The sequence below is a fragment of the Panthera uncia genome, assembly GCF_023721935.1.
Source record: "Panthera uncia isolate 11264 chromosome A1 unlocalized genomic scaffold, Puncia_PCG_1.0 HiC_scaffold_16, whole genome shotgun sequence".
In the NCBI taxonomy this organism is placed as follows: Eukaryota; Metazoa; Chordata; class Mammalia; order Carnivora; family Felidae; genus Panthera; species Panthera uncia.
Window position 1 is genome coordinate 15,449,523 of NW_026057576.1, and position 60,948 is coordinate 15,510,470.

At 34.6% G+C, this 60,948-nt stretch overlaps 1 protein-coding gene across 10 annotated transcripts; it reads right to left on the bottom strand.

Moving 5' to 3' along the window:
- Positions 1–5,625: 5,625 nt before the first annotated feature.
- Positions 5,626–41,319, bottom strand: POSTN (periostin). 10 transcript variants are annotated; one of them, XM_049646842.1, is made up of 23 exons: positions 41,139–41,318; positions 39,735–39,833; positions 34,619–34,683; positions 32,693–32,850; positions 30,145–30,309; positions 29,092–29,238; positions 28,450–28,591; positions 27,110–27,322; positions 26,395–26,529; positions 25,076–25,224; positions 23,836–23,972; positions 22,517–22,647; positions 21,847–21,977; positions 21,638–21,740; positions 21,464–21,531; positions 20,694–20,739; positions 17,159–17,239; positions 13,932–14,021; positions 13,174–13,263; positions 12,369–12,446; positions 11,894–11,977; positions 7,564–7,605; positions 5,626–6,387 (listed from the first exon to the last, which is right to left on the bottom strand). In XM_049646842.1, the coding sequence occupies exons 1-23, from the start codon at positions 41,255–41,257 to the stop codon at positions 6,350–6,352; spliced, it is 2,511 nt and encodes an 836-aa protein (XP_049502799.1). In that variant the 5' UTR covers positions 41,258–41,318; the 3' UTR covers positions 5,626–6,349. The 10 variants fall into 10 exon arrangements, with proteins under 10 accessions (XP_049502799.1, XP_049502800.1, XP_049502802.1 ...); XM_049646843.1 differs by lacking the exon at positions 17,159–17,239; XM_049646845.1 differs by lacking the exon at positions 13,932–14,021.
- Positions 41,320–60,948: the final 19,629 nt, after the last annotated feature.

The following is a 60,948-nucleotide window of genomic DNA, read 5'->3' on the forward strand; positions in this document are numbered from 1 at the left end:
TTGCCAGCATATTTGCACAAAAGAAATGTTAAGAAAAGAAAAATGATACCAGATGGAAATATGAATCTACCAAAGGAACAAAGAGCACAAGAAATAGTCACTACATGTGTAAATAGATAATACTTTTCTTATTCCAATTTATTAAAAAGATAAATCACTTTAAAAAATGTTTATGGGGGCGCCTGGGTGGTTCAGTTGGTTAAGCGTCTGACTTCGGCTCAGGTCATGATCTCACGGTCCGTGAGTTCGAGCCCCGTGTCAGGCTCTGTGTTGACAGCTCAGAGCCTGGAGCCTGTTTCAGATTCTGTGTCCCCCTCTCTCTCTGACCCTCATTCATGCTCTCTCTCTGTCTCAAAAATAAATAAACGTTCAAAAAATTAAAAAAAAAATGTTTATGTATTTTGAGAAAGAGAGAGAGAGAGAGCAGGGGAGGGGTAGAGAGAAAATCCCATGAGGCTGCACACTCATCACAGAGCCAGACACGGGGGTCTATCTCACAAACCATGAGATTATGACCTGAGCTGAATTCAAGAGTCGGTTGCTTAACTGACTGAGCCACCCAGACGCCTCAAAAGATAACTGATTTTTAAAGCATATTTAGAAAGAAAATTATAAAGTACTTTGAAGTGAATGAAAATTAAAATATATAAAAAATCTTTGAGATAATACTGAACAATTCTTGGTGGAGGAATTTATACCACTACACTCTGGTAGTAGAGAAAAGAAAGTTCTTAAATCAATGACTTCAGCTTCTACTTGAGAAACTAGAAAATAAAAATAAAATTAAAATTAAACAAAGCAAAAGAAAGACAATAATAAGAAGTGAAAATCAATGAAATAGAAAACAGAAACAGTATAGAAAATCAATGAAAACCAATAAAATTGATTGATGGCTAGCTGGATTGGTTAGGAAGAAGAGAAGACAAAAATTACCAAAATCAGGCATGAGAGAGGTGACATCACTAAAGATATTTAAGTGATAATAATGGAATATTTTCAACAACACTATACCAATAAATTTGAAAATTGTTTGAGATGGACAAGTTCCTTGAAAGATACAAAGTACTAATCCCATTCAAGAGGAAATAGGTAATCCAAATAGCCCTATTGAATTGTACCTAAAAATCATTCTTCAAAAACAATTCTAAGCATAGATGTCCTCACTGGTGAATTCTACCAAACATTTAAGGAGAAAAAAAAAATTACCAGTTCTATAGACACTTTCTAAAAACTGAAGAGAAGAGAATTCTTTCCAACTCATCTTGTGAAGTTTGCATTACCATGATACCAAACTCAGTCAAAAAAAATTACAATAAAAGATAACAATAGATGAGTGTCCTTCATGAACATACATGTAAAAATTATTTTTTTTATTATTTTTTATTTGAGAGAGAGAGAGAGCACAAGGGGGAAGACGGGTGAAGGGACAGAGGGAGAGACAATATCACACGGGCTTTGTGCTCAGTGCAGAGCCTGACATGGGGCTCGATCCCATGACCCTGGGATCATGACCTGAGCCGAAATCAAGAATTGGAGGCTCAACCAACCGAGCCAACCAGGTGCCCCACGTGTAAAAATTCTTAACAAAACTTTCACAAACTGAACATATTATGCTAAGTAGAATTCATCCCAGAATGAATGAGATAAATGGGATGAGGATTTAACATTCAAAAATAAATCCATGTAATTCACTATATTAACAAACTTAAAAAAAATGATCATATTAGTAGATGCAGAAAGAGCATTTGGTAAAAATCCAACATTCATTTCTTATAAAAATTCTCAGCAAAGTTGGAATAGTAGGTGCTTTCTTCAACCTGGTAATGGTTATCTATGAAAAAGCAGTGTTGCTAACATGAAATTAAACACTATGCTTAAGGTTAGATGACTAGATGAATGTTTTCCCTTTAAGATCATGAAGAAAAAGAATGGCCTCTCTTGACACTTCTCTGCAACATTATGCTACTGTTCAACATCAACCAATGAAATTAGGCAAGATTAAATAACAAAAACACCCAAACTGCAAAAGAAGTAAAATTGTCTTCATCTGTAGAAAACATGATTGTCAGTGTAGAAAATTTGATGTAATCTATAAAAAGTTACTGGAACTAGTAAGTGAGTTTAACAAGGTTTCTGAATACTAGGCAATACACAGAAAATAAACAGCAATTGAAATAAAAACAATGTCATTGGTAATACCATAAAAAATATTAAGTACATAACAAAAATTTACAAGAGAGGTGCAAGGCCTGGACCCTCAAAATAATAAAACATTAGTAAGGTAATTTAATAAAGAGCTGTATGAACTGAGAGATGTATTTTGTTCATGGTTTGAAAACCCAGTATTGTAAAGATTTTAATTATACTCAAGTTGATCCATATATTCAACACAATCTCAATTCAAAATCCAGCAGATACCTTAATTTTTTTGTAGGAATTGCCAAGCTGATTTAAAAATTCATGTGGAAATGCAAATAATTTGAAATACCCTCTCAACTTTGAAAAAGATGAGCAGATTTGGAAGACTAACCCTACCTGATTTAATGACTTATTTAAAAACTACACTAATCTAGTCAGTCTGGTGTTTCAATTAAAATAGACAAACAGATGAAGGGAACAGAACACAAAGAAGAAAAACAGAAATAGACTCATAATATATGGAGTTTTGACAAAGATGTAAAGACATATCAATACACAAAGGAAAGTCTTTTCAGAAAATGGTGCTGGCTTAATTGGCTATCTATAGGGGGAAAAAACCAACTTTGATTCATACCTGCACCTTAAACAAAAATGAATTAAAAATGAACTATATACCTCAATGTAAAACCTAAATCTAATAAAACTTCTAAAAGAATATAGATCAGAAATTTTTGTGAACTTTGGTCAATGAAAGATTTCTTAGATATGACAACCAAAGCATAATCTATAAAAGAAAAAACATAAATACAACTTTGTTATCTTCAAAAACACTGCCGATAGAATGAAAAGATAGGTAACATATTAGGAGAAAATGTTTACACCTTATGTAGCTAATAAAGCTATCTAATCTATCTATCTATCTATCTATCTATGCATATACATAAGATATAAGAAATTCTCAAAACTCAATAATTTTTAAAAACACCAACCCAATTAAAAATTGGCAAAAGATTTGAACAGACACTTCAAAGAATGTATACAAATATGAAATAAGCACATGAAAAACATACATCAGGGAAAAGCAAATTAATACCACAATAAGACTACACTACACACCTATTAGAATAGCTAAAATTAAGAAGATTGTATCAAGTGTTGACAAGAGAAATTGGAACTCCCATATACTTCCGGTGGGAATTTAAAATAGTAGAACTGCTTTGGAGTATTGTTTGGCAGTTTCCTAAAACATTAATCACATACCTTCTGTGTGGTCCTGTAATTCCACTCCTACATAAAATCCCAGAGAAAGAAAAGCAGACAAAGAACCCATGCACAATGTGTGATTCGATTTATATAAAAGTCTAGAAAATGCCATTATCTAGAGTGACACAGAGTAGATCAGTAGTTGCTTGGAGACTGTGGTCTCAGCAGAAATCTCTATAAAGCAGTATTTCTCAAAGTTAGGGCTTTGGACTTATGCATTAGGATCAATTAGGAAGCCTTATTTGGAACTGCAGTCTTAAATTCAGTGTGCTCAAACTTATATGCTACTTATGCAGAGAACAGTTAGAAAAAGCTGAAATCAGGTAATATAGAGTCAGCACAATTAGGAAAATAAATGTGTTTGCTATACGCAAGTTTGTACTTGTTGAATAATGGAATTGTGGTAAGTTGATTGATGGCCTGATTTAAGAGTACAAGGTAAAAATAGTTACATAAATTAGTTGAGACTCATTTTTTTCATATAAAACTGGAGATGATAAAACTTCAGAATTTTTATTTATTAAAAACATTTTTTTACATTTATTTTTCAGAGACAGGGAGACAGAGCGTGAGTGGGGGAGGGGCAGTGAGGGGGGTACACAGAATCTGAACCTGGCTCCAGGCTCTGAGCTGTCACGCGGGGCTCGAACTCACGAACCGTGAGATCATGACCTGAGCTGAAGTTCGATGCTTTACCGATTGAGCCACCTGGGTGCCCCAAACTTCAGAATTTTTAAAGGATTAAATATTGTGTGTAAAAGTACATACTACTCTGCCTTTTGAGTTTACAGAAAGTGTTTGGATAGGATTAATATTTATATTATTTATTTATTATTAAATCCTTATTTTGGAGTTTAAAATTATTTATTTTCATATATTTTAAATCTTATTTTTATTTGTATTATTGTTATAGTTTATTAATAATTATTTACATTTTATCTTTAAATATATTTGCATGTGTCATTTGAAAGACTCTGTCCTTTACCAAAGAGATATGCTAGATTTTTGTATGTGTACTAACCAAAACTGATTTCTTTTCTCTTCTTTGGTTCAATAATAATAATGGAAAAAAGGGCAGGGCTTTAAAGTTAGCAGTCTTTAAAAAGACCTTAACGTCATTCCTATTGTTGTGGATTACCATGTTCAAAGTACAACTTGGGAACACTTGTCTCATCATCAAATGAAAACCCTGAAGGCGGCTAAATGAATGAGCCAACCTTCTATTTACTCTATGCAATAACTTGTGATCTTCTAGAGGATCATGAACAACATGCTGTCTGTTTGGAATAGTCATCTTTGTTGATGATGGTTCAGTATATTCTACCAGTACTACCTTATATAACCATCCCTCTGAATCATTTTGGGACCACCATGGCCACACTCTGTCCAGTTGAGATTGTAGTCCCAAGATTCTCTGCATGAATACAGAGTTAGTAGGGCATTTTGCTTCCTGGCAGAGGTTCTAAATGCTATACATAAATCTCACCACTATCCTGGACTAGAAAGCATTCTGGAAAACCAAGGCTCTTGAGCACTTCCTCCATGTCACTGCCATATCTTTATATTTTACTTCCTCATCCCAATTGCTTCCCCAAAAAACCAATGCTTTCACCTACCCCCCCCCCAAATTTAGATCCTTTAATTGTATGTTAGTAGTGAGGCTCTCATCCAAGCTGGACATCTGTGATCAAGACTGGTATCTTGAGTTTGACCTTCCTCAGTTTTTTGTGTATAATACAATTTTATTACATAGTCACCAGTTTCTCATGAGTATGGATTCTGTTCCCTGATTGCTCTCATTCACAAGATGACACTTGTTGAGATCTAAGTAGATCAACTGATATCTTTATCATTCTCTGCAAACAAATATTTTTCTTTTACTATGCAATGGATTCCATTGTTACTTCAGTCTTAGTTAAGGGAATCTCTGTGACTTTTCCTATGTCTAGCAAAATCCTAAGAAAAGTTAATGTATTTGTGTCCTTGTAGAACTGTTTATTCTTCTACTATAGCTCATAGTGAGTTATGAATTATTGGTGATTTGTTTCTTTACTCTTTGAAGACAGTAACTGTCTGGTTCACAACCTGGCATGGTTCTGGGGTTCTATTAGGTATTCAGTTGATGCTTAATGATTGCTTCATTGAGTAATGATTCTTTATATAACATAATAGTTAAAAAAATTCAAGAAACACTAAATTCATTCAATTTCCTTTATTGAGTATTTGTAATAAAAAAAGAGGTATAAAGTCTTGTTCCCAAGTCCAAACCACTTATTAATTTAAACCTTGAGTTTTCTGATTACCCAATTTGAAGTAATTCTTTTTATAAGTGAAAAAATTGTTTTATTGAAAATTTGAGATAAAAATATGTATTGAAAAAAGCATATGGCAAACATTTCAAGAGTACAAAATTAGTTGTAGAAATAACATAATTTACTGGTAATCCCACATTGTATTAGAAATGTGTGAAGTTTTTTGACATAAAAGTTTTGTTTGCTTGTTTTTTTAGTACTGAGCACCCAGTTTTATAGCTTAGCTGCCCATGGAGAGGTACCTGCTTGCATACATTTTATCTATCTCTTAGATTCAAGGCTTAATCTTCTCAATGGAATGTGAGACTTGAATTTTGATAACTCAGGTGACAAGAATCTTCTTTGATGGATTCCAAAGTTAGCTAGAATTTTTAATGTCAATATGTAAAAGCCTGTATGTAAGGTGTTCTATTTCCTTCAGTTCCTATCCCACAGCAGACTAACCCCCACAATTTCCTTCATGTTTCTCATTCAGAGAAAAAAAAAGATGAAATTTGTATTCAGAATTTTTCTGTGTTTGCTTTTTTTGTGCTGGTGTTTCTTTTCCTGAAGTCAGTGTGGCTCTCATAATTTTCGCTTAGCATCAGGTTATTGATTTAGGGTGGTATAAACTTTGCTGTCTGGTTGCTGGATTTTCACTGAGAACGACCTTCTCTGGATCGTCTTCTAGATCCTGATAGGAAGAAAGAAGAACACATAGATTGTAAATGTGATGAAACTTTAGAATTTAACAATATGATATCCTATGCATGACTATATCTATAAAGACCATAATTTCTTACTGTATTAAACATTAGATTCTGTTTTCTTAATATCCTGTTTATGGTGATGAAATCAAGGTTATCTTTTGATTAAAAGTGTATGAAAATAATAATTTGAAGTTTGATTTTAGTTCTTTAGAAAACTTGGATGAATAGGATGTTTAGAAGAAATCCCTGATAAAACCTTCAATTAAAAAGTATTTGTATAATTGATTCTTTAATTTCAATTGTCTATGTTGGGTTGGTTTAAAATCAGATATACCTATAATGCATTTACAATCCTTGCAATTTCTTTTGACTATTAATATGTAATTATTTTAGAAAGTCCAATCTTGGAATTTGTTTGAAGTTCCACATGGAAAATCTGTCATTGTTTAATCTATTAGAATGCAAGAGAACCTGAGTGAAAGATTAGAAAATGCATATAGGTATAGTTATGAAGAAAACTGTAGTGCATGGGTAATATATGCATGTGTATAATCTACACATTATATCAAAATTTTGTAGAAAGTTATATTAATAACTTTCTATATGTGTATAGTTTTATTTTTTTATTATTTTTTTAATGTTTATTTTTGAGAGAGAGAGACAGAGCATGAGTGGGGGAGGGGCAGAGAGAGAGGGAGACAAAGAATCTGAAGCAGGCTTCAGGCTCAGAGCTGTCAGCACAGAGCCTGATGTGGGGCTGGAACCCACTAATGTTTACTAGCCTTTAATTTTACTAATGTTTCAAACTGTAGCCTGATCTCTAACATTTTTAGAGAGTTCAGGTTCACCAGCAACCAACTTTTGCTTGGCTCATATTCAAGGATTTCTTTTCAACTTAACTCTACTTGAATCTACTTTAGTGGTTTCAAAAATCTAGCACTTTACTTGAGTATGATTGCCTTTCCTTTAACATTTGTTATCCTTACATCTTACTGATAGTGTAGAACATGAATAAGTTATTTTCTGATTTTTATCAGCAAAATACTTTGCCTCAAAATTTGCTAACTTGTCTCCCTGAAAGACAACAAGATCCAATAAAATATATTAAAACATTACCCTTTGGATGTATCTCCTATGCACAGTACTATCAATACATTTACCTTGAACTCTTTTGTTGGTGTGTATCTTCCTCACAGGTGTGTCTAAAATTAAATAGTTGTAGTTAGAAATACTTTCAAGTTATGGCTAACATAGACAGGAGACCGTAATTAAAGAAAAGTATAAAGTTTAAAATAAGCATCACTTAAACATGTAGTTTTTTTTGGAATCATGAGACTTTTTCATTGGCTACAGACAGGCATTTGTTGTCCACTGATGAGAACGAATGTTCACTATTTGCAAAACATTGTTTCATTATGGCATTTGGAGCCCCATACAATGTGTTATTTTTCCATAGAGTAAGTGACTTACATGACTTTTTCACCTTTTTTATAAAAAGCATTGCTTTATGATGAAGGAATATTTAATATTATATACAGTGTAACAGAAGTGTCTTCCCAGAGATACTGAGTCATTTTTCCGGTCATTCCTATTTGTGATGTATCAGACTTCTGCCTCTGAAATTCTCATTGTAAATTAATTCACAATTACCTTATGGAACGCCAGGACAACAAGATAGCATTGGCCTAATAACTCTAGAAATATAATATTAACCAACTTAGGAAATGTGTGCCAACATACTCCCAAGTTTAATTCCAATCCTGTAAGACCATTTACAAAATTAACTAGTTAAAAATAATAAAAGCTTTCATATTTAAGATTTTAAAGTGTTTCATAACTATACAGTTTTTTTGTTGTTATAGTTGCATAATACTTCCCAATTCCTTGTTTTTCTTTAACTCCTCAACAAGACCCCCTGGTAGGCCCAAATTCACATTTTCACTCTGCTATTGGATGCTTAAGATCAAGGTTAAATGTGGTTTCTACAGTGACTTCATTTTTCTGCTTACCTTGTAAAATTTTTCTCTATACATTTCTTGCTTTTATATATTATTTATACCCAATAATCAGGTCAAAATCTTTCTATTATATATATATTTTTTTTTCAATTCTCCGAAATTTCATTAAAAAGTAAAGCAAGAAACTGTCACCAACAGTTATGTTGGCTGTATGACACCAAGTAAGAAAGAAACATTTTAAAAATGTTTGAATAATTTTGTTTCTACATGGCACATTTCCAACATGGTTTATTTCCCACGGAATGTAAGATGTGTAATCACTTATGATACGTTGTTAATAGAGTAAAATAGAATACAGAACTGTAGAAAACCTCATTAGGTTCGATATTGAGTCTAAGTTTTTTTGAGATAGAAAAGTCTGAATTATGGACTATGGTCCAATTGATATATTTCCATTAACTTCAGGTTTATTTGGTAACAAAATAAGGGCTTATAAAATATAGTCAAGAAGAGATGGATCCAGTCTTTAATTAGTGAATAAGACCATTGTTTATAATGGACTTGTTAAACTCCAAATAACAGTTACTGTATAATTTAAAGCAAGCTCACAGAAGTATTCGCAGCATTACGTTTCAAAACAAGCACTTACACTCAGATTTTCTTTCATATACTTGGCAGCATCCAATTAAGTAATTAATTTGTTACTAGTTTGCTATGATAATATTAAAATAAGAAGTATTAATTGTTTGCAAAAAAATCTTTAGGAGAAAGTCTAATAAAGTGTAGAAAACCAGATTTGTTCCCAGTGGCTTTCTGCTATCTCAATATGAATGAAAGTGGGATCAAGTCATATGCTTAGAGAAGCAAAATGTGGGAGAATAAACCAATCATATGAATGATCCCACATGAAGGCCCCTCCCTACCATGTTTTATGAAACACGCAAAGTGCTTCAGCCCAATTATTTATAGGATTTTTGCATATTTACCATGGGTATGGCTCTCAGAAATTTAAATTAGGTGTAAAATATTACTTCATTACATTTATACTATATAAGTGTATTGTGTTAATATAGTTGGCCATGATATGTACAGTAGCTAGCATTACTGGGAGCTTGTGTTTACTGAGCGTTTTTCCAAGTGCTTTTCATACATTAACTCATTTATATGTAAGTGACATTACTATCCTCATTTTCAGATGAAGAATCAACTTAAGTTAGTTTGAGTTGGAGCCCAGATCAAAAGCCAGACCTGCAAGCTGATCCCTATTCTCCACACAGGCTTTACATGTTATATTGGCAGATTTGTCAAAACCATCCAAAATGACTTGTTTTTTGTTCCTTCCTCTATAGCTTGATATTCTCCCTTAATTACTTTGGTAGTTTTAGTAAATGTAATTTTATCTAAGATAAGTGTGAAACTTCTATGCATTTCATGAGAACATTTTTTAGTTGGGGGCTGGGATGTACTTCAATGATAAATCACAATATTGAAACCAAAAGGGCCACTGAGCCATGTTACTAGTCATGACTAGAATAATTGAGGAATATACTCAATTCATCAAAATGTACTACATGTATCACTATAAGCAGTCTAGATAGAAAACTCCAAGCTTTAATATGAAGACTACAGTTTGGATAGAGATCAATTATCTATACTATGAAAGAACAAAAGCAAGCCTTGCGTGGTGTACTCTTTATTCACAGCAGCTTCTTTGGAAATAGGTATCTCAGGATCTGGACACTTATAACTCAGTGATGACGCATCGGCTTTACAGGGCTAGGAAACAAAAATACTAGCATGTCTAGTTAGTTTCCAGATACTAGTAACTATGCTTCTTATGTTGTCTTTCTTATGAGAAGAAAAGCCTTAGAAATGTTTTTTAAAATTTGTGATGTGGCGTTGTGGAAATTAATGCTTTATAGATATGTAGAGAAACCAAATATTGAGAACTAAAGGAATCAACCTCTGGGATAAAAGAAACAGGAGTTAAAGAAAGATTTCCTTAACTAAAATTAGAATATCATATTCTTGTAGCAGGTATATTTTCTTTTGCCTGAAGTTATTGTTATGTACTTAGTTCACTGTCTATAATCGACTTGTTAACTGGGGCTTATTAAAGGTGAGGAAAACATACTTACCTGAAGTTTAAGACTAAATAAAGCAAAGCAATGTATATATAGGTGCAGCTACTAATTGATTCATTCTCTAAAAAGCACTGCCATTCTACAAAGCTGCTTACTATGGCAAGGACTTAACAAAAAAAAAAAGAATTCAATTTAACCTTCATAATATCTTCACCACTTCCCTCAAATCCTTGTTTTCCTAGCTGACAGTTAAACATTTGTGGGTAGATGAGTAAATTCTGTATTAGATCATACAGAAAACTTTGATTCTATTACGGTTTTGGCTGTGTCACACTCTCCCTACAGTCTGAACGGAAATCTTGTATTTTTCAGACACATATTTTTCTATTGAGGGGAAATTTAATCATTGGTTAAATAAAAATTATTTATTTTTACTATCGCTGAAGGGTCTCAACACTATATATAAGAGATTTTACCTATATAAAATAAAGAATAAAGAAACAGTTGCTTAAAACGTGTGGTCCCAAAAGAATTTACATCTTGGACATAGTGATAACAAATTAAGCAGAAAAACCATCTTGGACAATACTTTGGAGAAATACCAAGTTTCAGTTGTGTTTCTCAAATATTTCAAGACGTATTTTTGATTTTTGTAAATAATTTATATGCTTCTTTAAAACAATTTGTCATCTAAATACTTTCATTTTTAATAAAATGAACTAGAAATTCATTTATTCAAATGCCAATTACCCAAATAATATTTCATTAGTATTTACTATTTCTTTGAATAATTACCATTTAGAGTTTGCATAAGATTTTGAATTCTTTTTTTTCTCCTTTGGTTTTAAAAGTAGGTCCTTTTAATGCCATAGAGAACATTCATACTTTAAAGATTAATTTCATATGCAAAATAATTTACATCTCCAAGTATAGATTATCACTCAAACTGTTAGAAGAAACAGATATTCATTCTCAAGAATGTAGTTTGGAAAAGAAAATTGCTAAATGCACTGTTTTGTTTTTATTTCTGGATCTATGCACTTAAAAAATCTATAAACATGCTTTTATTATTGTTGTGGGGGCAGTGAATACATTTTTTTAAATATAAAAAGTATGTCAATTTAGACTTCTTTAAACAACTACCAATTTAAAAAGTATTCTTCTTTCAGATACTTAAAATATCCTTACAATTATCTGTATCAAAGAAAAAAAATATTCATTGCTCCCCAAGTTTATACCATACAACTTTTTAAAGACCGTTTCAACTAGTAATCATTTCTTCATTATTATTACTTAAACTTCTATTGAACTGATCAGTCTCTTAAGACAACGTATGATGTTGTCTTTTTCAACCTTATGAAAAGAAAAACCTGAATGTTCAGTCTTTAAAAAGTTGAATTCAGTCACCAGAACCTGTTAGGCGGGTTAGTGGTTTTCCTTTTACTAACCTCCCTGAAGCAGTCTTTTAATGTCTTCATCTTCAAATAAATGACCATCACCTCCTTCAATGAATTTGGTGACCTTGGTGACCTCTGAGAGGATACATGTTTATAGCAGAAATTGGTTTATGTAATAGAAACACAGGAGACTTGATGTGATACATAATGGCATCTGGCAAACAATGAATTCCAGACCAACACTTGGTTCTTTTTCTATCTTTAGTGTTGGTTTTTGATAAGTCAGTTTTCTTATAAGACTATTGAACAATATATCACAAAACAATCAATACAACCCAATGTCATTTGGATTTCATTCTCTATCTTTGGGCTTTTTTTCACATGTTGGCATGGAACTTGAATGAAAGAATGAGATAGAGTAGAAAACCTGTAAAAGGGCTCAAAGATTATTTTAGACTGAAACAGGTAGCTTAGGTCAAGTCACATTTTAATTTTTCTACACCTTCTTGCAATATTTATTGCTGACCTTCCTGCAATAATTTCTTCAGTGTTTCTTCTGTTTCTCCACCACCAGTGGAAATCCTAGTGTATTTTATTTCAGGACCTGAAAGAAAGAAAAAAATTTTTTTTTTAAAAAAGGTCTAAAACAGCTATGGGCAAACTTCCTACCGAAAGGGCCAGATAGGAAGTATTTTAGACTTTGTAGGCCATACGGCTCGTGGTGCAGCTATTCACATTGCCATATTAGTGTGAAAATAGTTACACACGTTATACGAAGGACTGATCACACTGGGTTCAAGACAGAACTTTACGTAAGTAGGTGGCACAAGCCATGGTTGCTGACTGCTCATTTAAACAAATACTTAAAACATAGCTGAATTCAGAATTTTAGGCTAATTCATTGGTGGGAGACTGACACAGAGGTTTGCTAAACTGATCAGTTGCCTTATACAAACTTGTGTATATTTCAGTATGTAGATGTGTAATAAACCTTAAGCTAAATGGAAAATCAAAGGAGGGAATCATTTTTCTTCTAGGATTTACTAACTCATTACAAATAGCAAGGGGAAAATGTTATGTCACATGTATGAATATGTATAATAAAGACACATGCTTATAGATTAGTCCACAAATTCCAATTCAGAGAAAAACACAGATTAGTTAGGATAATATTATTGCTGTCAAAAAATGATGTATCTTCAGTAACCACCATGAAAATGACTTAGTCAATTTCTCTAGTGATTCTTAAAGAGACAGAGCTTTTTTTAAGATTTACTATGGTTTTATCTTTATAATTCAAGCATAGTTCCATGTATGGAATCAAAGATTACCTGTAATGATTCGTTCTTCTCTTGTCTCTTTTTCGGTTATTTCCACAGGCACTCCATCAATGATTTTAGTGTATTTTTTAATAATTGGCTCTAAAAGTAGGGGAAGAAAAATGCATATGGTATATCCCCTTATGATGCCCAAACTGCCAAATGTAGACATTTTCATTATTAAATATATTTCTCAAAGCCATACCATTTAGAATTCAAACATAATCATTTGGGGGACATATCTTAAATAGGTTTAGATCAACAAATGTCTAAAAAGCGTAGTAGTTATGTCCTGAATCTTGGGTGAGGGAGAGAGCTAACTCTCCATGCCATACTTATTTTCTGACAATGGAGTGAGTGTTTAGTAAGAATCCAGGGAATTATACATCATTAGAGTGGGAACCCTGCTGGAGAGTCCCAGCAGTGACTGATTAGTCAACCTTATACAATGGTCATTTTTTCTTCTAAATCCAATAGATCACTTTGTATTGACATTATTATCATTATATTTCATAATCATCACTTGCATATGCACGATATGCATATGTTGGACCTGGTGACTTAATGGTTAAATTAACTCCAATTTGTTACATTGGCTTAATTTCATTAAAGGTAAATTGTATTTTATTTGTAAGTGAGAAAAATATTCCCACAATTTATATAAAAAGAAAGCCAAGAGAAAACATCAGATGTTCAATATATTTAACCAACACTATTTCAAAATGATCACAGTGATCCTAACTAGGCTTTAGGAAATACACATAACGCACCTCCATGGATCACTTCAGTTACTGTTTCACCTTCTTTAATCAGTCTGAGCTCAGGTTCACCTTCAATTTTGACCTTTGTTATTGTGGGTCCTGAGGTATTGTTTTAGGAGACAAATTATCATGTTAAGGCAGTTCTTTAACTTTGACAGAACAGGAAATTTGTTTTAACACTTGGTGTTATTCAAACATCAAAGTGGTTTCAGGTTCTATGAAATCAATTTTAAACATTTCCCATTGTCTTCAAATTAAGCAGTATTTATGAGACCAAATGACTCAGTCTATTGGTGTGCTACTACAATTACTTTCATGATTCATGTTTTAGCATTTAGCATAAGTTCATCCATTCATTTGCAGTTGTGAAGTAGAATCACAGAAGGTATTATATGTTGCTGTACTTTGTGAATTATACAGTATGTACAAATTTAAGTTGCTCTAATGATAAGTAATTTAGATCTTACTTTACTATGCTGATATCATCTATAACTTTTATTAAATTTTTAAATTTAATTTTTAATTACTCAATACTGTACACTTTTTATCAAATGTGCATAAGACTGAACATTTAAAAAAACCTCAACCTTTGGTACATATATTTAAGACACCGAATTTCAGATTTTCTGGGAAAATGAATTTGAGTACTTACCTTATATGTGAAAATTATTTATTGATTAATAATTACTAATTATTTTAATAATTAATATACTAATTAATAATAAAACAGTCCTTCAAATGCAGAAGTTAAACAAATGTTGCATTTGACTTACAAAATGATTTTGCTCCCAGAGAAAATCATTTTGAATGTTAGAAAGCTGATTACTACATTAGTTGACCAAGACTATTTTATAGAGAAGAAAAGTAAAGTTCAGTACATTTAACTCATACTGTAACACCCTTCAGCAGTTGAATGTCACTATATTTGCTTATCCTTGAGAGGCTTTATTTGTCCAGAAATTTTCAATGTTACACCATTACCCAGAGTTAGTCTAAAACAATCTAAAATAATGAAGATAATTGTTCATTCAAATAATAAATGAATGATATCATAATATTTGATCTGTGGGACCAACGGATATTGAGTATCAAGTGTAAGTCCAGGTTTTTAAGGTGTAGAAATTTCAAAAGGAAAATACACCTAAGGAATTTAAGAACAGAAATGAGTTAATAAAACATCCAAATCAACATTTCTTTTGGAAAAGCCTAAACTGAAATTTCAGAAACACCCTCTATCATGATGCTCTATGAAGGTAGGGATTTTTATCAAATCTTTTTTTTTTTCACATTTACTGCCAGCACTTAGGAGAATGCCTAGCACTATAATAAGATGCTCAGTAAGTGTTTGTTGAAATGAATTTCAGTTGATTTATTCTTAATTCTATAATTGGTTAAGTACCCTTTATAAGAAATACTTTAAATTGTATTTTGGAGTCTAGTATATACTTAGTAAGAATTCAGGAGTCATTAATGAACCTGCAAAAGTTCAGTGATAGGGAAATGCCAGTAGCAATGTTAGAGCTGGACAATTGTGAATGGCTGTCAAGATAATTACGTGTTTCCTTCAGTATGTTACACAGACATAAAACTTCTGAATCTTTGAACTTAAAAATTTTTAATACGTCGGTGACATGACCCCATTTGTCATCCTTGTTCCCTTTCTAGGAAGAACCCAGGTAGAGTTGATGCTCCACTGGGTGCCTAATTCAAGAAAGATTAATACAATAGAATCCCACTGGCAAAAATTGGGAAGATAAATGGGTTGAATGAAGAAGCTTGAAAGAAAAGATAGGAATCTTTGGAAATAAGAAAAACACATGTGAATGATTTTGATTATAGAAGCTGTGTACAAGTGATTATATAAATTTTTAGGGAATCTAATTTTAAAAAGAGTATAAGAATGTTAAAATCAAATGTATTACCAAGGATTATTTGATAATTTTCATTAAAATGATCAAGAAAAATTTCTCAACAAAAATTTAAGTGATTTAATTTCTTAAGACACCAAATTCTCATCAAAATATAAAAGAAATCAAATGACCATAGGTGTAGTATTTTTTTAGTAAGCACAGATTTCAAAGCCTACATCAATTATCAAATTTAGGTCTCAAGAATAAAAATATAGATAATTAGCTAGGAAATAAACTTTTATGTGTATGTTTCCAATACTTAAATGTAAATCATGGCCTGCCTTTAAAGGAACAGACAAAAATATTCAAGAAATTGCCATCTCAATTTACAGAATGAGAAGAAATATCAAAAATAATCAAAGTTATATCAAATAATCAAAAATAATTAAAGTAATAGTTTTTTTGACATTCAATTGAGAACATGATTAATTCTTTTTTTTGAAGATTGTTTCTATCCTTCTTAAGAATAAAGGAGAAATCCTGGTCTTTTCACTGTGGTAAGTCACCACATTAAGATGCTTAGACATAAAAATAAAATGTTCTTACGGTCTGACCCTTGGTAATAATTAAAATACATGAAATAAAGGTGGCATCAAAAATGTTGGAGCTGACTAACAGACAGTGACGGTAGAAAGAAAACTATTTAATATTCTAGTCTGAAATACCAGAAGGAAAATAAATATACCAATTGATGTATATTATATATGTATATAAGAATATGTGTATTCTCAATATGTAAGTTCAGGACTGCAATTAAGAATACTTATTTCTTTTTGACTTAATGCACCAGCTGCTTATTCCTTCATCTGTTTCTGGTGGCCTGATTTAAAAATATATCATATGTGGTTACTATTTTAAAAGCTTTCATCAATGTGCAGCTTCAGTGCTCTCTTATATGGTTGAATGAAAAATGCCTGTATTTTTGGAAGAGCTTCTTATAACAAGATATCCATGTGGGGAGATTGGAGATAAAGCTACAAAATAGTACACTGAAGGAGTCTAATTGCAGTATAAAATAAAGCTCGGATTTATTTGTTTATTTGTTTGTTTACTTATGTATTTATCTGGGTTCTAGTGCTAATGCAATGGCCAATTAGGTTGAAATGAAATCAAGTACAAGCAAATGTACTGAAAGTATTAGGAATGCACCATCTACTCTGCTAAATAATTTGCATTCCGCATTCTGCAATCACATGAGCATGCCATTGATATAGAAATATTTAGCATGTTAGTTTCAAAAAGAATGTAGATACATTCATAGAAATCAGTCTATTACTTGGATTTTTTTTTCACAAAGAAGGAACCATGTATAACAGTTGATTTTACCTTCAGTTTTGATAATAGGCTGAAGACTGCCTTCAATCACTTTAATTTTTGGTTCCACAACTTTGGTTATAATTTTAGTTGCTGAAAGTATAGAAAGTGGAACATAAATGATGTTTACATAAAAACAACCTGAATAAAATTGTCCTCTCTCTCTTTGGTTTAATCTTTGCTGGGTACTGAGGTATAAGGGGTGGTAATGTGTTCAGGCAGTCAGGTCCAGTAAATATTCATGGTACATTATCTATCGTCTTCTCATGTCCAGATGGTGTACTCTGAAGTCCAGACACATGGATTTGTTCCAGTGAAATATATACACACTAAGTGAGGAATCCTATCTAGAGACCTGTAATTTTGAACTGCAACACTAAAGCTCTTTACCTTCTTTAGTACTTCTTGAAAATATTGGCTGCATAGCAACAGAAGACAAATAAACATGATTAATGTCATGCAATTCATAATATCTTCAATTGCATTGTTGGGTTTTTTTTCTCATAAGAAAAAATGAAAGACAAAGGCAAAATATTTTTCATGCATTTGATAACAGTGATATAGAAAGGAAAATATGAAAAAATAGTTCGAAATGATTAAAAGTAAAAATAAATTTCAACCAGCCAAATATGAGCTCTATGCAACAAATATGATATGATCAGTATTTAAATTATAGGCTAAAATGTTTAATTTTCAGCCTTAATATCATCATCATTTTTTTAAAACTTAGAAGTACGTATTTGAAATGTGCCATCCACCCAACTCAGAAAATAATATGCAAACTTTATTTAAAATAGCAGCAAACTATTTGGTTGACTTTTTTTTTTTTTTTTTTTTTTTTGTACAGATTAACTGGAAATGTGCCTCTGGAGCCATACAACCAGAGCTACTGGCTTTTGTCATTTCTACTTAGAAACCTTAAAAGATGGCTCCATTAGGGGTGCCTGGGTGACTCAGTCAGTTAAGCTTCTGACTTCAGCTCAGGTCATGATCTCACAGCTTGTGGGTTCAAGTCCTGTGTCGGGCTCTGTGCTGACAGCTCAGAGCCTGGAGCCCACTTCAGATTCTGTGTCTCCCTCTCTCTCTACCCCCCTCCACCCCAACTCACTCTCTGTCTGTCTGTCTCTCTCTTTCTCTCAAAAATAAATAAACATTAGGGGCGCCTGGGTGGCTCAGTCGGTTGAGCAGCTGACTTCGGCTCAGGTCATGATCTCACAGCTCGTGAGTTTGAGCCCCGTGTCCGGCTCTGTGCTGACAGCTCAGAGCCTGGAGCCTGCTTCCGATTCTGTGTCTCCCTCTCTCTCTGTTCCTCCCCTGCTCATTCTCTGTCTCTCAAAAATACATAAACATTAAAAATAAATTTTAAAAATAAATAAACATTAAAAATGTTTTTTTTTTTTAAATGATGGCTCCATTAGATAGTGGGCCACACTAAAGCTAACTGCAATTATAACAGATTGTGTTGACACATTAGAGATGAGATGTTAGCACAATTTGGGTTTCTGTCACATTCTCACCTTTGGTTTCTGAAATGTTTAGCTGTGTCAACTTTTAAAAATTCCTATGAGTTCCAGACCTTAATTGTGACTATGTTTCAGTCATATCAAATTTTATATCTTGAAATCTTAAATTATGAAGCTCTAAAATATATCAAATCTATGCATCTAATTACTGATCCCACAAGTGGTCTTGCCACAGGAAACCTTTCCATGAAAACTAAATCCACAGAGGTCTCTGCTGCTACTATCAAAATGGGTTAATTACTTTTAGCATAAATTTTCAAGTGGGACTCAAAGTACGGGATGTTGCTATAGGTTGGTAGCTTTGTTTCAATCTTGCTTGACTGAAGACTTAAATAGTTTTGACAAGTCCTGGGCTGAGGATCAAATACTGATTTTATTCTGCTGTACCTCAAATGTTATGTATTTGGCAACATATACTAAAGAGAATTTTTTCCCCATACAGTTGAAAACTATGATATTTTGGGGATAAGAATAATATATAGCAAGGAAATTAAAGAAATTTTAGAGACAAGTCAATAAAGGAACATAAAAATGGAACCTTAGTTTTAATTACTCTCCACCTCTATTTGAGGAACACTTCTAAATAGCAGCATTCCCATGTGGGGAGGAGTTAAAGAAACATCTGGCATCAGAATGCAAATCTCTGAGCAGTTTCAAGAGCTTTGAGTAGGTAGACAAGGTGTATTAGACTTACATATTTTTGTAAATCGTAACGTATTTTCTGTGAGTGAGGATCCAATTTTAAGAGAGGAAAATAAAGGAATTATAAGATTGTGGCTCACTCTAGGCAAAATATTGCATTGGCACATGTAGAAAGTAGTGGACCTTTAATGGATAAAGTAGGAAAGGTAAAGAAATGTAGTATAGTTATACATCTTTAGTGAGAAAGATGACATAACATTTCTGATGAATAGAGCCCATAATGATTCTTTAATTTGTTATAAAATATATACAAGATTGTATACTTCCATACTGGAATTTATACCAGGTTGAATCATAGCTATTCCAGCTCCATCTTTCAAACAGTGCTGAGCTGGCCTGATACTGGATTTGCATGTGTTATTATTACATCATTCAGCAGACATTTTGTTTTGCTCCTTACATTTTCTTTATTCTTTTTCCATATCTAGTGTAAATCTTAAGGAATTTTTTTTATTAAATACCAGAATGATCACAGTATAAAATGGAGTTATTTTCTAGGCAGAGTAAATGTGGGAATTGAAGTAATCCTTTAACTACTGGTGCATTTTGAGTGTTTAATTGTAGAGTCAAAACAAAATGAAAAGAATTTCTGCTTTGAAAGCTACAACAAAGGAAAGAAAAAAGACAAATGACGAAAAAAGCACATTGGAAAAAGAATACTACACGTCACAGTTATGAGAATGAAATGCCCTTTACCATTGTTAAGTAGTAGAGGTTTAATTTTGATAATCTGGTAAAGTCAGGGATAAAAGAACCTTGGAATCTAGGAACTTAGGTTTATTGCCTGGCAAAGTCCAATTTTTGGATTTGGATTTCTCCCCATCCACTTTTGGATGGGGAGAGTTTTTGAACTGCCAATTCATAAACATTAGGATTCTTTGGCACACCCCTCCCACCGTGCCCTTAGAAAGCTGATGGCTTGAGGGTGGAATGAACTACAAATCCTTCAGCAGTGTTACTTCTGTGTCCATACATCTGAATTTTCAGATAGCTCTGGAATGCCTTTTAGCTGTCTCTCCTCTTCGTATGTTTGTATGTTTTTTTTTTCCATGCTAGCAATTATGTTTTACTGCTATTCCCATATCCTATCATTCTTGTTTTTCAGATGAATGGGAAAGTGGTCCATAGAGGCTGAATGGTAATGGCCCTGGCTGAGAGGTCTCATCCAGACCTTAAGCCTGTGTCAAGTGGGATGAAATTTGCCATTGTTTGGAATTCTAAATACCAGATTATCAGTAATTTCCAAGTACAAAGTAAATATTGTGTTTTCTTTTTTGTACATCTTGTCACTTGTATATGACAAATATTCATTATGTACTTACTGTAGACAGTCATGGGGATTTCTTTGAAGGTGCTACCACGAACAAACTGAAAATAAATACACTTGTATTTAGTAACATGAAATTAGTAGTTTTATTAACAAAATTATGGCACCACTTTAATTCTTACTAAAGTGAAAATAGTGAAGGTATCATTACATTTAATAGAAATGAAGTCTTCATCTAAACCATTTTACAATCTCCTGCTATTGGGCCAGATGGCGTAAAAATTATTGAAGGTGTTACTCAAGAGTCTTAAAAATTATGGAATAGTTAATCCAAAGTTAAATGTTTATTAAATAATATTTCATACGTTTTCTGATACTTTGACTTTATAAGGATAAAGGGGGAAAATACTTTTTTGCCTTTAACTACTGTGATTAGTGATAATTTTTTTACAAGTACATACTTTCTCTTTCCCTTATATTCTGTAGCAAAGGCATTTGGTGATAGAAAGATTATAGTATTTTTTATCTGCATTTCTTTTCTTTCCAACTGGACTGTATTTTTTAAATAAAGGGACATCTCTGATTCAGCTTAACATTTCCCATTATAGTTAATACAGTGCTTGAGCCCAAGTAGGTTTCAGAGATATTTGTAGAATAAAACCATAAAGAAATTACCTCATTTACTCACGGGTGAGCCAGTGGCACATAATCAACAAAGAGCGGTCCAAGTCCAGGGTACATCTAAGCTACTCATGTATACATTTCTAGTCTTTTATGTAAAACCTGCAATATCTGTTTAGGAACAAATCCAATAATGTTCTGTACCTTAATCTGGATGTATTTGATCAGTTTATTAAGGATTTCCAGTAGCTGATCATTTCCAACAGGTGTGTCTATGAAGAGGAATATTAAATTAATATTGATAAGAGCATTTGAAATACAAATATACACTTCTATTGAAAAAGATGTAGCCCACTAGTGAGTTCAGTAATTACCAACCTGCTGGGTAGAGGAGTTTATCTACAACATGAATGACACCATTCGTTGTCATGATGTCAGATTCTTTTGATTTCACTTCATTCACCAGAAGTGTATCATTTACCTATCAAAACAGGGGGTAACATCAGTGAGAAATTTAATGAAAAATTAACACGAAGATAATTGAACAATAAGTGAATGCTATCATAAATTCATTCTAGAGAACTCACTCCTTTCAGATAGATTTTGCTTCCTTGTGTGGTCTTCAGAATGTTAGTAACACCGGGTTCGAATCCCTTTCCAATGAAAACTCCTGGTGTCAGGTGATAAAGGATGATGTTTTGAAGGGCATTTTTGTCTCCTGGAGGGAAAAATATATATTTATTTATAACGTGTCATATTTTTTGATAATTTGATACTAGAAAAACTAAGGATAAAAATATTTCTTTGTCTTTAGTTTTTCCACACTGTGATTTCTCATCATTTCATTGTTCTTTCAAGTTGCTATCAACGAATGCCATGTCAAAACAGTCACTTCAGTCTGTTCAATCAAAATATTAGCCAACTTACTGGGAGGAAAAAAATCAAATTATTTTTGGAATTGTAATTGTTTCTTTCCTTGTCACCTAGTTGTGTGGACTTGAATAGAAATAGCATAAGTGAACATTTAGGTCAACAACATGACGGCAAGCAACTGCTAATGTAATGTAATTACTAATGTAATTAAGAACATTAACGAGTGACTTTCTGTATATTCCATGTGGAATTAAAGGAAACTAATGCTAGGCATGAATATTAAAGTGGGGATTTTTTTGAGGCTGACTTCTGTGCAGGAATGCTTGAGGAAGAAATGAGATCCTGAACACAAAGGACAAATATCTGGTATCCACTTTTACTCACGAATCAGAATTTCTTTTTCTTCATTTGTCATTCCCTTAAAGGCATCATTGGTTGGGACAAATAAGGTCCAATCCCCAGGTTGTGTCAGGAGCTCTTTCAGGTCTGCGGCTTCAAGTAGACTGAGGAAAATGCTAAGCAGGAAAGATATGTATATTTATTCTGTTAGATTTAGATTTAGGTATGCTCACCCACAATGCATGGAATAAAATAGCATCCATATATTCTGGAAAGCATGAGAAAGTGTTCATACATTTTCATAGTTCAGATGCAGTTTACCTGTTAAAGTTTAATCAGGGGGAAATTATTTAAATATACATATGGTTTTTAAAATTTCCTAAACTCAGGGAGTGCCTGAGTGGCTCAGTCAGTTAAGTGTCCAACTTTGGTTCAGGTCATGATCTCACAGTTCGTGGGTTTGAGCCCCATGTCAGGCTCTGTGCTGACAGTGCAGAGCCTGGAATCTGCTTCGAGTTCTGTGTCTCCCTCTCTCTCTCCCCCCTCCCCTATTCATGTTCTCTTTCTCTCTCCCTCTCTCTCTCTCAAAAATGAATAAACATTAAAAAAAATTTTGTTTAATTTCCTAAACGTGGTTTTTATCCTATAAAACTTAATAAGGTCACACTTTATAACAAAAAAGCGTGTAGTTTTCATTTAAAATTCTACAAACTAGTCTTGGCTAGTATATAATATCATTTTTAAAAATTAAATATTTACTGTTTATTAATAAAATACTTATTAATGAAATATGTATTATTTTAATTATTAATAAATATTAATGATTTTAACATTTAAAAACTTGGGGCGCCTGGGTGGCTCAGTTGGTTAAGCGGACAACTTCGGCTCAGGTCATGATCTCGCGGTCCGTGAGTTCGAGCCCCGCATCGGGCTCTGTGCTGACAGCTCAGAGCCTGGAGCCTGTTTCAGATTCTGTGTCTCCCTCTCTCTGACCCTCCCCTGTTCATGCTCTGTCTCTCTCTGTCTCAAAAATAAATAAACATTAAAAAAAAATTTTTTTAAAACATTTAAAAACTTAAATACAAAAAAAATTTGCAAGGAATAAGTCAATCTATTAAATTGTTTCACTCACCAAATCATATTATGGTGAAGTAGGAAGTAAAATAGTGTTAACATATTTCAGTTTTGAAAACATTTGCATGGACTTCTTACTGTAAATTCTACATTCAGTATTATTGAATACTGAATGCCTTTTGGAATACTATGAAACAAAACTATGTTAATAGTTCTTGCTCTCTCTCTCGTGTGTGTGTGTGTGTGTGTGTGTGTGTGTGTGTGTGTGTAAATGAAACTAATAGGCTTACCTAAAGCGTTTATCTTGTTTTAGTTTTTCATGGAGGGATTTCTCTGCTGGTTTGATGATCTCTCGGAATATGTGAATGGCACCATTTCTTCCTTGTTTGCTTCCTCTCACCATGCATGAATTTTCAATGCAGACAGCCTAGCAAAAAAAAGAAAGACACAGCTGTACATGTCCTTAATCGAGATGTCCTAAGTGGAAGTAGTTGCATAGTTGAGTTTCTGGAATGACTCTTCTAAGAGGTCTTCTGACCTCTGTGACTGGAAGAAACATCATCTCAGTTCTGTTTTTATGGTGTGGCACAATCTGATCTCACACTTCTTATTCGGTCAGTTACTAGCTAGGCTACTCTATGTATCATCATCAGGAAATAACAAAAATTCACCAGGAAATAGTTTCATCAGGAAGTAACAAAAATTCCATAGAATTCCATGCCTACATCTTTCATCATTCTTCTCCAGGTTCTAACTATTCTTCCACACCCCCTTTAAGAAACTTTTGCCCTTTAACTCTTTAGGACCTTCTTTATTCCTGACTTCAGTGCCTTTTGTGATCTTCACAAATATTTATTATATTTTCCTGACTGCGAGTCCCTATCAATTTATTTTGTAGTGTCTTTGATCAAATATATGTATATGCAGCCCATTTTCTGCAGCCTGTAAAATGTGTGTCATGGAATTGTGGAGCCATAGTGAGCAGCTGCTGTGTGCCCTATCAGGTAATGCTTGACTTCCTATGAAACCTTTGAGCTGTAGATGCATTTGTTACCTGGACAGAAATTGAACAGCACTGCTAGTTGAATTGTAACCTTGATTAGTAATACTTTCTAGAAATTTTCCCTCAGAAAAAATATGTCAGAGCCATTTTATAGACATCAGAGATCTTTATGTGTCTATAAAAAATTACCTTGTAAACTGCACAAGACTTCATAAATCAAAAGCTTGCTTTAGAGAACTTTTAGTGATTTCTAGAATTAAAATAATAAATGCCTTAGAACATAAAGTTATTTATAATGAAACAAACTCAAATTATCTGATTTATTATTACACTGCACTTTTTGTGTCCTTTCTTCACAGTCTTTTCATACATTACTCAGTTCCCTGATCCTCCTCTGAATATTTACTATTATAAAACCACATTAATAAAGTTCTAGAAGCATTCATTATAACAACATTCTTAGACAAGGACATGTCATTTGACATTTAGGCCAATGTGGATGTCTTATATTTTCCTGATTTACTTACTGTTCGATAGACAAAGACTCTGAGCTGTTTGCCTCCAATGGTTTCAAGTTTTTGTCCATTGTAAAGCTCATTAAGCCCAACTTTTACTTTCAGTATGTGATTCTGCAGAATTAATTTAAGAAGCCGCTGATCCATGCTCAGAGTATCATCTATAAATAAATTCACGAGGACAAGGATTAATTGGAAACCATTAAAATTCCTCCTGGTAAGAGAAAATCATGAAAATGGGAAATCCCTAATGCTATCCATATTGTGGATTCTGCGCTCAAAACGTATATGAGTCAACTAACTGCTCAAGGCTATGAATTCTATGCACCAATTAGGAACTCTGTGAGATACTCCATCAAATGAATACCATTTGATGATAACATTGATTTGATAACATCATTCGGAGGAGTCCAAACGATGGACTCCATCTCAGTAAGGGCTACATAGTGTTGTGTGGTCATTGGCAAAAGTTAAGCTCTAATATTGGCCAAGATTTTTTCTGAGAATTTGATATACACTAATCACATGAAAGACTATGGATGAATCATGTATAAATTTATATTTACCTCTGAAGAGAAAATCAAAATACATACACTCTCTTAAATGTGGGTTAATGTCAACACGTGGATTTATTATTACAAAGAGGAATAATAGTATTTCTAGGAATTTGAATGTTTTATTAATAACACTATGTACCACAATTTAGCATTTCAAAAAATATTTTAAAAATAATGCTTGTTTGTTAACTACTCAATTTTGCCTTATAATTTAAATACATCTTTATGAAATCACTTTTCTGGAAAAAGTGGCAGGTTGCATTAATCTAAACACCATCCTTGATTAGCAGCTCTTAGATAAAATACTTATAATAATAGTTTACATCATAATATGAAAGTGATAATAAATAGTCTCTTGCTTTTATTTATTTATAATTTGACACCTCACATCAAATTTTGAGATGGAAAATATACTTATTTTTTCTTAAATATTATGTTGGTGTTAAATAAATCAGATTTATTTTTCTTAAGATCTATTAATACATACCTTAAGTGTGCTGGAAACATGATTAGAGTCATAGAATAACTGAACATCCTTTATCAAAAACTTTCACTCCCTGTAGGCTATTATCTATTCTAATGAAATGTTTTGAAATGAAGGACATTTTAACAGAGACGACGTAGTGCTAATGATGTGTAGTCAATAAAGTAATAATCTGCACCTTGTAGAATGTCTATTATTCCTTAATGCAGACAATCATGGTGAAGAAAAACGGTGCCTGAAGGTTGGTGGGGGGTGGTGGGAGAGTAGGAATGACAGTATCTAGTACATACCTGAAAACGCATTATTCACAGGGGCCAGCAAAGTATATTCTCCATCTGGCCGCAAAGCAGATGCCAAGCCTAGTTGGGCCACGAGGTCTGTGAAAGTGGTTTGCTGATTTCCAGCCAGCTCAATAACTTGTTTAGCTGTAAAGGAAACCATCACCATCCCAACAACATCATCATTGTTATTATCATCATTCTGAAATCAGTAAATCAATTCTTGGCTGTTTTCTATAAGCTATTTACTGCAATCACAATGTGATAAGATAGTCTGCCCTTCCCTAGTAATAGTTCCAGATTCCCTTTTTTGGGGTTGATACAGAAAATTTCAAAAAGAAAATATCTTTCTGGCTTCTTACTTTTCATTGTCTTTAATTCTCTATTCCTCATCTTCCTCCTCTCTCTGCTGTTGCGAATGCCATAGTTCTTTCATTTATCCAAAGCTGACCATTTGGTTATATCTTTCCCTCTGTTTTCAGGAAAAACCATGGTACTTTGAGAACCTTGATAAATTATTAAGTGTTAGAAACTCTGGAAAGCTGATGTTCCATGCATGGAATGCCTGTGATTAACAAGCTACCTATTTTAGTACTCAGTTCACTATTTTGTATCTGTGCTTCACATACCATTCCTTATACTACACATTCATTTTTCATAGGCTTATTCTTGAGGCATCATAACTGGTAAACAGTAGTAGGTAGAAGAATATGAAACTGTTGCTCACCAGAATCAGGAATTAGGACCTGATCAATCAAATGGATAACACCATTATTTGTCACGATATCTTTTTTGTTCACCATTTTGATTCCATTTACTGTTATACTGTCACTGTCACATCCTATCTCAATGGTGTTTCCTTCCAGAGTCTCAAAGACTGCTCCTCCCATAATTGCCTCAGAACACTGGAGGGTGTTCAAAAGGTGGTACTTCATGAGGGCTGGAGAATAAATTAAAAACAGCAAGTTTTTAGATCAAGAGAAACTGCACTTAACCCTTCAAAGATGTGTTTCACTGTGGAACTAATTATTCCTAAAAAATAAAATACATATAAGACCTAAGTATTGACTGAAGATTTTTAAATTCTGTTTATGTTCTAGGAAAGCTTCTTCCATTAACTATACAATAGAAATAGCTCAGCTCAGTAGGAAGAAGAGAAGATCAGTTGTGTGAAATGATTTGTGTAGCACTAGAAAATGTGTTAGAGAAACTTTTCACTATCATAAGAAAGTAATTTCTGATGTGAAAAAAAGAAGAGTTGCTCCTTTCAAAAGGCCTGTATTTATTTGTGATACCTGTTCCTAAGTGCCCAAGCAACCTCTTGCCTTAGCCACTCATAACAGAATGTCTACATATAATTTGTAAAGACATTAGTAGCGGAAGATTAGTAGGGTAAGACAAATCATTCCCTAAAGAAAACATCTGGAGAGTAGACAAAATGAAGATGATTTCTTGGAAGATACTGAAGGAATTTTAATGCCTCAACTGTTTTCTATCCATATCTGCATCATCCAAGTTTTTCATTTTAAATCAGTCAAAATATATTTTGGGAGAGGCTAAGTTAAATGTACTACTCACAATGTAAAATCTATTTGAAAATAGAAAGGGAGATTAGAAAGAAGGCAAATTCTGTGTATCAAATAAGTAATGGCCAAAGAGAACCATGAAGTTTTCTCAACTCAATGATATCTTTTAGCATAAATGTAAAATGAAAAGCATCGCATAATACATATATGATATTAAAATTTGATGATCTAATATTTATTTTCAACAATGGCTAAATCCTTTTTAATGCCTGCTATTTATTTACTTGAAAGCAGTACAAAAGGAATGTGATCTTTAGGATATTCTTATCTTTTAAATTCATTATTTAATTACTCTGCCTACTCTTTCAAGGGCTTTGTTTTCTTTTAAGATTTTTAGAGTCCACCTTAAGAACAAAAATTTTTCTTTGCCTTTGCTTATAAAAGCTGATAATCTTGGCATGACTTAATCTTTTTTTTTTTTTTTTCTCTTTTCTTCTTGGAATTCTGGGAGGGTTCTCAAAGAGGAGGACATTTTTAGTACCTTCAGAAGCCACTTTGTCTCCCATGATCCTTTCTAGGACACCTCGTGGAAGCTTCTCAAAAGCCTCATTGGTGGGAGCAAAGAGAGTGAAGTGACCATCTCTTCCAAGGGCCTCCAGAATATCAGATGTGATAGCAGCTGCCTGAAACACAAACGTGCTTTTTAGAGGCTTGCACACTGCAAATCCAAAGGCAAATGACAACACACTTCACCTAGGCTGATGCAGGGAGCTGATTCTACAGAAAACTATAGAAGTTTGTTCTTGCTAGATCTTTAAAACATTTTTTGACACAACCAACTATGTCCTTTCCAACTTTTTTTTGTAATAATGGGAATTCTGCCCATGTTTGTTTGACTGTAGCAATATCCAGCAGTACATGTAACTGAGATGGACACATACTAAATACACCAAATACACTATGGGCACATAACTAACCATTCTTTATCTGTCATGTCCAAATAAATATGATTATGTCATAGGAGATGATTTCTTCCTTGTAAAATAAAAGTCTTTTCATTTCAAGAAACACATTTGTTATATTTCTGCCAGAGTTTTAAAATAGCATTTTATGGTTAGACTCTGGGAGAGAAAGGAGATGTTTCAATGGTCCAAGGCAATCTGCTGTTATTTCTTCTACTTACTCTAAAAGATGAGAGTTCATCTTCTGCTTCAATGAAGTCTTGAATTGAGGTACCAATTTGTGTAAGGACACGATCAATGACATGTACAACACCATTTGTTGCAATCTGGTTCCCATGGATGATTCGAGCGCAGTTAACAGTGACAACCTATAATTATTTGGGAAAATCCAAGTGCAGAAATCAGAGCCATCCATTGACCACTGACACTGCAAGGCCATTATTTTTCATTTCTGCTAGTAAATGTAACATGAAGGAACCAACATTCTAAGTGTAAATGTTAAAGATGAAGACATATATTGTTCTGTCTAAAAAAGAAACTAAGAGGAGATAGGACCAGTTGAAAACCCTACCCAGTTACACTCAACAAATCTAGAAACTAAGGCAAAAAAGCATTTTTTTTCATTTGAGTTATTGCTTTTTTTCCTTCTCTTCCCTTTACAGACATAGTCATAAACTATTTCAAATGCAGATCAATGAGTTACATTTAAAAAAAGTCTATCGGTCCTAAAATAAGTTCTGAGAGAGAGAAATAATTATTGAACAAATATAATCAGTTCTATTGCAGTGATTTCCTAATTATTGCCTCACTGTTGACCCTTTTCATCCCTGGAAATTTGTTGAAAGAGCCCTATGACCCTGCTGGAAGTTTCCCACAAAGACTTTTCTCTAAATACACAAGAACATAAATCAGTACAGTAGTTAGAGGATGAATAAAGGAATACTTATTCTGTGATTATTTTTTGATAAACTCTTATTTACTATTTTTTCTTAGGTTGTTATTTTTAAAACACATCAACTACTAAAATCTCCTTTATTAAGAACATCTAAGTCTGCTATCAGTCAACTGTGAATTTAATTTCTTCCTCACGATCACTCTCAAGTAGAAATCAGCCACAGAATCAGAAATTTACATGCTATAAACGTGGGGAAAAGGCATAATATAGTACTTACAGTCACTAACATTTTACTGTTTCTGTGAATATTATATAAAAGGTATAGAAAAAATTAAGGGTGCTATTACTCAGAAATGTACTTTTTATTAATGAAACTTACCCCATTAGGATAATGGTTAATGAAAAGTCCCAAATTGTTATACATTGAGGGAATAATCATGCCATTTTTTAAGTCCTTGGTCAACATTCTGTTATTAACCATGTGGCTATGTAAAGCATTCAATAATTCAACATTTACATTGCTCTCCAAACCTCTACGGATATCCTAGGAAAAAATTGAAATAGTAGAAGTTTATTTTATTGAGGTTCATCATTAAAATACTTATAATCACACTATTTCTTACTCTCTTGTTACTTTCTTATTGCATTTCCCAGATGATTAAAGTCAAATCAACATAATTAAAATTATATTATTTCAACTGATTAAGTAATTTTGTAAATTCAGGTACTGAGTTAAGGCTCCTGAATCTGATAGAGTGCTTGGACATTGATAGTGACAAAAAAATTTTTTAAATAAAGATATTGATGAAGAGACAAACTTGATGTAAATTAAAGGCTTAGGGCAATATGAAATTATCAGACATTTGAAATATTTTAAATGGTAAACAAAACAAAACAAAAATGGCATTATATTTTTGTACAACATTTACATTTTAATGAGGATGTTATGTTTATTTCATATCAAATTCAAGAATTCAACCATACTGTACCTTTTTTTTAATCCAATATATATCCTATACATGTGTAACATATGTATATCCTATATTACATGATACTGTATATGGCTCTATGGGAAAGTCTCTATCTTTAAGGTACTTATGATATAGGGGCAGTTAAAAATAAACATAGTAAGGGGTGCCTGCCTCAGTTGGTTAAGTGTCTGACTTCAGCTCAGGTCATGATCTCATGGTTAGTGGGTTAAGAGCCCCATGTTGGGCTCTGTGCTGACAGCTCAGAGCCTGGAGCGCGCTTACGATTCCGTGCCTCCCTCTCTCTCTGCCCCTCCCCCACTCACACTCTGTCTCCCTCTGTCTCTTGAAAATAAATAAATGTTAAAAAAAATAAACATAGTAATATAAAGAATAGAAGGAGAAAAAAATGCTGCTAGGGGTCAAATGAGGAAGAGCAGCCATTCAAGGCTTGGTAATGGATATTGAAGGGTAGACAGGGTAAGAACGGTAGTGATCGTTCTCAGTCCAGTTGCTGACATAGGGTAAAAGTTGGGAGAGCCGATGCTGTCCAGTTTGGTTAGCACATACTTTTATCTTTCTTAGATAATATTAAGAAAGAATTTTAGAAAAGTATGTGGGACAATAATGTGGAAGACTTTAATGCCCGACTAAAGTATAAACTAAACTGGCAACAAAGGGCCACCGAAGATTTTGTGGCATTGGAATATAATGTTTAAACTGGGCTTTAGGAAGGTTAATATAGGGATAATGCATAGCAAAAAGGAGGTATCAATTAGGAGGATGAAAATTGAGATATAGGTAACTAATAATAGTTTGTAAGAATTAGAACAGAAATAAGATGACTAGCAATTTTCAAGCCTGAATACTAAGATTGATACTCCCAATTATGGGGGGCGGGGGGGACTGGGGGAAGCCAGCAGAAAAGCAAATGTTTATGTGAAGAAAGAAAATAGCATTCTCTTAGATATCTTTTTGTTTAAAGATGCAGCAGTGTAGCTAAGGGGAGATATTAAAATGGACATTAGAAATACTCTCCTGGGTTTCCAAGGAGAGCAACTACAGAAACAGATTTCATGGTTATACACGCTAAAGTCATGGTTGAAGTCATCAGAAGTATATATAAAGAACAGAGTCTAATTCCTAGTAGAGACTTTAATAAGACCCATTCTTAAGGAAGGAAGAAGAGGAGTCAGCAAAAAGAACCAGAAGGGTGGTTAAGAGATGAGGTCAAAGACAACCAGAAGAGAGAGTTCCATATCGCAAGCAATTAAACATATAGTTAATGTATCAAGATAATATCTAGAGGAATATGCCTAAGTTTTACTAAATATTTGACTCTAGTGGTAATTATCAATTCATCTTCATATCAAATAGAAAGTAAAAATATATTTCTATACTAATTTTACAGATTAGAAATTTAGTGTATTATAAAGCAGATTATGCACAAAATGTGAAAATCAAATGCATTATTTACAATATTTCATTTAAATATTCCTACACATATATACATATGTCAATGTCTGAGCAGCCATATATATTTACATATAATTAAAAGTAATTAATTGCATCTCTAGAATATGCCTTTATAATAAATTTTAAATTCCACTAGGCTTCTTAACTTACTGTTCTATTAGATATGTCATCTAAAACTCAATAAATCTCTTCCCATCAAAAAAGAAAGAGGATGGGAGTAAAATAGAATAATGACAAACACCAGTTCAGTCCACTCTTGGTTTTCCCTTTCTTAATTGGTCTATGAACCTACTGGGTAAGTTATTCCACTTATGGATGTATTAAAATACTTTACTCCTTACATTTAGTAACTCATCCTTTCATGTATCCTCATGTATCTATTATAAAAAGATATAAAATTTCTATTAATTTCCAAGTTAATAAATCCATTCAAATGGAATAACTACAATAAAAATAATTGTATTAATAAAAATAGTGAATTACAGAATCCAAGTTGTCCCAAGCCTCATTACTCGGTGCAAAATAAGTAAATGATCCCTTTCCTTCAATCTCTTCCCTCAGTCTTGAGACATCAGAATAGCGTTGTGTTGTGGTGGCTCCCACGATGCCCAGAGTGCCGTAAACATGGTCAATAGGCATAACTGAAATAATCAAGAAATCAAGATCTTAGAATAATATTTCAAGGATATTATTTCACAATCATTTGAACTTTATACTAAGTTCCTCAATACATTTAACTGAAAATTTTAGCAATAAAATTCTCTGCATGAATGATCAGTTTTATACAAAGATTGTCACTTAAGTGCTAGATGATAAAACACCACTGAAAACTATTATTTCATATATCTTTCATGTTGAGGGAAAATGAATTTTAAATTATCATCTTGGTATAACACTTACTCTATGTAGGTTTGACTCCTCTTATGTCAATAATAGTTCAATTATAAGTACCAATAAATATTTCTGATTCACTGAACAGAAGAATATGCTCTTCACTTCTCACTAAAAGAATGGCCAAAGGTAATATTTTCTTTTATGTTGGCTTAAGGCTCTTAAATGGTATAATATTGTTAGGTATTGGGTTATTAATTTTTATAGATTTGGATTTCTAAAAGAAATACATAGACCTGCTTCTTTTCAGCATAATTTCAGGAAGGAAATAGATGGAAGTATCTAACACTTCCAGAGTATTTTTCCTGAACTTCAGAAGAAATATTAATATATGAATATCAACCTGAAATTTGGTACAGCCTATTTATTCATTTTTTGACCCTATCTTATTTGAATAATACCATAGGAGAAGTGGTTATTACATTTGTGAATATATCAAGACTGGGTGACACAATTAATAATCAAATTATAAAATCAGAATTTAAAAGACTCCAAAAGGATGAGGAAAATGAGTCAAGATTAACAAGTTAAATGTAACAGAGTTCCATGTATATCTTTACGCCCAAGCTGAAAATATAAATCCTAGAAAAAGAGCTGACTTGATAGTATTCATAGTCAGATAGGCCAGACTTGAAGTTGAAAAACAAATCCTAGAGAAATGCCCAACTCGATAGAAAGAACTGTAATCAATTTTTAACTGATCATAAATTCATCAGGAGCTGATGATAGCATGTGGTTACCAATGACAGTAACCAAAGTTCAGGGGCCCCCAAAAGTGAAGAATTTGTCTTGATGATATTCTCTCAGATGCTGGGACCCACATAGATTGCAGACACCAGTCTGGGATCAGATTCAGAGAAAAGATGACTGGACTAGAGGCTTTTTATGTGTTGGTGTCCATGATGGTGACAGCTCCAAAGTTTATGTTATATTAGAAGAACTGGGGATGCTTAGCCCAGAGAAGAGAAGAGTCTGTTGGGGAAAGGAGGATAGTGGAGGAAGTATGTGATGATTGGTATTAAATATATGAACGTTTTTTCAAAGTTGTTTCAAAGAGGAAATAGATCAACTTTTTTCTCCAGTTGGCAGTTATAGGAAACCAGCTTTCAAGATGAGGGATGTTATAAGATCAGAGCTGTTCAATTAGAGATTATGCCTTTCCAACTAGTCCACTCCATGTTTGTAAACAAATTCAAAGACAAGGATTTTGTAGAGAGGATTTTCATTCTTGAAGGAAAATTGAACTAATTTGAAGTTACGATCAAGCTCCTATTGTCTGGTCCAACATTCAATGCATGAGCAGTAGGTTTTAATACTTTATCACCATGACAAATTCATGATTAACACAAAGATATTGGTGGTTTATCTTGGATTTATTATGGTGCTAAGTACACACACATACACACACACGCACATGCACTCATACACAAAATTGGGTTCTCTACAGGCTAAGCTACCTCAAATCTCTTTCTTCACACAAGACAAGCTCCTCATTTATTTCAGTAATTGAAATTTTACCTGCTGGGCAGCCTTTCATTCCTTCCATCCTCATATAACCAGGGCAACATTCATATAACACTGTCCTGTAGGTCAGAAGAAAATTAATATTAAAATGGGGAACTACGTAGAATTCATTTTGTTATAATCTTAGCAGAAACATACCACTTACTGTGATGATTTTTGAGACTCTAGAATTGTTTATTTCCTGATATCAAGTTATTTACATTACTTTGATTTCTCTATACAACGTCATGGCATTATAGAAAAGTTCCAGGATCTTGAGGCAGAAAAATGGGGTTTATGGTTCCCAGTTCTATACTTGGTGGATGTGTGACTTTGAGCAAGTAATTTAACAAATTCCAGTGTCAGTTTCTCCAACTATTTAACATGGATATAGTATCCCTGACACCTACTCACAAGCTAGTTGTGAGTCTCAAATAAAATGATGCATTGGGAATCACTTCGTAAACTATAAACGGTCAGAAATGTTTATTAGTATAAGGTTATTAGAAACTAGAAACATCAGGAAATATATTAACCCCTTTCAATAAATAAAAGCTATTCTACTGCTAACTAAAATAATGCTATTTTACATTTGAATTGCCAGTAATTAGTTTGATTATACTAAATACAGTCCTTAATTTATTTAATCCAATGTATTGTATTGTTTTCAAAGACAATACAATATTCAAGAAAATGCTATTCTGTTCATAGTTAACAAAGTGTATTAAATTATATAAGGCATAATTAAGGCAACAAACAAGAAAAATCAGCAAAGATGTATCTAAATCAACTTTGTATAAATTACTATATATTGTGGGAAAATAGTAACCTGAAATCATCTATCTAATTTCTTTTATTTTTTTACTTTATTAAAAATATAATCCTGATCTTCGTTTTATCAAATTCCATTTGACATTTTCTGGTCTTCTTCAGATTCTAGCATAGGTAATATATTTTTTAAAATATTTTTATTTATTATTATTTTTGAGAGAGAGAGAAACAGAGCACGAGTGGGGGAGGAGCAGAGAGAGAGGGAGAGAGAATCAGAAGCAGGCTACAGGCTCTGTGACCTGTGAGCACCGAGCAGACATGGGGCTCGAACTCACGAACCGTGAGATTATGACCTGAGCCAAAGTCAGACACTCAACTGACTGAGCCACCCAGGCACCCAGTAATATTTTTAATTAAAATTTTACATAATTCTCTGTTTCCTCTCAATAGAAATATGAAGGTGAATGCACAAAACAAAAATTGGAAATGGGGGAATATTATCACTGAAGAGGGGATATAGACCATTTTGTAATTTTTAATTGATAAATTCCATGTCATGCAATTTAAAATAATTACTTATAAGCTGGTTATCTTGCAATATAGTAATTAAGCATGCATTAACTAGTTCAGATATTTTATTTTGGCTTTTTTCTAGTTGTGATAATTGTACTCAAGAAGTATGAGTAAATGAAAGAATATATTTAAGAGAAAGGTCATATTTTCTTAGAATGATAGAAATTACAATAAAAGAAAAAAGGAGAATATTAATGATATAAGAAATTATCTTATATAGCTTAAAAAGTAAATAAGCTTTTCAAATTGAAGCCAGGTCCATTAAGTGATTATCCATGATTTGTGGCCCTGTTTGTCATCTTAGAATCCTATTTCTCGGGGGCGCCTGGGTGGCTCAGTCGGTTAAGCGTCCGACTTCAGCTCAGGTCACGACCTCAAGGTTCATGAGTTCGAGCCCGGCGTCGGGCTCTGGGCTGACGGCTCAGAGCCTGGAGCCTGCTTCCGATTCTGTGTCTCCCTCTCTCTCTGCCCCTACCCCGTTCATGCTCTGTCTCTCTCTGTCCCAAAAATAAATAAATGTTAAAAAAAATTAAAAAAAAAAAAGAATCCTATTTCTCTATTTTCTTGATGTCAATTTAAAAAGTACAATGTAACATTATTTATTCATACCCATATATGCAGTAAAATATGAAACACGAATGAAAGAAATGTTTCTGGCATGGAATATTAACTTAAAGATAGTTGACAGATAAGACATGGACAAATTTAAGTGGGGAATGCCAATTTCAAATTGTTCTTCAATTTCAAAATAATTTCAAGAATAGTTGGTATTAGAAACATATGGAAACTATATGGGAACCTTAGGCAATTCCTAGCATGGCCTCTGAAATAATTTATTCACTAACATCCCCATATAAATAAATTTGAATACTTGGATGCCAAAGGACTGATTCAGAATGTTTCCACGTTAGCTTTAGCATATATTATACATGATTAAAAAACTGGGACACATATTTATTGGTCCAATATTGATAGTACGGACTTGACGTAAAATAGTGAATAGAAGAGGAAATTGTTAAAGTAACAAAAATTTCTATAACACTTGCTAATATGAACCAAAGATTAGCCTTACCGTAGACAGTTCACCAGATGGAACAAAATTCTAAAATAATCAGTTGCAATTTAAACTGATAGTTGAACAATATGGTTATGTGAGTTGATATTTTAAAAACAAAAAAGGAGGTTTTTTCAGGAGATCATTTATTCTACACAAAACTTAAATCTCTCACATGGTTGGTAGAATGAAACAAGAGTAAAAAAGAATCATAACTGTGCACATCTCTGAAAGTGGAAAATCTATCCTCATTTTCTGAATAGTATCTAAAAATCTCATGAAAATGGAAGCTGAAAGGAAGACTACAAAACACTATATTATTCAGCCAATATATATTATGGAAAATATCTTAAACTTAGGAAATTCATGTTTATCATTAGACCTGGCCAATTATTTCCTTCAAATCTGCAAAGCAACTGTTCAATGAGAGGACAAGCTTTTCTGTCAACTGATACAAAGAGTCCTAAAGATGCCTCTGGAAATTTTAGCAGCTGCAAGCAGATGGCAAAACAGACATTCCTCTTGTCAACGTTATTGATTTATTTGATTATTTGAAACTAGCAGCTAGCATTTATATTTATATCAGAGCACAAATGTAAATGTGGTTGTGAAAATGAAGCTACTTGGGGGAAATAAGCTAATATAGTATAACAAAGGAGACACTGTTATGTTTCTGATAAAAAGCCAGGCTTCGAAACGGGATTTTTTTTTTTAATGGAGAGCAAGAAAGAATGTTGGCATGACCTTTGCACAAGCCTTGGCATCTCTAACCGTGTTTAGATGGTTAAAGTGAGATTACATCATACTTTCCTAACTTTCAGGAAGAATGCAGTAAAGATATCCCCTGAATATTTCAGACAGCAGGTCCTTTCTTATGTAGTTGGTGTGCATTCCAAATATGCCTCATGGTAACCAAGAATGTGAACAAAGGAAGGAGAATCCAGAGTTTTGGAGTTCCCAGTTGGGGCCCAGCCTGCATTGTGGCCAAGATCATCGCAATCACTGACTTGCATTGTAATTGTGTGAATGACTCACAAATCTAGGAGATGTCTGCAAACAAGTAAGAATTAGATCCAGGCCAAAAAGGAACTCTATCAAATCAGTTGAAACTCTATTAAGCAAATGAATAGGAAGAGGCAGCAAACTCCTGTGGTGTCCTAGACTTAGTTCCCATGGGGGAGTAGAGTCCAGCTAAGGTTATATACATTGAATATATGATTTTTATATGGAAATAAAGATAATCTTATGTATTTTTTTTTAATTTTTTTTAACCTTTATTTATTTTTGAGACAGAGAGACACAGAGCACGAACGGGGGAGGGTCAGAGAGAGAGGGAGACACAGAATCTGAAACAGGCTCCAGGCTCTGAGCCGTCAGCCCAGAGCCCGACGCGGGGCTCGAACTCAGGAACGCGAGATCGTGACCTGAGCCGAAGTCGGACGCTTAACCGACTGAGCCACCCAGGCGCCCCAATCTTATGTATTTTAGGTAGGGATCTGGTTACAACCCCTTTTCCCACCCACATATATCCATTTGTTAAAGTAGTTTACACTTAAGGACAATTGACATTGTGAGTTACTTAGCGACTTCACAATCATCAAATCATTCTACCCACCCCCCACCCCCAGAAACTCTGTAAGTAGAAAATCGACATTCACAGGTAAAGAAACAAAGGCTCCAAGAAGTTAAGTGATGCCATATTTAGTATTTGTACCAATACTATTAAGTTAGGAAGAAGTTTTTAACAATCCCCCAATCTTCCACCTGAAGTTTAATGATGATCTACTAAGCAGGTTCTCATTCAGATATTTAATTCTCAAGGCATCCTTCATCAAGAGTGGAGTCCAAATTAATAGGAAGCACTCTTTTCTTGATCGGGAATGGTATCACTAATCTTTGTGATACAGCAACTTGCTCTTTCTATGACTCAGCTCCTTCCTTTTAAAATGAAGAATTAGACCACTCGAGTAACTCTCAACTTGTATATATGCTCAGGATTGTATTTTCCTACCAAGGTTTATTGATAGATTAAACCACTATGCATGTTTATCAAGTAATAAAAAATATTTTCTTCTAAGTAAAGAGTGATTGTCTTTTTGGCTATGGAAATAGTAAATACAATGATGGGCTTTATCACCTTTGTGGACCTCTGGGGATCTGGCAGTTTGGGATGGAATAATTGGATTAAATGAAGAGACGAAACTTAAGTTCTTTCCAACTTCAAGTGTTGATGAAAACTTTTAGGTAAACTGGAGTAATTCAGATAATTTCCAAGTGATTGTAGGGAAACATTAATTAGTGCTTCAAAAATCCTGATATTTTAGATCAGTTTGTTTTTCTGGCCCATTTTTTTTATATAAAATGAGGAAACTGAGGAAACCATTTTTATAAAGTGAGGCATAGAGGTTAAGTGTCTTGCCTAAAAAAGAGGGCCAAACCAGGGTAGAAATGCCATAGTCTCCCACTGATTCCATACCAAATTACATGGCAATGTGGTTGCCATCGACCTCTTTTGGACCTCTGTGACACATAGATTCAAGGCTCATGAGAGGTGCACTAGCAGAGGGAGAAATCCAGGGAGAATTCATTTATTCACCTTTATGATATATATATATTTTTGTTTTTAAAGCTTTCAATTTGGGAGAATATTTTCAAGAAAAATGGTGCATGTGTCCAAGGAAAGGCGTAGTGTTGCTTTGGGGACTGGGACATTAAGGAAAAGATGAGACTTACGTTTTCTTTCCACAGATGGCACCTTGGTACCAGTTCCTACAAGTGCTGAAGTATTTCTTTTTGGTGCCTAAAATCTGTTGAAGGGCACAGACATTTGGGCTGGAAGACAGAGGGAAGGAAAGAGAGTTAGTGTCCTAATGACAACCAGTGTTTCATACCTTCAGGTCAGATGATTCAGAAAAAAAGTTAACATGTGGACTCAATTTTCAAAGATGTGATTCTAGTCTTGCAAAAATCTACTTCTTGATTCAATCATACTGAATCATTAGAAAAACTAAATTCTATGGGAGAGAAAAAAGAGAGAGGAAATTATACATCCTTGAGAGGAGAACACCAGCATTTCAAAAGTTAATTTAGTAGGAATATTCAAGCAGCATTAAGTTCAACTTAGTTTTGTTGTCATGTGTGTCTTATTATTTCTAGTAGTAAGATAATCTACTGACCCTTCCTAAATCAAACATGTGCTCATTTGGGATTCTAATCTGGAACAATGGACTCTGGAACAGTGAGGAATCAGAAAGCAAAAGAGACAAGTTTTCCTATGTCAAAAAACACCACATTCTGTCATTTTCTAGGTGAGTAATCACAGAAGTAAATAAGTATTAAAATTAACTTGAATAATATGGCTGCACAAAGGAAAATCTATGTCTTTGAGTGGAAATAGATCAGAACATCCTGTGCCAGAATTTTAAGTGTTTTTCTCTCTTAAAGAGATGGAAGTTTTATTTGCACTGTAAAGCAAAGGAACATTTGAGCATTGTGAAAATCTCTCTGAGACATTAGAAGAGTGCCAAGATCCATTTCAAAAAAAAAATTATAAATGGTTGGTTAAGTTATTAAATTATGCCTGATAACTTTAAAAATGCTAAGTTGTAGTTGGATTGATTCCAAGAAATATGTTACTTTTGCAAATTTTACAGAATGCAGAATTTAAAAGCATTCTTAAATGCTTTAAAATATTCAAAGAGCTAGTTCTATTACTCATTATTTTATTTTCATACATAATTTAAATGAAAATTTCCTTAACATTATGTGAGATATTTCAAAGATAACTTACTTAATGAGAACCCTAACCATATATATTTTTAATTTTGGAAACCTCATTTCAGGTTTTTGGAAGGAAACAAAAATACAAATAAATAAAATAATAAATAAATGTCCCGTTAAATGTTGTCAATTAGATTAAAATTATGTAATGCTTCATAAAAAGCAATTACATGAAAATTACCTTGACAGAAATTTTTAAAGTTGAAAACACATTTATAAATCACAGAATACTCATTTTTATTGTTACTTTTTAGTAAATAGAAAAAAAAACCTGAGGCATATATAAGGAACTTTATGTATACTTACACATAAAACAAGCTAAGAAAAAAAAATTATAAAACTGAACTACTGACTTACCCCTGATCCCGGCCCCTGATTCGGCTATGAGCCAAGATCTTGTCATAATGGCCATTGGCATTTGCAGAGTTAACAACAACCAGCAAGAGTAGAGAAAATATGGGTAAGAAAGGAATCATCTTTAGTCTCTCCGTTACAGTTAGTCCACGAAGAGAACTGGCAGTGGGCTTTGGAGAGCTCAGAGTTTATATACATGTCAGAGTCGTGGGAGGGAGCACTGTATAACCTGGGAATCTGAGCTCTCTCCAAAAAACATCAGCAACTTCAATTTGGCAGCTAAAATGCACTTTTGTTATGTTTACTGAACACATCAAGCATCTTTTACTTCTCATTCTGAAGAAGATATCTATTTTTATTTTTAAATAATTTATATTTCCCCTTAATAGCTGACTCCTTGCATGTTCATATTTCAGTTTTATTCTTTTGTAAGTTGGAGGGGTTTATGGAAAATGCTTTTGTCTGGGTTTTAAGGAATATTCTGCCATTCATCCCTTTCAGAGTATATGTCCCTGTGCTCAATGAGATCATTGTTTGATCTTATTACATCTTATCACATTTAGCTCACATCAGAACTGAAAGAAAGGTTATTATTTTTCACCAGGAACAAATGTAGATGTAAGTTTGATAATTTTAAGGCAGTAATGGCTGTTGATCAAAAACAGATGTTGGATAGATTTAAAACTTGTACAAAATATGAAATAAGAATTCTGATTGCTGACAAAACACGAAGAGACTACATTTTCTTGCAATCCTACTAAACTGGGAGATACCTCCCACTTCACTTATTTTTTAAAATATTAAGGAATAGATAGAGTTAACATAAATCTACTTCTGGCAAGTTTTCCTAACTCTTGAAACGAAGCAGAAAAGAAAAACATTTGTGCTTTATTGTTTCTTCATTACATACTTCACACGATGATGAACTTGTCTAGGTCGCGCATCTGATAGCCACTGGGTGAAAGCAGCCCCTATTGGAAACAAATATTACTAATCTAGCTGTAATAGGTTAAACACATATAAGAAACAAAAGTATTGCCAGAATTATTCTTCTGATTTTACCGAGAGTAACTGAAGTCTCTTAATGTTACACTATGCGATTCCTATCCAAGAGAATATGCGTTCTCATCCCTCCACTCATGATACGTCAAATGTTCAGAACCCTGGATAAAAGAAACCTGAATGTCAGATGTCAGCAATAAGCTGAAATGATAACCTACAATAAGACTCCTTGAATAAGTAAGTTTCACACTCTCCTAAAGTAAAAGTGTAATTCCAATACGTCTTGTTGCAAAATTTTCCCTCTGTGATAGCACATCAGTATTGTTTCCCACAGGCAATATGGAGAAATTTTGTACTAACCATGTTTTCCAATTGGAAGGGCTTTTGGAGGAGGTTGGTTGGGCCTGAGAGGATTCCAGGTATCAGGAGAGTTACATTAAGCTTGCTATAGAATTTTGCTTTGAGGCACTAAAATAATTCTGTAACTGGCTGCTAGTTTACTAAGAAAGCATACAATTAGACAATACATTCTGAAATATGATGCAGAGACCTGTTTGAAAATCTTGGTATGAAGGTATAGAAAATGAAAGAGCAATTCAAAAGGAGACCTGGAGAAAAGAGGGCATCAAAATATAAATTAAATTCTGTCCCTGGCCCCCTGTGGGAAGAAAATTAATCTAACATTTATATTTCTCTGAGTGAAATTATTTTGACTTCATCTCTATGTTACTGGTTTGCTTTATATAATAGGTTTCTATTATTCTCTTGTTGTGTTAATTGGTATGTGGTCAGTAATTATTTATTGAGTAGGATCGGAAGACTGTTTTATGGAAATAAGGTCTTCTTAATGCCAGTAAATTAGCTGCTGGAATATTGTTGGTAACATAGTTATATAAAAATCTTCAATTCTAGACTGGTTCGACATTATAATGTAGATTACTCATCTTCTAAGGCATAATGGAATTTTGGAATTATAGAAGGGTAAGTCAAACTTATAAACAAATCTCTCCAACATCACCATTGTAAGTAGTCATTCATTCTTTACTGGGATGCTCATTGCTGTTAATGCAACCCTTTTCCTCTTAGACAGCTGTAACCATTTATAAGCTTTTCTGTAATGAAGCTGAAATCCGCTGAAATCCAATGGGGTTCGATTGGAGAGGAAGGAATGAGGTATTGGGAGAAAGAGTTATAGACTTGGATAATATGTATCAGGGGTAAAAGAGCTCTTTAAACACAGTCCAGAATGATGACAGACTTGATTATGAGTACGGGGTGCAGGCAAAATAAAAAATTTCCTGTCACGTTACCTCCTTTCTTAGTAGTGCCTGTGGTACATTGAAAAAATATTGATAATTTTTAAGAACAGTTTTGACCTACTTTTTCTTTGTTACCATTTTTTTTATTCATTCCTAGTTTTATCCATTGGAATAAATGGCTTCCATTCACCTGGATTCCTTCTATGGTCTAAATGGACAAAGAATTGCATTCATATTTCAAAAGAGGACTGCACCTTTCTGACTGGAGACACAGGTTTACTTTTTATAAAACATGTGATATATGCTCATACACTAAAAAGTTTCTTAAATCTTTCTTTTCAGAGTTTCAAGTAACAGAGTCTTAATCCATCCTGGGCATCATACGGGAACTTGTGTAAGTCCCATGGATGTCAACAAATGCTACCCCTCAACAAATATTTACACTCAGGATAAGTAATACCATCAAGGACAATCTTGAAAATGAGGGCCAGACTGCACATAAACTACATGTAAATTTAGAGGGTGGAGAGGGTTCCAAAAGAAGGAAAACCTTAGTGTAAATATAAAAACATGAGAGTACTGCAACTGAAAAAGCCAAGCTCAGCTCAGGAGTGTGATACTATATGATATTATGGAGTAGTAGAAAGTCAAGCAACTGTTTTAGCCAGGATCCTAGCTTCTGGTAGACAAATTGAACCATAGTCCCTATCCGACAGTGCTGGGTAGGCTGAGGGAAGGAAAACAGTTTCAGAGAATGGGAGAAAAGATAATCTAAGGTGTGGAAAAGAGAAAAATCTCTCTTGTCTGAGCGTTCAGCAGGGTCAATGTCTCTCTCATTCTTTCTCTCCACACAGGGCCCTTATTCTTTTGCTTCATGAAAGGATCCTGCCTCTGGGTTGGCTACGTAATTTTGTTAGTAGTTTGTAGGAGGGCTGACATCTTGGCAATTGAATCTAATTTTCAGGGTTGTAAAGTCTGACCTGGAAATGTAAGTCATTAATGAAAAGGAAGTGGCTTATTATGCACCCAAAGAAAAATAATGTGTCTGAAAGATAGAGCCATTTGTTTCTAGCTATCAGGTTGCTAATTTATGGGCAGTTTTCAAATTATCCAGTGGATCTTTGCAGCAAGCCTTGTAGCCTCTGGAGACTGTGAAATCATTGTGATAGTATGCTTACTCTTGCTAGCATGTAACCAATATGGCCCACACACTGTAGGGTTGAGATTGCCTATGGATTCAACAAACCTGGATACCCAAGCCTAGAGTAGATTTTTTAGAAGACATTTCCTTGGTTTGGAATGATCCAGAGTAGTTATTTGCCTCAAATTATGTATAAACTCCTGCTTTTTAACATATGTTCTGTGGGATATTAAAAACATTTCTTGGAGCACCACACTGCTTTCTCATAATAATTATAAAACATGGTAAGGCCTTAAAGCTAATGTCACACATTCTTGGGGGCAGCGTGACTCAGTGTCCAAATGCTTGGTTAGTGAAGGTCTTAGCCTTTTTTGGTACCTGGGTTTGCAGCCGTATAAACTGAAGTTCTGACAAAGACCCAGTGATCTTTGTTTCCTTTGAGTAAGAGACAGTCAACAGTAGAAACAAATTCAAATTAAGCAAAAATTAAATTTTTCTTAGCTTTAAAATATTAGCTAAAATATAGCTAAAAGAAAATTGAATGTCAGTGCCTGACTTAAAGAAGTCAGAATGGCAACGTATAAGCTCAGATACTTGTGGCTGACACACTGTAAAGCCTGTAAGTGGAACTTCCCAAGCCATACTCCCAATATTTTTCCAATGGATTAATCTCCTCTGCTTCCATAGATCTTCCAGGCATGGTCTGGCTTACCATATTTAAGGTAATGAAATCATATTCAGAGAAAAAGATGACTAATTTGGCCCCAAAGTAAATGATGTCTCTTTAATGTTCATTCTTTTGGAAGCATACAGAAGGTTTTCTGTGATAAATGTGGGTAGTATGCCTTCTTTCTTAGTTAAATTTAGATGCTGTTCTCCTTTAAAAGCTTATCAAGTAACAGATCTCACTTTAAAACTTAGTAATTAATGTAACTGTTGTCCCTCATTGAACTGAGCACTTCTGAAATTTTTAAACTGGGTACTTGTTATCAGTATTTCTTATTAACAGTGTTTACTTGTATTTCTCTGGAGACATCTAGTGGAGAAAGTACAGTATGTGTTTCTAGAAGCACAGATACTATTGCATTTTGATTTAAAGAATAATTTATATGAAATTGATATGAAAAAATCTTAAACATTTTATGTACATTTCAAAATGCCAAATAACTGAAGATTAATAATGATCTCTTAAATAAAAGATTTTAGAGCTGATTTAGATTAACCACATTAATGATGCCAAATCTAGATTAAAAAGTGAAAAATCTAGGGGGACAAAACATAAGAGACTCTTAAATACAGAGAACAAACTAAGGGTTGCTGGAGGGGTTTTGGGTGGGGGGATGGGCTAAAGAGGCAAGGGGCATTAAGGAAGACACTTGCTGGGATGAGCACTGGGTGTTACGTGTAGGGGATGAATCACTGGATTTTACTCCTGAATCATTCTTGCACTACATGCTAACTAACTCGGATGTAAATTAAAAAAAAAAAAAAAGAGAGAAAGAAAGAAAAAGAAAAATCTAGGGTGCTTGGGTGGCTCAGTCAGTTAAGTGTCCGACTTCGGCTCAGGTCATGATTTCACGGTTCATGGGTTCAGGCCTCATGTTGGGCTCTGTGCTGACAGCTCAGAGCCTGGAGCCTGCTTTGAATCCTGTGTCTTCCTCTCTCTCTCTGCCCCTCCCCTGCTCATGCTCTGTCTCTCTCTGTCTCTCAAAAATAAATAAATGTTAAAAAAATTTTTAAGTTAAAAATCTAGTCTTTTTTTTTTATGTGACTGAACAATGAATTGCTTTACTTTTTATCTGAGATTTTTGTTGTTGTTCTACACTGACATCGACTATTGACAAGATTAAGAAATTGTGACAGATTTTTCAACTTCACATAAATGATCGGAAATAATAGTCTGTTTTACTCACCGGTTCCCTTCACATTTATAAACCCTTTCTTTCTCATCTCTGGCATCCTTGATACTGTTAACATTGTGCCTTTCATCTTTTCTCTCATTTATATCTGGACAAGTTTGTTTCAGAGACTGCTAAGACCCTAATCATCACATCTGTCTCCCACTTACAAATAACTTCTAATATTCTTTCATATCAGACTGTAAGATGAAGGGGTGCATAATTACTGCAATCAGGAGAAATCTGTAGATGGCCAGAGCTTGTAGTAGGAGAGTTTCATCAGCCCATCTGGCATATTTAGTCTGATTAAAGAATGATTCAAATTATGATCACTTTATAATTAATAATCACCCATTTATCACCTTCTTGGGCCTCTTCTCTCTGAAATAGAAATATTTTCAGGTCCCATACTCAGATGGCCATCTGCTGATATCCCCTCTGTTTATTTGTCCATGTCAACATTGACCTCAAATTTGCTTCATCTTCTATTTCCAGTGTTTGTAATACGTGGTATATATTCTCTCTCTCTCTCAACTTCTGAAAAGCTTCTTGTACTTCTTCCGGGGGGCAGGGGGAACAGAAATTTTACTTCTCATTTTCTAACCATAATGTGTCTGGTGTCCTCAAAGACACTGAATATATTGTGTTCTAAAGTAAACTGTTTCTCTTCTTTTCCAGATATTAATCTTACATGATTAATTTCCAATTGCAGCAACTCAGTATTGTTACTGATAGAGATGCTTTCTTCTTAACTCTCCCCATATATCATGAAGTTTCCTGCTTTCCTTATGCAATTTTCTCAAAAATGCCAATTCTTCTCTAAATGTGTGGATCTGATGAAGGTTTTTATTCACTATAATTTTCTTATACGCAAACCGATCTGGGATGCTGTGGGGGAACAAAAATGGAAAAAAACTCTATTTGTTTTATGCTAACAAATATGCAACGTTCTTTATATTTTTATTCTTTTTCCAAGTGATACCCATACTTGTGGAAAAAATGGAATTAGACAAATCTCAGGACTCAAGTTATGTGTATATGCCTGACCTGCACAGAGGTTTGGTTTCCCAGTATATAATGAACAACATTATTAGTTTCCCAGTATATAATGAACAACAAGAAAGAAGGTGACATTATTAGAAAAAGTTCTGGGAAGGAAAATTATTCAAGTAGATGTAGAGATTAATTCTATGGTTCTTATTCGGGGGAAAAAAAGCCTATAGTAGTGAAAGCTTTGGGCTTTACAGGAGAAAAAAAATCTTTGATTCTTTAAGTCTGCCTTTAAGTTTCATAGACACAAACACAGACAGTTGTACATTTTTTGCCATTAGCAAATCTTTCAGTTAAACAGCATAAACTCTCAAGTATGCAGAGATTGGTTAAAATCATAATAACAATGACAGATGCTGTTTACAATGGATATTGTCATATGCATTTGCACTGTTTGGAATTCATACCAAGGAAAATGTGGCAGGAAAACCATTATTTCGGGTGGAAGCTGGTAGTCCCAATACAGCAAGAGATTTTAATAGCCAAACAGTGTAAAGCCATAGAGCTTGAAAATTAATAATTCTTCAGTCTGAAAGAGGATTTGGGGAACTTCAATTTTGGAACATATTATGCCCAATTTTCAGTTGTATTTAAACATCTATCGGCACATATTTTTACCATGCAGCAGCTTTCTCTCCAGTTTTTTTCTCCCAGCCCTGACTCTTAACAAGATTAATAGCCAGAGGGTGGTTGAGAAAAGCAAGCAAATCATTTGCCCATGTCGACCCATGATTTGGATAATTCTGCTTTGACAAAACCCAGGTGAAGGGAGGGAGCTCAGTTCATTCCTCTGGGTGTTCTAGTTATCTATTTCTGCCTGACACATCACTCCAAAGTTAGTGGCATAAAATAGCAATCTACTTGCTGCACTTAGGTTTCAGTGGGTCAGGGATTCTAACAGCGCACACTGGGGATTGCTTATAAGCCATCGTGCTCCACGATGTCTGTGGCTTCAGCTGGAAGCTGAAGGGTAACTGGAAGACCTGGCTCAGCTGGGACTATCAGGGGAGCATTTCCATGTGGTCTCACCAACGTGGTAGCCTCAGAGTACTTGGACTTCATACACGACAGCTCAACTATCCATTTAAAAAGCAGAAGATGCATAGCCTTTATTTAAATGTCTATTTAGTTTTGAGGTGGGGGGGATGCACACAAGCAGGGCAGGGGCAGAGAGAGGGAGACAGAGGATCCAAAGCCGGCTGTCAGCAGAGCAGAGAGCCCTATGTGGGGCTTGAACTCATGAACTGTGAGATCATGACCTGAGCTGAAGTCAGACACTTAACGGACTGAGCCACCCAGGCACCCCCGCATGGGCTTTTCTGAGCTGGCCTCAAAGCACACACAGAGATCTTCTGCCAAGTTTGCTAATGGTTGAAGCTGTTACAAGTGAGCCCAAATATAAAAGGAGAGCATATAGAACCCACCCCTCAAATGCAGGAGGATCCAAATGTTTGTAGCCATGAGAGAATGGCATTTAGGCTCTTGAGACTCCTCGTAGACCCAGAAATGCCTACAGTCTTCTAACTTGGGGTTAAATTGGGTAAGGTATATGGATGTAATATATATCTAATAGTTACTTCCTTTTCATAAATCATCACAGAATCACAATGTTGTTAGTGCATCATCTTTTTGTGTTACTGGATTACATTCCTCTTGGGATTTTGCAGTTTGCCTTAAATACAATATAAAACACCTATCCATCAGGCAGGGAATGCATTGAGCTTTTTGAAAGGAAAGAGGTGTAAATAATGGGAGAAAATTTAGAAAATATTTTGAAAATCAGGTACAGAGTTCTGAACTGGATGAGCATCATATTGCAAATTTAAACGTCTGACCTCTACTGGTTGCAACTAATTTTTGCAACTGTAAATCAGTAGGCTTTTTTTTTTTTTTTTTTTTTGCGATGAGTCCTCACAAAGTACTTTATGCTGTTGGATCTATTACAAATGATAGATTTTTTTTTCCATTTCAATTTTCAATTGTCCACCGTTAGTCTTTTTTTCCCCCTATTTTTTCTTCTGGGATTTTTACTTGTCCGGTTTTATGGTTAGGTGTTTTAATCCATTTCAAGTTAATTTTTGTGAATTAATTTTTCAAGTTAATTTTTGTAACATAGGGATCCAGTTTCATTTTATTTTGCAGGTGAATATCCGGTTTTCCCAACATCATTTATTGAAGACACTATCCTTTACCCACTTAGTATTCTTGGTTTCCTTGTCAGCTATTAGTTGACCATATATATGTGGGTTTATTTCTGGGCTTTCAATTCATGTGAGTCTATGTGTATGTTTTTATGCCAATACTGTACTCTTTTGTAATATACTTTGAAATCAGAAAGTATGATGCTTCCAGCTTCGTTCTTTCACAAGATTACTTTGGGTATTCAGGATCTTTTGTGGTTTCATGGAAATTTTAAGATTGTTTTTTCTATTTCTGTAAAAAATGCCCTTGGAATCTTGATTGAGATTGCATTAAATCTATAGGTGGCTTTGGGTATTGTTGATTTTTATTCTGAGCTTTACAAAAGATAAGTCTGAATATTTTGGATACTTGTCTTACTGTGTTCAGACTTGCCCTTACAGAGATGACAGCGTTTTTTTTTTGGGGGGGGTGATTAGCATCGATTTATTATTATTATTATTGTTGTTATTTTAATTTATTTTTTAAATTTTCATCCAAGTTAGTTAGCATATAGTGCAACAATGATTTCAGGAGTAAATTCTTCAATGCCCCTTACCCATTTAGCCCCTCCCACAACCCCTCCAGTAACCCTCTGTTTGTTCTCCATATTTAAGAGTCTCTTATGTTTTGTCCCCCTCCCTGTTTTTACACTATTTTTGCTTCTCTTCCCTTATGTTCATCTGTTTTGTGTCTTAAAGTCCTCATATGAGTGAAGTCATATGATATTTGTCTTTCTCTGACTAATTTCGCTTAGCATAATACCCTCTAGTTCCATCCATGTAGTTGCGAATGGCAATATTTCATTTTTTTGATTGCCGAGTAATACTCCATTGTGTGTGTGTGTGTGTGTGTGTGTGTGTGTGTGTGTGTATATATACACACACACATACATACACATATCTTCTTTATCCATTCATCCATTGATGGACATTTGGGCTCTTTCCATACTTTGGCTATTGGTGATAGTGCTGCTATAAACATGGGGGTGCATGTGTCTCTGTGAAACAGCATACCTGTATCTCTTGGATAAATACCTAGTAGTGCAATTGCTGGGTTGTAGGGTAGTTCTATTTTTAATTTTTTAAGGAACCTCCATACCGTTTTCCAGAGTGGCTGCACCAGTTTGCATTCCCAACAGCAGTGCGAAAGAGAACCTCTTTCTCTGCATCCTCGCCAACAGAGATGACAGCCTTTAACACAATATGGCATTTTCTCCAAGGGCTCTCAAAACTTCAATCTGCTGAATAATCTTATACCAGAATTAGGGCTCTTTTGCTTAAGTGAATTCGTGGACAACGCAACCTGTATTTATACCAATTAAATTTTCTGATCACTACATTTCTAATTAAGTGTCTTGTTGCTAACTTTGTGCTAGTGGTCAGGAACATACTCGGAACATCTATATTTTATTTAAGTAGTATATACGTGATCATGTAGCTTAAAAATATGATACATTCCAAAATAAAAATACACTTGTTTTTATTTTGCTTTTAGCACCATTAGAAGTTCTTGATTTCTACTCATCCAGATTATTAATTTCATTATAATAGTTCTTCATTAATGTGTTAGTAAAACAAAAATAAGTGATTTATTTTTCTTTCAAAGCTTCAAGAAGTATTTTCTTCATAGCTTATTCAGATATAACTAACCTAATTCCTTTGAGATTTTATTGACAAAATAACAAATCCAGGATGTAGCAGATGAAAATATTTTTGATAAACTGTTAGTGACTAAAGCCTTTTCTAAAAAAAAAAAATCTTTTTAACGTTTTTATTCATTTTCTGAGAGACAGAGAGAGACAGGGTATGAGCGGGGGACAGGCAGAGAGAGAGGGAGACACAGAATCTGAAGCAGGCTCCAAGCTCCAGCTGTCAGTGCAAAGCCCAATGCAGGGCTCGAACCCATGAACTGTGAAATCATGACCTGAGCCAAAGGCAAATGCTCAACCAACTGAGCCACCCAGGAACCTTAGTAATTAAAGTCTTAAAAGTTGACTTTTCACTTATCTATATATCCAATTATAAATCTTAAAAAAAAATGTAAAGATTTTATACTTATTTAGGGAACAAAATATTTTGACTATCAAACAGCTGATTTGGACTCTAAAGCACTGTTATATAAAATGTCTAAATCAGTGTTGGTTGACCCTTACCTACATATTAAAATGACCTGAAGAACTTTAAAAAATATAGAAAGCCAGACCATCACCCCAGGAAAAAAATAAATAAATCAGCACTTCCCTGAGAAACAATAATAAGCAGCCAGGTTTGAGAACCACTGATTTCGGTGACTCTGACACAAAGTATATCAAATGGATTTTGTTGTTATTCTTTTTAAGTTATTCAAACAAATACTTTATGCTTCTAATAAATTGAGCATGTAAAAATCCTTTGAATAGATAAAATATTTAGAACTGAATATAAAGATTGTGGGTTTTGATTAGTCCAAAATAAAGCGATTCCATTAATTGAATCTTAGGATCACTTTTGATTCAAATAGTGTTCTATACGTTCACACAGTTGAACATGTGAAGATGGGATGGATGGTGTTTGGAGTGAGCCTGGAGACCGCAGTGACCCTAACTGTCCAATCTGATGGCTGAGCTTACTGCTCTTACTGGCCATGTTCTCAGAGACCAGCAGAGACCCTCTTTCTTCCCTTCTAAATTCTTCATCCTTCTAAGGTCCTCCACCATTTGATGTAGCCTGAAATTCTATTGTATGGAAGTCTTTATTTTTAAAAAAGCTTTTTAATGTTTATTTATTTTTGAGAGAGAGACAGAGTGTGAGTGGGGGAGGGACAGAGAGAGAGGGAGACACAGAATCTGAAGCAAGGCTCCAGGCTCTGAGCTGTCAGCATAGAGCTCAACGCAGGGCTCCAACCCATGAAAGCAAGATCATGACCCGAGCCGAAGTCAGATGCTCAACCAACTGAGCCACCCAGGTGCCCCAAGAAGTCTTTATTTCTTAAAGAATTTGATCTGGTAAGGCACGCTTCTGAGAAGCAGAGGTAACTTACCAGTTACTTTTTTTTTATTTAATTTTTTATTTTTCAAAATTTACATCCAAATTAATTAGCATATAGTAAAACAATGATTTCAGGAGTAGATTCCTTAGTGCCCCTTACCCATTTAGCCCATCCCCCCTCCCACAACCCCTCCAGCAACCCTCAGTTTGTTCTCCATTTTTAGGAGTCTCTTATGTTTTGTCCTCCCCCCACCCTGTTTTTATATTATTTTTGTTTCCCTTCCCTTATGTTCATCTGTTTTTTCTCTTAAAGTCCTCATATGAGTGAAGTCATATGATTTTTGTTTTTCTCTGACTGACTAATTTCACTTAGCATAATACCCTCCGGTTCCATCCACATAGTTGCAAGTGGCAGGTTTCATTCTTTTTGATTGCCAAGTAATACTCCATTGTATATATATACTACATCTTCTTTATCCATTCATCCATTGATGGACATTTGGGCTCTTTCCATACTTTGGCTATTGCTGATAGTGCTGCTATAAACATGGGGGTGCATGTGTCCCTTTGAAACAGCACACCTGTATCCCGTGGATAAATGCCTAGTAGTGCAATTGCTGGGTTGTAGGGTAGTTCTATTTTTAGTTTTTGAGGAACCTCCATACTGTTTTCCAGAGTGGCTGCACCAGCTTGCATTCCCACCAACAATGCAAAAGAGATCCTCTTTCTCCACATCCTCGCCAACATCTGTTGTTGCCTGAGTTGTTAATGTTAGCCATTCTGACAGGTGTAAGGTGGTATCTCATTGTGGTTTTGATTAGTATTTCCCTGATGATGAGTGATGTTGAGCATTTTTTCATGTGCCAGTTGGCCATCTGGATGTCTTCCTTGGAGAAGTGTCTATTCATGTCTTTTGCCCATTTCTTCACTGGATTATTTGTTTTTTGGGTGTTGAGTTTGATAAGTTCTTTGTAGATTTTGGATACTAACCCTTTATCTGATATGTCATTTGCAGATATCTTCTCCCATTCCGTCAGTTGCCTTTTAGTTTTGCTGATTGTTTCCTTGGCTGTGCAGAAGCTTTTTATTTTGATGAGGTCCCAGTAGTTCATTTTTGCTTTTGTTTCCCTTGCCTCCGGAGACGTGTTGAGTAAAAAGTTGCTGCGGCCAAGATCAAAGAAGTTTTTGCCTGCTTTCTCCTTGAGGATTTTGAAGGCTTCCTGTCTTACATTGAGGTCTTTCATCCATTTTGAGTTTATTTTTGTGTATGGTGTAAGAAGGTGGTCCAGGTTCGTTCTTCTGCATGTTGCTGCCCAGTTTTCCCCAGCACCACTTGCTGAAGAGACAGACTGTCTTTATTCCATTGGATATTCTTTCCTGCTTTGTCAAAGATTAGTTCGCCATACGTTTCTGGGTCCATTTCTGGGTTCTGTATTCTGTTCCATTGATCTGAGTGTTCTTGTGCCAGTACCATACTGTCTTGATGATTACAACTTTGTAGTACAGCTTGAAGTCTGGGATTGTGATGCCTCCTGCTTTGGTTTTCTTTTTCAAGATTGCTTTGGCTATTCAGGGTCTTTTCTAGTTCCATAAAAATTTTAGAATTATTTGTTCTAGCTCTGTGAAGAATGCTGGTGTTACTTTGATAGGGATTACATTGAATATGTAGATTGCTTTGGGTAGTATTGACATTTTAACAATATTTGTTCTTCCTATCCAGGAGCATGGAATCTTTTTCCATTTTTTTGTGTCTTCTTCAATTTCTTTCATAAGCTTTCTATAGTTTTCAGTGTATAGATTTTTCACCTCTTTGGTTAGATTTATTCCTAGGTATTTTATGGTTTTTTGTGCAACTGTAAATGGGGTCGATTCCTTGATTTCTCTTTCCGTCGCTTCATTGTTGGTGTACAGGAATGCAACCGATTTCTGTGCATTGATTTTATAGCCTGCAACTTTGCTGAATTCATGAATCCATTCTAGCAGTTTTTTTGGTGGAATCTCTTGGGTTTTCCATTAGAGTATCATGTCATCTGCGAAGAGAGAGTTTGACCTCCTCCTGGCTGGTTTGAATGCCTTTTATTTCCTTGTGTTGTCTGATTGCAGAGGCTAAGACTTCCAATACTACGTTGAATAACAGTGGCAAAAGTGGACATCCCGTCTTGTTCCTGACTTTAAGAGGAAAGCTCTCAGTTTTTCCCCATTGAGGATGATATTAGCATTGGGTCGTTCATATATGGCTTTTATGATCTCGAGGTATGCTCCTTCTATTCCTACTTTCTTGAGGGTTTTTATCAAGAAAGGATGCTGTATTTTGTCAAACGCTTTCTCTGCATCTGTTGAGAGGATCATATGGTTCTTGTCCTTTCTTTTATTGATGTGATGAATCACATTAATTGTTTTGTGGATATTGAACCAGCCATGCATCCCAGATATAAATCCCACTTGGTCGTGGTGAATAATTTCTTTAATGTATTGTTGGATACGGTTGGCCAATATCTTGTTGAGGACTTTTGCATCCATGTTCATTAGGGAAATTGGTCTGTAGTTCTCCTTTTTTTTTTTTTTTTAAACTGAGTTGAATCCTCAGCAGCTTTTTTTTTTTTTTAAGTTTATTTATTTTTGAGACAGAGAGAGACAGAGCATGAACAGGGGAGGGGCAGAGAGAGAGGGAAACACAGAATTGGAATCAGGCTCCAGGCTCTGAGCCATCAGCCCAGAGCCCGATGCGGGGCTCGAACTCACGGACTGCGAGATCGTGACCTGAGCTGAAGTCAGATGCTTAACCGACTGAGCCACCCAGGTGCCCCTATAGTTCTCCTTTTTAGTGGGGTCTGTCTGGTTTTGGAATCAAGGTAATGCTGGCTTCATAGAAAGAGTTTGGAAGTTTTCCTTCCATTTCTATTTTTTGGAACACCTTACATGTGTTAACTCTTCCTTAAATGTTTGGTAGAATTCCTCTGGAAAGCCGTCTGGCCCTGGACTCTGGTTTTTTGGCAGATTTTTGATTACTAATTCAATTTCTTTACTGGTTATGGGTCTGTTCAAATTTTCTATTTCTTCCTGTTTCAGTTTTGGCAGTGTATATGTTTCTAGGAATTTGTCCATTTCTTCCAGATTACCCATTTTATTGGCATACAATTGCTCATAATATTCTCTTATTGTTTTTATTTCTGTTGTGTTGGTTGTGATCTCTCCTATTTCATTCTTGATTTTATTTATTTGGGTCCTTTCCTTTTTCTTTTTGATCAAACTAGCTAGTGGTTTATCAATTTTGTTAATTCTTTCAAAGAACAAGTTTCTGGTTTCATTGATGTGTTCTGTTTTTTTTTGGTTTCGATAGCATTAATTTCTGCTCTTATCTTTATTATTTCCTGTCTTCTGCTGGTTCTGGGGTTTCATTTGCTGTTCTTTTTCCAGCTCCTTAAGGTGTAAGGTTAGGTGTGTATCTGAGATCTTTCTTCCTTCTTTAGGAAGGCCTGGATTGCTATATACTTTCCTCTTATGACCTCCTTTGCTGCGTCCCAGAGGTTTTGGATTTGTGGTGTTATCATTTTCACTGACTTCCATATACTTTTTAATTTCCTCTTTAACTGCTTGGTTAGCCCATTCATTCTTTAGTAGGATGTTTTCTTTAGTCTCCAAGTATTTATTACCTTTCCAAATTTTTTCTTGTGGTTGATTTCGAGTGTCATAGCGTTGTGGTCGGAAAATATGCACGGTATGATCTCGATCTTTTTGTACTTACTTAGGGCTGATTTGTGTCCCGGTATTTGGTCTATTCTGGAGAACGTTCCATGTGTACTGGAGAAGAATGTATATTCTGCTGCTTTAGGATGAAATGTTCTGAATATATCTGTTAAGTCCATCTGGTCCAGTGTGTCATTCAAAGCCATTGTTTCCTTGTTGATTTTTTTTTTTTTAATTTTTTTTTTCAACGTTTTTTATTTATTTTTGGGACAGAGAGAGACAGAGCATGAATGGGGGAGGGGCAGAGAGAGAGGGAGACACAGAATCGGAAACAGGCTCCAGGCTCCGAGCCATCAGCCCAGAGCCTGACGCGGGGCTCGAACTCACGGACCGCGAGATCGTGACCTGGCTGAAGTCGGACGCTTAACCGACTGCGCCACCCAGGCGCCCCTCCTTGTTGATTTTTTGATTAGATGATCTGTCCATTGCTGTGGGTGGGGTGTTGAAGTCTCCTACTATTATGGTATTACTATCGATGAGTTTCTTTATGTTTGTGATTAATGGATGTATATATTTGGGTGCTTCCACATTTGGCGCATAAATATTTACAATTGTTAGGTCTTCTTGGTGGATAGACCCCTTGATTATGATATAATGCCCTTCTGCATCTCTTGATACAGTCTTTATTTTAGAGTCTAGATTGTCTGATATAAGTATGGCTACTTTGGCTTTCTTTTGTTGACCATTAGCATGATAGGTGGTTCTCCATCCCCTTACTTTCAGTCTGAAGGTGTCTTGAGGTCTAAAGTGAGTCTCTTGTAGACAGAATATAGATGGATCTTGTTTTCTTATCCATTCTGTTACCCTATGTCTTTTGATTGGAGCATTGAGTCCATTGACGTTTAGAGTGAGTACTGAAAGATGAATTTATTGCCATTATGATGTTTGTAGAGTTGGAGTTTCTGGTGGTATTCTCTGGTCTTTTCTAATCCTTTGTTGCTTTTGGTATTTCTTTCTTTCTTTCTTTCTTTCTTTCTTTCTTTCTTTCTTTCTTTATATTTTCATCTTTTCTCCCCTCAGAAATTTCCCCTTAAAATTTATTGCAGGGTGGTTTAGGGGTCACAAACTCCTTTAATTTTTGTTTGTCTGGAAGACTTTTTATCTCTCCTTCTATTTTGAATGACAGCCTTGCTGGATAAAGAATTCTTCTTTAGGGGCGCCTGGGTGGCGCAGTCGGTTAAGCGTCCGACTTCAGCCAGGTCACGATCTCGCAGTCCGTGAGTTCGAGCCCCGCGTCGGGCTCTGGGCTGATGGCTCGGAGCCTGGAGCCTGTTTCCGATTCTGTGTCTCCCTCTCTCTCTGCCCCTCCCCTGTTCATGCTCTGTCTCTCTCTGTCCCAAAAATAAATAAAAAACGTTGAAAAAAAAAATTAAAAAAAAAAAAAAAAAAAGAATTCTTGGGTGCATATTTTCCTGATTCAGCACACTGAATATATCCTGCCACTCCTTTCTGGCCTGCCAAGTTTCTGTGGATAGGTCTGCTGCAAACCTGATCTGTCTTCCCTTGTAGGTTAGGGACTTTTTTTCCCTTGCTGCTTTCATGATTCTCTCCTTGCCTGAGTATTTTGTGAATTTGACTATGATATGCCTTGTTGATGGTCGGGTTTTGTTGAATCTAATGGGGGTCCTTTGTGCTTCCTGGATTTTGATGTCTGTGTCTTTCCCCAGGTTAGGAAAGTTTTCCACTATGATTTGCTCACATAACCTTTCTACCCCTCTTTCTCTCTCTTCCTCTTTTGGTACCCCTATGATTCTGATTTTGTTCGTCTTTCATGAGTCACTGATTTCTCTAATTCTTAAATTGTGCCCTTTTGCCTTCATCTCCCTCTTTTTTTCTGCTTCATTATTCTCGATAAGTTTGTCCTCTATATCGCTCATTCTCTGTTCTGCCTTGTCCATCCTTGTCGCCGCTGCATCCATCCGTGATTGCAGCTCAGTTATAGCATTTTTAATTTCATTCTGGCTATTTTTTACTTCTTCTATCTGTGCAGAAAGGGATTCTAATCTATTTTCGACTCCAGCTATTATTCTTATTATCATGATTCTAAATTCTGTTTCAGACATCTTGCTTGTATCTGTGTTGGTTAAATCCCTGGCTGTCATTTCTTTGTGTTTTTTCTTTTGGGGTGAATTCCTTCATTTTGTCATTTTGAAGGGAGAGAAGGAATTAATGAGGTAGAAAAATTGAAATTAAAAAATTAAAATTAAAAAATATTAAAATTAAAAATTAAAAACACACACACACACAAATAGATGATGCTAGATCCTAGGTGTGTTTTGGTCTGTGTGTTGAAAGTGGTTTGACATATTAGAAAAAAAAGGGGGGGGAGGAAATCGTTTGAGAATTTGACAAAATGAATACACTGAAGTAGACTAAAATGAGATGATGGGGGTAAAATAGAATTTGAAAAAATATACACAAAAGTAAAGAATATAGTAGAAAAAAATTAAAGAAAATTATTTTTAATAAAAATTAAATATAAATATGAAGTTTCATTTTATGTATTTAAGAAAAAAGAAAAGAAACAAAAAAGAGAAAAAAAAAAGAAATCGTTTGAAAATTTGAAAAAGTGAATACACTGTAGTAGACTAAAATAAAATGATGGAAATAAAATAGAATTTGAAAAAATTTACATAAAAGCAGAAAATATGTAGTAAAAATTAAATAAAAATATTTTTAAAAGAAATTGAAAGTAAAAATGAAGTGTTTTCTCTTTCTGCATTCAAGAAAAAGAAAAGAAACGAAAAAGAAAAAAATAAAAAGGAAGAAAAAAAGGAAATTGTTTGAAAATTTGAAAATGTGAATACACTGAAGTAGACTAAAATAAAATGATGGAAGTAAAGTAGAATTTGAAAAAATTTACACAAAAGTAAAAAATACAGTAATAAAAATTAAAGAAAGGTATTTTTAATAAAAATTAAAAATAAAAATGAATTTTTTCTTTCTGTGTTCAAGAAAAAGAATTGTAAAAGAGAAAAAGAAAAAAGAAAGAAAGAAAATTGAATAGATGAACCTGCTAACAGATTGAAGTACGAATGAAATTGCTTCATTTTCCACTAGAAGTCAGTCTATGTGGCTCTTTCTAGTCCATAAATTAAGCTGGTGGTGAGACTTGTGTTCTTGAGAGTGAAGTTGGCCCAGTTGGGCGGGGCTCAGTGTAACAGCTCTGCTCTCCACTAGATGGCGCTGCTAGCCTACTGGGGTGGAGTGTTGAGGTGCTCCTAGGTGCATATGCGCATGCGCGGGCGAGATGAAAATGGCGTCTCCCAGCTACCCAGTGTGTTCTTCTGGATCAGCAATCGCGCACCTGTCCTCTGTCTTCAACTCTTGTCCACTCCCCGCTTTTTCACTCTCCGTGACCAGGCCCCAGGCAATACCTCTCTCCCAACTTTTGTCTCAGATGTGGCTGTTTTCTCCGGCCCCTTACTTCTGAAGGACTGCGGCTTTGACCCGTTCCGCCCCTCTGCGGGAGGGTCTCACCAAGCAATAACCGAATGTCGGCTGCACCCAGGGATGCCCGCTGGACCCTGCTGCTGCCGGTGCCCTGAGACTGCGGCCAGGTGCCAGCCCACCCCAGAAAAAGTTCGCGAGACAGTGTAGCAGCAGCGTTTCAGGGATTATGGGCACCAGGCTTCACCCTCAACGACCTTGTTCCAGCACCAGCGAATGTGGCCGTTTTCTGGGGTTTGCTGCAATCAGGTGGCTTCAACAGTTTCTACCAAATGTCCTTCCGGCAGTGGAACTGCTTTTCCCTGTGTGACCCGAGAACCTCCTGGACCCCACTCTGTTCCTGGGGATTCGCCCTTCCCACCAGAGCACCGCCAGGTATGAGCTGCAGAGTTGCAGCATTTGTGTTCCCCTTGTTTACAGTCTTAATGGAATTTAAACCCTCTCCTTTCTCCTTTCTCCCTTTTTGGTTTAGTCCCTGCGGCAGTTTCCAATTTTCTACTTTCTCCCCAGCTGCTTTTGGGGAGGGGTGCTTTTCCCATCTTCTCCCCGCCTCCCCAGTCTCCGTCCTTTCTCCACCCACAAAAGCGGTTCCCTACTTTTTGTGGCTTCTCGCTCCCTAAGTTTAGCTCTCCGCGCCACGTACCTGCTGAATTCTGTGGTTCAGGTTGTGCAGATTGTTGTGTTAATCCTCCAATCGGTTTTCTAGGTGTGTAGGATGGTTTAGTGTTGGTCTGGCTGTGTTTCTTGGATGCGAGACGCACAAAAAACTTCCATGTTGTTCCGCCATCTTGGCTCCTACCCCCATCAATTACTTATTTTTTAAGGTAAAAATGAGTCTATGATATTTCTGTTTGAACTCAGATTCTGAGAAGAAAAATTTGGAAAAATTCTAAGTAAATTTATGAAGCTGGTACATATCTGTCACTTAACAAGTTATTTTCTCTTTATTTCTCTTCTTTCCTTCCTCTCTATAACCTTTGTATTGGATCATTCTTTCACAGAAACTTCTGTATTAGTGTTAAAATTTAAAGGGAGATTTGAATATTAATAGAAATAAAAAGGCTTAGGGTAAAGAAATTAAAACTTAATGACTTGAGGCAAAGAGAGAGACCATGCTGT

Excerpts from the sequence above, each read along its gene's own strand:
- POSTN (XM_049646842.1), bottom strand. The coding sequence starts at position 41,257 with ATGATTCCTTTCTTACCCATATTTTCTCTACTCTTGCTGGTTGTTGTT. Across the intron at positions 29,239-30,144 it reads TTAACCATTATCCTAATGGG|GTTGTCACTGTTAACTGCGC; the intron begins GTAAGTTTCATT and ends AAATAATTATAG. Across the intron at positions 28,592-29,091 it reads ATGAACTCTCATCTTTTAGA|GCAGCTGCTATCACATCTGA; the intron begins GTAAGTAGAAGA and ends TTTGTGTTTCAG.